The sequence below is a fragment of the Dipteris shenzhenensis genome, chromosome 3 (genome assembly GCF_047967505.1).
Source record: "Dipteris shenzhenensis isolate YYH24624 ecotype China chromosome 3, Dip_SZ_1.0, whole genome shotgun sequence".
NCBI lineage: Eukaryota > Viridiplantae > Streptophyta > Polypodiopsida > Gleicheniales > Dipteridaceae > Dipteris > Dipteris shenzhenensis.
The window spans coordinates 46,449,918-46,522,006 of NC_141598.1; the positions used below are offsets into that span (position 1 = coordinate 46,449,918).

Consider the following 72,089-nt stretch of genomic DNA (forward strand, 5'->3'; position numbering starts at 1 on the left):
ATATCAACATGTCAATTCTAAGAGCTCAGAAACTAGAAATCAAATAGAGCTCAGAAATCAGAATATGACAATTGGAATTCCTAAGCTTCAGTTTCTTGGAAAATTTTGTGAAGCATGCTACTTAGGTAAACAAAAGTGAACCAACTTCAGAAGAAGCATCTCTCGAGCACGAGGTATACATAGATGTATGGAGCTATGCCCAGAGACCCACAGCATCAATGGTTCGCTTTACTACTTGACTTTCATCGACAACTATAGCAGATATTGTTGGGTCTACTTTTTGAAAGAGAAATATGAAGTCTTCTCTAGATTTCAAGAATTCAAAGCCATGATAGAAAGCCAGACAAGAAAAAAGATCAAAGTCATGAGATCAGACAGAGGAGGCGAATACATGTTTTTAGCATTCCTGAACTTTTGCAGAAGTAATGGCATTCGAAGACAATTTACTTGTGCAGATACTCCTTAGCAGAATGCAAGAGCTGAAAGGAAGAATGGTATAGTGCTAGAGCAATGCTCAATGAGAAGCATCTTCCGCGGATCAGTATTGTGGACAGAAGCAATACCCACTGCGAACTACTTGCTTAATCGGCTTTTAACCAAACCGATTTAAGGTATGACACCTTATGAAGCATTCGCTGGACATAAGCCACACATTGGGCATCTCTACATATTTGGTTGAATAGCATATACCCACATACATGACGATCATCGCAGAAAAGTGGATGCGAAGTCATGTAAATGCATCATGGTTGGCTACAGTGAAGAGAGCAAAGCATATAAGCTGTATGATCCCATCAACCTAAAGGTCATTATATCCAGAGATGTAATCTTTGATGAGGAATCAGAATGAAAAACCTCAAATGTCTTAGGAGATCGACACACCGATTACTCATTCATCTATAGAAAAGGTTGATGAAGAAGAGTAAGAATTGCCAGAAGCACCCCGAGAAGAGCCACAACGGTCTACTAGGAAAAGCAAACCACCAGCTAGATTGACATATGCTCAGAAAGGCAAAGCAATTCAGGTTGAAACCACCAATTATGCTCTTATACCACCATCATGGCTACAAAAGAGCTAGTGTACTTTGAAGATGCAGTTGACAAGCCAGAATGACGCCAGAATGACAAACTGCTATGAATGAAGACATGGACACTTTGTACAAGAACAATACTTGGAAATTATGCGACCTTCCACCAAGAAAGAAGGCCATAGCAAATAGATGGATATACAAAGTGAAGTACAATCCAAATGGAAGCATTGAAAGATACAAAGCTAGACTAGTTGCAAAAGGATTTGCACAGCAATATGGTCAGGACTATGAAGAGACTTATGCTCCAGTAGCAAAGATGGATTCCATATGGTTCTTGATATCACTAGCGAAACTCAACAAATGAAATGTGTACCGTCTCGACTTTGTCAAGAATGCTTTTCCTAATGGTTACCTAGATGAGGAGGTCTCCATTCAACAACCAGAGGTTATGTTGAACCAGGGAAAGAGAATCGGGTTTGCTATCTCAAGAAAAGTCTCTACGGCCTAAAGCAAGCACCCAGAAGTTGGTACAACAGAATCAACAAGTATTTTTCTAACCTGGGATACATAAAGTCCAATGCAGATCATACTCTCTACTCTACAAAGTTCAAGGGGAAGACATTACTATTGCACTTTTGTATGTAGGTGATCTGATTGTGACCAGAAGCAAGGATAGCTTCATCAAAAGGTTGAAACAAGACTTATTTGCAGAGTTCGACATGAAAGATCTTGGACTTATGCACTATTGTCTTGGAATTGAGTTCTAGAGAGATTCAGACAGCTAAAGTATGTTGACGATCTCCTGAAGAAGATTCATATGGTAGATTGCAAGATTGCAGCCACTCCATGGAACAGAGTTTGAAACTTACTAAAGATGCAGAAAAGCCTACAATCAATAACAAGTACTATCAACAGCTCATCAGATCTCTTATATATCTGACTATCACATAGCCAGATTTTGTTATGCAGTAAGTTCACTAGCACTATTTATGGCAAATTCAAAATAGCCTCACTGAAGTGCAGCCAAAAGAGTCTTGAGATACATCAAAGGTACAAGACAGTTTGGAATAGAATACAGAGGAAGTCATCCAAGGTTGCATAGAAATGTGACAGTGACTATGCTGGAGATCATGAGACCAGGGGATTGACATAGGGACATGCATTTTTCCTTTGTCAAGGTGCTATATCATGGTTGTCAAACAAACAACCACCTGTTTCTTTGTCTTCGACTAAAGCAAAATATAGGACTCTCACTACCGGTGCATGTGAGGCTATATGGCAGAAGACTATTGTCGGAAACAGACTACTTTGATGAATCAAAGCCAACAACAATATACTGTGATAATCAATCAGCTCAATCATTGGCCAAGAATCCAGTATATCACTCTAGGACCAAGCACATTGATGTCAGAGAGCACTTCATCAAAGAAAGAGTGTTACTTGGTGATATCACACTGCAGCATTGTAATAGCAAAGAGAATGTCGCAGACATCTTTACTAAACCACTTGGCAAAGAGCTTTTTGAGAAGCACCGACAAGCTCTTGGTTTGACCCAGAGGAAGGACATTCCTATTAAAGGGGTGTGATGGAATATTATGCTTAGTCCTTCTTCGATTCCCCAAAATCATCATATCTTGAGGGAAGGCCTACTTCATGATGTTGATCTTGAGGGAAGGTGTTGAGAAACTATGCTCGACATCATGTATTTGATATGTGCATAGCACTAACCCAATAGAGTGCTATAAAGGAAAGGGTTAGATGCCCTAACCCTAACCCTAAAAGGGTTTGTATATATTCTAAAATTTCAACTAAATCTAGTGTACATGTAGTCATTTGTGGTGTGCTCTCTAGCTGTGCCCTCTCTCCTCATCTCCACTCTTCTCCTCTCCCCTCTTCATATTTAACTTACACACACGTAAGCTTCATGTCATAAAGCACAACCCTATAACTGTTAGATATCAATGATCCACTCTCGAAAAATTACGGACATTGGTAACGAGGGCAGCGGTGTTGAACTAGGTCTCACTGTTGGTGCCGATGAAAATGAGGGCGCAGATCTGCGCAAGACAATTCAAAGATCGAGGGGAAGACAATGAAGATCGAGAGCAGGATAGTTCGTAGAGCGAGAAGGGGGGAAAACTGTAGACGAAGAGATGAACAAAAGACTGCTTTTCGCATTCTTACTGGACATTGCGAGTTTTTGGTTATGTCTTTTGGTCTAACTAACGCCCTCTCCCCTCTTTCAAAACATTATCTTATGTGCCCCTACTCAATTTTTCATATGTTTCAAGCTTTTGATCTTGATGCAGGCATCTTGTTCGCTGACCCGTTGATGGAAACATTAAAGGATTGCATCCTTCATCTGTTTCTAGTGCTGAAAGTAGCCTATAGAAGAACCATCACTGAGCAATCTTCGCTCAAGATGCATGGGAAATAGTTCATGTAATCTTCCTTGGTGTTGCACTCATTGATCATGCGTCCTCAATAAGTCCCCAAAATTCCTAGAATTCTACTTTGATTCTTGAGGGAGAGGCCATTCTACTACTTTTGCGCCTTAGACAAAGGCTAGCTTCATTGATCTAGGGTTATCAATCATCCATTGACACGTCCTTCTTCATGGCTCAAGGTGTATCTTGTGCAACCTCTTGTGTGGACTTTGCTATTAAAACACCCACGTATTCGAAGCTTTCTTGAGGGCTCTCTCAATCTTTGCTTGGGCTCCTCGGGCTCCTTAGAGCTCGAGATGAGTGATACTGGTTCACTCCTAGTATCCACCTAGGTGACCTAATGTCACATTGCCAATCGGAGTCATCTTGGGCCTCCTTGTGCCTTGTAATATGCTTCGGTATATGCCCTTTTAGACCTACTTGATTGATTCTGAGCTCTCCTACACCAGGTTCCTAGATAATTGCTTTCTTTCTTACTCTTGGTCCTCAAATTCTGCTCTGCCATGCTCCAAGAGCTCTACATGGCGAGCCGTAGCCTTTTAGTTGTTTCGTTTAACATTTGCTTGTGTGGCAATTACATTCTCCTCTGCAATCTCGCACTCCTTCGTTCAAGTGCCAGTGTCTACTTAGGTGTTGTCTACTTAGGTGATGAAAACCTACATGTCATGGGCCATTGCTGTGAATCTTTAGAAGTAAGACATGAATCCTTGCAACAATCACACCTCATGCATCTAGAGCATGGTTAAATGCTTGTGCAATCACTTACCACTTGTGGGTGTTTGACAGTGATCACAAAAGTATGGTGGTTAATTTCTCTCACCCACCCTGCATACTCATGCTCATCTATAGTCTAGCATGCACGCACTACTCGTGTATGGGATAAAGCATGTGTGCGCATGGGAAAGCTCATGCATCAACCTATTATTCAATTTGCGCTAGTAGGGAAAGTGAATAAGCATGCAATGCACAACATGCTCGCTTAGGACATGAATCCTTGCAACAATCACACCTCATGCATCTAGAGAAGCATGGTTAAATGCTTGTGCAATCACTCACCACTTGTGGGTGTTTGATTGTGATCACCGAAGGTTGGTGGTTAATTTCTCTCACCCACCCTGCGTACTCATGCTCATCTATAGTCTAGCATGCAAACACTACTCGCTTGTGGGATAAAGCATGTGTCTCGCTTGTGGGATAAAGCATGTGTGTGCATGGGAAAGCTCATGCATCAACCTATTATTCTATTTGTGCTATAGCAGGGAAAGTGAATAAGCATGTAATGCACAACATGCTCACCTGTGGGATAAAGCATGTGTGCGCATGGAAAATCTCATGCTATTATTCAATTTGTGCTAGCAGGGAAATTGAATAAGCATGTAACGCACAACATGCTCGCTTGACACAGTCCAATTGCCCATGCCTACGCAATGCAATTACTTAGTAGACACAAAGAAAGAAACTCATGATATAATGGAATTCCATTATATTAGTGGGTGGATGAACAGAGCCTGCTAGCAAGTTTACAAACAAACACTCCTTTATCTAACTGCAAAGCTGGGGATGCATTTATTGAGAGTATGTAACCCTCACCATATGTACAGAACTTGACTAAGTGAACTAATCAAACCCTTGCCTTGGGCATCTGCCTCTGTATAGGTAGGCGTAGGTCCCGTACTCCAAAATTCCCAACCTTAAATTTAATAAGTATTTGTAGGATTCCTATGTAAGGCTCGAAATCAAAACTATTATGATAATTTGATAAGGCAGCCATGTGTCTGCATCCTCGTGATTACTCCCACATGTGAGAATTGTGAATTTTGGGGCTACCACATTGATCCTATTTCCTTCCAATTAATGCATGCTTATTGTAGCTTGTAGGGTTTCTCCATGGCACAATCACATTATCTACTCTCCCTTTTGGATCTTTCTTAATAATCCAATTGCCACAAAAATCGAGGGATCTACTTGTAGCGTACATAGGGACAAGACCACTATCACATGCATGTTTGGATCTTTTTGAAAACCATCTAAATGGAGCATCCATACAGAAAATATTAAGAATTTTGAGTCGATTTTAAAAGAAACCCCCTTGTATATGATACAACCCCTTTCCTTATATGCACAAGGTCGGTACAATATCCCAATGACCAAAACATTCCCATATATGACCTTTGTTATATCAAGCTCTCAAAATAAAACTTAAAAGAGCTCCTTTTTATCCTAATCTAGCTTGTTAGAGTGTATCTAGAATGACCCAATTGTTATTGTAAACAAATCCTCCACATACAAAAAGTCTTATCTTGCTCATTACAATCTGTGCTCATTTCCACGTTTGTCTCTCCACACCCTATTTCTCCCCTGTGATTCTCTAATCCAAATATATTCTCACCATCTCCTTACATGCACTACATCCATCCCCAAACCTTCCTTGGCATTGGCCTACTTCAATTATGTTAGTCCACCCTCTACCTTCCTCAGGGTCACAATTGCATTACTTCTCATGCATAATAATCTAAAGCCACTCTTCCTTTCATAGTGAGGTGTGTAGCACCAAGTTGTCCTTTTTGTAGGCACCATATAAGTCCTTACTAGGCCGCATTGCTTTGACTTTATTTAGACTTGAATATGGTGCACTCAAGTTTTCAATGTCTCTTAGTAATTTATAGTTCCAATGTAGCTAACGTAGAAGGTCAGATTTTGTGTTTGATGAATGCAAACACTTTAAGCTAGATAGCTTATAGGTGCAAATGGATGCCCTCATTTGGACTAAGGGAAGACAATCCCTCTTGTCTAAATGAATCAAGTGGAAGGCTTGCTCTTAGCAAACTATGGAGGCCCTACCTTTTTTGGTAAAGTGTGAAGTCACCCTTATGATTGAAGTGGAAGGACAAACCTTAGATGCCAACACTTTCATCATATGGTAAGTTATATTGTTTTGGTTCAATGGAAAGCCATCTATTGTTTACTCAATGGAATTGTAAGATAATTTTTCTCTATTGGAATGCAAAATCGTTTTACTTTAGTGATTTTTTCTATTGGAATGAAAAATCATTTTGCTAGATATTTTTATCTCTATTATAAGGCAAGATCATTTTATTTTATTGATCTTTCTACAAATTCTTATCCTCCCTAAGCGGCTTTTGACTAGCCTTGACCCATACTTTAAGCAGTGCAATAATGTCCTTAGAGGTCTCCTTAAGCTTTTGTGCTTGTAGTTTGAATGACCTTCTTAGGTCTTCTTATAGGAAAGCCATAAGCACTCCTTGGGAAAATAATCATGTAAAGATGGTGAACAATGCAAGCCCCATTAACAAAATATAAATCTACTTCATGATTTTCTATGTTAAGATAATTGATTCTATGGTAAGATTTTGCATTTGCCAACCAAAAATGTACTGGACCATTTGGTCAAAGAATTGTTCTTACACTTGATTTCTTTATTTATTCTGAAATTATTGAATAAAGGAGAGATCAACTAAGTTCACCCAACAATGAAACTATTATAGAACAATCACTACCTAGCAAAGGGATATTCCTCCTATTATTAAGTTGATCATTCTCGAGAAAACCAGAAGGAAAACTAACAATATAATTTAACTTATGATTTCCAAGCAATGCATCAAGCTAAATTCCATAAATATATGCCTTAAACAAATCCTTGGCATGCTATTCCAAATTGAAGTATAATTAAAACTACGCATAATTTCTATTGTTTATATAATATGGGTTTCTATTATTTTCCATAAAATCAAATGGCATAAAGGTTATTGTCACTATGATTGCAAAGTTCACCTCAAAATTGTTAGAGCACACATTCCAACTTGAAATTCTGTCATTGATGCCTGCAATAAGTAATGCTTTTTATTTTGTGAAAATGTGTTGTACTAATATCTTCATTAGGAGACACACCTATAGTTTTTCATTCAAAATTATAAGATGACACATGCAAGGATCTTAGTGAAGGAGAACGCAAAATATGCCTCCTAAATCAAGCCTTGCATATGCCCACAAATCCACATGACAAATATCCATTCATGTAGTGTAAACAAACAAGTTTTAATGCACGTGCGCACACACATACACACACACACACGCACGTGCATCCACATAGGCACACACATGCATGCATCCCCACCCAAATGTACATGCGCACACACATGCATGGATACATGCACATTCCCACATGAACATGCATGATATGCACACACGTGGGCACATGTACATATGTATGCGCATGTGTACATATGCATGCATGCAAACATATATAAATGCATACATACACATGTACATACATGCATGCATACATTTAAATACATGCATGCACACAAGTACATACACATACATGCATGCATGCACGTACATTGTGATGGGATATCGAGCCACACCATATCTCCACTATAGCAACTGCACAAGTGCATTGATGAGATATAATCGTACGAGGAAGAGAAGGAGGGAGTCGATTTGAGAACAAGGTGTGGGAGGGAAATATACACATAGGAAAGAATGACTAACGTCATAGTAGGAGTGGGAGAAAATATACACGTGAGAAGGGAAAGGCAAAAGGCATGGAGGGAGATGGAGGAAAAAGACAAACTCTATGAGGGAAGGGAAAAATAATTCATAGCTTAATTGGAGAGAACGGTGGCCTATACACTGAGAGGAGGGTCTACGTATTGTTTTGGATAAATTTGACCAAAGTAAAAAGGCATAAATATGAGTGTGTGTTTGTATGTGTGGCAATAGTATAATAAAATATGGTGTGCATAGGGCCCAGGGCTAAGGTGACAGGGCATGACCATGTGCCACCCTCCCACGTAAGAGGACCCATAAGGTGTGTTGTACATAATCCATGGTAGTAATATTATAAAATGTAAGGTGGCATGGCTCCTCCATGTGCCACCCCTCCACCTAGGCGGTCCCATGCCTGCATTTAGTGAGATATGGCTCAAAGTCCATGGGAGAAGTAATATAAAATATGTGGAGATGGAGATTATATTGGGTTATTCCCTCCATATAGGATAGGCCCATGTGGGGGAGGTATAGAAGGTCCAAGAGTGTAAGTTAAATAATAGGGAAAGTAGGATGAGGTGGCAAGATTCCTTCTGCCAACCCTCCACTTGTCCTCCTAGAGGTTAGAACGTATTATAAAATTGGGAAGAGACCAAGGGAGTATCATAGACTTGAGATATGGGGCTTGATTTATGTGAAAAAATAAGGCAAAGGATTGTCGTACACAATTGAGAGTGCATAACCGCCTAGCCCACATGGGAGACTTTTCCACACACCATGCATGTGGGAGGATGCATTTATTAGGAGAGACCCCCTCTCTTGGCTATAAAAGGAGGGGGCTATTCCTTGATGGAATACGCTCATTCTTATAAAGCCACCTAGCTAGTACTTTGATATTTCCCCTCATCTTTCCTTTCAAATAAAGCATGACCCTCTTCCCTTGATGTCTCCATCTCTACATTCCTCCTCCATCCATGTACATGCTCCTCCTTCCCCTCTCCCTCTCCCCTTGTGCCAAAGTCTCCCCCTTCTTTCCCTCCCCTCTTAATCCCTTTTTCCCACCCATGTTAACGCTCCTCCCCTCACGTTCCCTATTCCTCTATGGCCCTCGAGCATCGCCATACCTATCCTCTAGCCTCTTGTCTTGATTTCTTTTCCGGCTAATAGAAATGGTGTGGCTGCTGGGATCGAAATCTCCATGGCTAGTGGTGTAAAATCTAACAACTCCTACGACTAGGTGCGACATTGCGGCCTCTTCCGTGCGTAGTTCTCTACTTTTACACCTCCAAACTGTGTGCCTTCCCTGTCTCTACGGCTGCAAAACCTCCCTGCTTTTGTACTTCCAGTCTGCATGCTTTCTGCTTGCGGTTCTTCCTACGTGTATTCTGGCTGGTGAATCTTCTGCTCGTACCGATCGCATCTATAGAACTGCAACATCTATGCTCCCTCTGAGCTCCTGCGCGTGCATTCACGCATCCACTATGTACACCCACGTGCATCGCGGACAGATTGCGATGGTTTTCTGGGCTCCTGCGTCTTCTGGTCGCGGATAATTTTTTTGAGTTTCTGCAAAACTGTAACAGATCCCGCGCCCCCCCTCTTCTTCTTCTTCTTCTTCTTCTCCTTCTCCCCCTCTCTCTTCTCTTCTTCTTCTTCTTCTTCTCTTTCTCTTCTCCTTCTCCTCTCCTCTCCTCTCTTTTTATTAAAGAGTGGGATTCTTGCCACATCATATTGCACATTTATATTAAACACAATAGTATTGGTCATCTTTTACCCATTACTCCCCCACCCTTCCTCATCAAGTATGGAACGTGCAACATTCCCTTCAATTCTACGGATTCTTATGGACCACTAGATTCTTCACTTGGCCCTTACAAGGGCATACATCATCTTGTCAAGTTTCTCAAAGGACCATTTGACTAGATGTTTCACACTGAAATCTGCAATTCCAAGCATACACCGCTCAACTGAAATCAATACCCAAGAAGCACCTCCATTCTACTTGCTTCACTAAAAATTGACCATCACCTTACTATCCAACAAACTTATGCTTACATACTAAAACTTAAACCGATGCTAGCCTCCTCCTAGTTTATAAAGGCCTGCCTCCAAACACAATGTATGCTGATAATGTCATGCCCACACATCTTGCTTCAAACACCTATCGCTATTTTGAGGATCCACATTCATGGCTCACAAAACCATGATGTTGCATTAATATACCCCAAATATCGTCACTCCCTTAGTTTCTAGAGAAAAAGTCTCCAACTTATCCTCCTTGTAGTGTGAAGGGGGGTCATGGAAACACTTTAGAACATTATCCCAATCATCGTGCAAACAATTCTCCACATCATGATCCTCATCGAGCATAATGTTACTATCCATGAAATCAAAAGGGAAGAGGGATAAGATAAATGTTTCTTTTGTTGGCAATGCTTCAGTCAACTCCTTTGTCTCAACATCAATCTCAATGCATATCCCATTAGCTGTCTCAATGTCTGTATGATCAAAGAACTCTCCCCATACTTTGTTACATTTTCTTGTATGTCCTTCATAGCATCTTCCATAAACATTGCAATGCCTCAGCAAGCTGACTTGCAACTTCACAAGTCACTTCTTCTGAAACTATGAGATTCGAGGCATCAATTAGAGTATGGGAATTATCGCTATCAACCTCAAGTTCATCATCAATACATGCATCAACCATCAAGACTTCTATCTAAACAACACCTTCTTCAACACACAACTCTTTTAGTGCTTCAACATCTATACTTTCCAAGGGGGGAGAAAGGGCATGGAATAATTGTACACAACCTTGCGTATGGCACTAATGGGCCATATAATTGACCACACGACTCCCTCCACTTCAAGGATGCATTTGATTGCACAAACGGAGGAGAGCCATACCTTCTAACATCCCTTCTTCTGGCTCTTCCAAGAGAGGGGTTTTGAATAAACACAACCTCAACACCTGACTCTTCCATCCCTAAGCTATCCAAGAGGTGCACATGTCAAAGATTAAGTCGGTTTGAGCGAGAATGTCCTTTTTTATTGCAACCACGACATGTTATACTTGACTATATGTATATGTGTGTACACACGCGTGCATACATGTGTGTGTGTGTGTGTGTGTGTGTGTGTGTGTGTGTGTTTGTTGATTCAACAGCGTCTTTGCGTACGCTTTCCTTCTGCTACATTTGGAAAGCTTTTTTGGCTCTTTGGGATTCACCTGCAATGACCGGAGTTCAACTTGTTCATTGCTCTGTGTTTGTGTAACTCTTTTATGGCCGGGGCAAAATTGAAGAAAAAATACTCAAAAAATTAGCAACTTGGCCGTTTCATGTCAACTACTTATAGTCCAATCTATTTTGGTGACATACATTCAGTTTTACCTGTCTTTGATCATGTTTGGCAAGGGAGACCTTACATACTTTATGTCAGTCATTATGGAAAGTTTTTGGAGTTCCAAACATGGCCGGAAAAGTTTGAGATTTCTTTCAATACAACGTCTCTATTTGCCAAGATACATGGGGGTTTAAATATTCTCAGCATTCACGTGCATATATTTGCTCATAGGGGGAAAATGATGCTGCAATTTATGCAAGGAGATCAACCTTGGGCTGCCATGATGCGCTATTTGCTTTTACAGATCACCACCTCTGCTTTTGGTTATTGGCAGCCAACTCAGTGGGGTTTCCTTTTTTGTTGTATTGATGGCAGAATCAAAGGTAGAATCAGTGGGGTTTTCTTTTCTGCTTTATTGATGGCAGAATCGAAGGTTGTCCTTTGGTCTCCAAAATCTTTTTTGATTGGAAGCATATCCTCTCTCACTTGGAATGGCATGGCCGCCGCCGCGACTCTTTGCAAGGCAATTCTTTACGAGCTGAAAGTACACATTAATTAAAGGTCTTTGACCCTCCACTGGCTTTGCAGGAACCCAGACGTTCCTACTTTATTAGTTTCAAAGGGATCTGCTATGTGGCTGATGTGATTCATAAGGATGGTACCATGATATATTTTCCTTCGTCGGCTGCCAGACAATATGGTTTAGACATGCATTATTGCCCTCTATGGCATAATATTACTTACATGCTTAAGTCTTTTCTGCCGGTGCCAAAACTTGAGCTTGAGAATAGGCTTGAAGATTGGACTCTTCATTCCCCAGGTTCATCAGCCCATCCCTTAAGGCTATCCCACATTACAGTGTACATTCTTTAAAAAGTTTTGTTGCCCTCACCTTAGGTTTCACATAAGGCAAATCAACTTTGGAACATGAATCGCCCGGCAACGTGGTGGTAGATGATGCTAGGGTTCTTCCATCTAAGCAGCTCTTGGCATGAAGACATATTGCTCCAGCTGTCTGTCATCACAAATGTTTGGCTCCAAGGGAATCTTTGCCTCATCTCCTTTGGCATTGTCCACACACCCATGATTTCTTGGGTCTCCTTTGAAAGCGTTTGAGAGCTAGATTTCCTAATGCTATCTTTGGGAAGCATTTCTGGCTTTTTGGGATTCACCCATGTAGACAGGGCTTTGAGTTCTTCTTCACTTGGGTTAGTTTACTGGGCACTCTGGACTCATTGGAAGGATAGAAATCATAGAGTCTTTGGTGATCCTACTTTTTCCACTTTTCCTTTTTTCTGACACTCTATGCAGCACTCTTTCTTTGATTGTCTGCAAATTCATTACATATACTACAATGTATACTTTTCATATAATGAAATCTTTTGTTGATGTATTCTCGAGCTCCCATTTGGGGGAAGCTACTATGTAATATACAACATCAAAATTTTCACCCAAAAAAGTGTATGTAGCTCTTGTAGCTGTGGTCTTCAAATCCAACAACTCTAACCGAAGCTCATTGATCATCTTTGCAAGATTTGAACCCAAAGTATCAAGTCAAGGGGGGAAAGAACTTGAAAAGAAGCATGTCGGGGGATAGGAATAGATAGGGGCAAAAGAGGTTGTGCCATGACAAGTTCTAACTATGCTACGTAGGCTTCCAATACATACAAGGAGGAAGGGGAGAGAGGCCTTTAGAGATTCTATCGAACTTCTTAGCAATAACCCTTGCTTATTCCATGGTAGTGGGTTTCTTCCACTTTAACTTAACATGGAATTCATCGCTAGCTCTATTGATCATCTAACTCAACACATATTGAGCCATTCTAGAGTAAACCTTCATTGTTAGTCTACATCCCTATAAGGCACTCCAAAAGAATAGCAGCTCGATCCACATGTTAACACAATGTTTCTCCTTCCTTTGTCTCGTACCGTAACTGGCCACTCGCAGATATGCACATCTCGGGTCTTCCTTCTTGCACAATGCTCCGCAAGAGCTGCAACCAACTTTGCTTAATCCCCTTAGCTTGCTTCTTGGTTCGTCATTTCAGTAAAACAATACACTCTTTTGTGTTTTCACCCATCTTTCCATAAAAGACAAGAATCTCTACCATTTTCTCCCACTTTTAAAAAAAGGGAAGAAAAAGAGAAGTAGAAAGGAAAGATACAAAATCACTACAAGAAGTATGGATCTTCTCTGTCAACCTTAAAAGCAGGGTGCTCCACCTTTATTGCTTGATGTAGGATGAAGTTACACCATTGATTCCCATGTGAAAAATGAACGAAATGATACAATCATATTCAAACTAACACATTCTATAACATATGATCTCACCAATAGATAGAGCTTGCAAAAATACATATTTTTCCTTTCTACACCTCTGGAATTTGAAACTCCCATAAAAATTTATAAAATTTTGAAAATGAATACAGTCCCCAAAAAATGTCATGGGGGGATCACTTTTACAACTGGCATAGCCCGAAAACATCCCCAGTGATCTGCTTAAATAGAGTTGAAGAACTCAAAAAAATTGAGCACTTATGCCTTTCATAGTACCTCAAAACTCCTTTTCTGTAAAAAGATATGGCCTCTTATAGCAACCACGTGGCATATGATGGAGCCTCCACTTGTCAAGTGTGTTGGATCTCTCATGTGTCATGCAGAGGGTTGACACTTGCCTTGAGGAAAACAAGGAGCCGCTGAGAGAAGGGAGTGAAGGGAAAGTGGTCTGAGTGCAGTCGAGCTATATGTTGAGGTTGAGAGGAGGGGGTGCAGGTGAGTGATGAGGCCAAGCAACAAGAGTGACAGAAAGGGCAGTTGTCAGGGAGGGGTTGGTAGTATTGAGAGGCCGAGAGGGGTTGGGAATCGTTGAGTGAAGGGAGAAGCAAAGGGAGGTGAGGGGTGGTGGAGAGGCTGAGATGCTCTGAGAGGGGGCAGGAAGATGCGTCTGAAGGAGAGGTTATGTGAGTGACGGGAGTGGAGACATTAGAGGGGGGTATGGTGGACTGAGAGCACTATGAGGGGGCAGGGGAGAGGGGAGGGAAGAGTCAGAGTGGCATTGGAGGTGAAGGGGGATGGTGGACTGAGAATGCTGTGAGGGGCAGGCTGCAGAGAAGCCGGCGAGAGGGGAGGGGAGAGTTTATGTGGAAGGGAGGGTGATGGGAAGGCTAAGATCACTATGAGGGGGCAAGTTGGAGAGAAGCCAGTGAAGGGGGCAGCGGCCAAGGGGAGGGGAGAGTCTGTGTGGAAGGGAGGGTATTGCAGGTGAGGGGGTTACTACCGAGACAACAGTCAGGAGGGAAAAGAATGATGAGAGGGGCGACAAGTCACAAAGGGGGCAGGGAGAGAAGGAAAAGGGGGAGGCAAGGTCATTGTTGAAGAGGTAACATCTGAGAGGGGAGCGAAGGATGAGAGGGGAACAGGAAGAAAGAGTCATGAAGGGAGGGGGAAGGGGGGGGAGTACATTGGTAGCCCAAAAGGAGGACCGTGGAATCACAAGAATGGGTGGAGGTTCGATCTCTGCTAGCAATCCATATAATGGACCAATGAGGCATTACCATACAAGGAAGAGAAGCAGGGATTCAATTGGAGGACAAGGAGCAGGAGGGAAATATACACATGGGGAGGGAATGGTGAAAGTCATGGTGGGAGTGGGAGGGAAAAGGAGAGACTCCATGAGGGAAGGGAAAGACCCTCCATAGCTTAATTGGATGGGCTGTGCCATTGCAGGCTGAGGGCCACCCCTCAGCTCGCCTGGCTGCCGAGCCCCTTTGCACCTCTGGTTTTCTGGTCATGTGCCAGCGCAGTGAGCCTGGCAGCTGGTTGCTGGGGTCGTGTGCAGGTTATGCGTTCGTGGAGGCTCATCCAGCCTGCCCGAGAAGATTGTGCAGGGCAGGAGCAGCTCTTAGACTCCACCCCTGCCCTTAGGCCATTTTGCGGCTGTTTGTGGCCCCTCTGGACTGGTTTGCTTGGTGGCTGCATTGTTCAAGTGATTGGCTAGCTTGGGAGCGAGGTTGCCACTGGCTTTTATTGAAGGTGCTGCTCGTCGCTCTTCTTGGGAGCAGCCTATATCTTCTTATCAGGAGGAGGTGTTGGAGGCCCGTGCCTTTTCAGGGCTGTTTTGGTGCTTTTGTTGTGCTGGCCTTCCAGTCGGCTAGCCTTTGGCGGGATGTTGCCCCTCTTTGCCCTATTTACCTCCCTCTCCACCTTTTTCCCTTCCTTTCAGCAGCGAAGACTTTGTGTTGGTTATTGTGCGGACTGAATTTCAGCGGTGACCGTTGGTTTGGCAGAGGAGCTCAAATGGCAGCATCCTCGACTCCCCAAACTATGAAGGTTCTTCTCTCCCCAAAGACAAGCAATAGGTGAAGAAAGCAATCAAGTCAATTCAAGACAAAGCGATCGTGGGCCGGATAGTCGGACTTATGCCTACGAGAAGCCTGGTGTGAGATTGGATCCAGGCGAGTTTAGCACTCGATGTGGTGACCACATAGGAGGTTACCATCTATGGGAGGGGGGTTTTCCTTCTCCAACTGAATTCTCCTGACACCACCAGGACCCTAGTGGAGTGGATCCCTCTCCTATCCCTCTCTTGCTGGGCCTGCACTTGGTTTACTTCATTCCATGGTAGCATGTTTCACTTGGTTTACTTCATTCCATGGGGCGGCTCTTTGACTCCTTGGTCCGCCCAGCTGGAATGTATGGCAGCCCTTGTTGGGGGCCAGACTTATTGGATACAGAGAGTGGGCACAGGTGAAATGGCTACAGGTTCTCATGCTATCACGGATGATTCGTAGCAAGCCATCCGTTCCTCACCAGATCATTCAGGCTTTTGGGTCATCTCCATTACAGCTAGATGCTGCATTTCAGGTTATCACATATCTATACCGAGTCCAAGAGTATGGGGATTACTCTTCCGGACGTAGCAACAGGGGGTGACCAGAGATGCTGGTATATGCACACACAGAGAGATGGTTTGGAGACTGAGGCTCCACATGGACAGACTCCCTCCCTTCCAGTACAATATGGACGCTCCGTTTTCTCCCCTCATGTCACACGATGTCAACCAGGTAATCTGTGAGGATCTCTTACAGCTACACACATTCCGGACTTGGTTGGGACCGAGCGAACTCCCTGTGAAGCTTAGCTTCTACAGAGATCATCGTTTACATATCATAGAGGAGGGTTTCATTGACCCACTAGGATACACACAGATCCACTTACCCCACTCACTGAGGATCTCTATTGGGCAGTTCTGGGTCTCTTCACATAGACTTTGTATCGAGAGCGGCAGAGCAAAGCGCCTACCCAGGGAAAGGCGTTTATGCACATTATGTGACATGCAGGAGGTTAAGACGGAGGAGCACTTCATCTTCAGGTGTCCCGTTTACTATGAGATCCGAGGGCATTTCTATTGCCTCTTCAAAGATAGCTATGGGGTTTTGTCCCGATTCCTCTCCTATCCAGATCAGAGATGCTTGGTAGGCTTCATTCATGAGGTAGTCTCGCACCACGAGAGGATACTTCGATCACGAAGACAGGAGCTGACCTCTTCCTTGGCATACCCCTCTCAGAGCTCTATCAAAGAGTTCTTTCAGCCATATCACCTGGACTCCCCCGAGACAAGACCTCGACATGATCGGGACCCAGAGCCAGTGACTCGACAGCTCAGATAGAGGACGGACGCGCTTACACTTGGGGATATTCCCTCCATGTTTTGCGTCAGCCGACAGGGGTTATTGTAGGCCTTGTTAGAAGTAGAGCTATAACCAAGAGACGTCATAGGACCGCACCCTCGAGTGGTCGACAACACTTTATCTCGGTGACTTCATGCTTCCAGTGCCTCATCCACCCCTGATGTCTTGATGATGATGATGATGATGATGATGATGATGATGACGCTGGTGATGATGATGTGACTGATATGTAGTCGACCACCGACATGACTATGTTGTACTCAGTATTCAGTACTACCATTTTGCCTTTTTTTGCATTCTGCATTGGTGTGGATGCTCGTCTAGTAGCTCACAGCTTGCTTGTGTTAGGATTTTCACAGTCTCATAGATCCATCGGTCTTCCGAAGACTTTAATTAACTTTCTTTCTTTCTTTCTTTCACCATTAATGACATGGACATGACCCATCATGTGCTTTGCTTTCCATTGATGCTCTGGATTCTCGGGGCTCCCGAAGGAATATCCTATCATCCTTCACTCCATTGGGAGAGCTATTGGCATGGTGGTGGAGCTGCCACCTCAAACAACATCATTAGTGGTAGTAAATGACGGAATCCCTAGACTCAAGCTAATAGTGGAGAGCCTTGGGTCCCTCCCAGAGGAGATCCTTCTTGAGACCCTTGATGGTGGAGAGTTTAGATAGTGTACTGAGCTTCCAGGCCAATGCTTTATGATGCAAATAGATGGGGCACTTGGCTCTGGATTTTGTCGGAGAGGTGCGGCCAGGACTTCTTCATAGCCTCGACAGGAGCAGAGGGTTGTTGGCCTAGATAGAGCACAGTCGGATCCGAACAGAGGATGGAGTCCCAAACCCCAACCCTCAATAGGGACTTGGACCAATTTGGGCAATTAAGGCACTCTATGAGAGGGTCTTACTATTGGGGTCAAATAGGATTGTCCACTATTAGGAACTCTATTTGGCCTCTACATTGACAGGCTTGAGACCTTTGTCGGGACACTACAGGGGGCTGGATGCTCTTGCATTGGCTCCTTGATCTAAATTCTCCTCTATGTGATCTTACTCTCTCTTCAATTGAAGGCCTCCAATGACACCTCGATGCACTCTAAACCTTCTGTGAGACACATGCTCTCAAGGTCAATGTTAGAGCGTAGTTTATACTCTATAGATTATCGGTGGAGGTCATTGCATCCTATAAATATTTGGGGATTCTTTTCTCTAGCTCGATTTTCACAATGCAACCAACCACGCAGGCCTAATTGAGCACATGATGCACCACACTTGCTAAACTTGAAATAGTGCTTCACTCTCATTACAGGATCCCTGGACCAAGTCTTTTCTCTTTGACTCCTTGGTCCCCCCAACATGCATGTATCGTAGTGGGGCTTGATTTACCAAAGGTAGATTGAGCCCAAGCAAGAAGGCTCTATGTTCTCTTATTGTCATAGATGATCTGTAGTAAACCATCAGTCCCATACCAAATCCTTTTGACTGAGTTTGAGGTACCCCCAACCAAGTCTTTTCTCTTTGACTCGTTAGCCCCCCTAGCAAGCATGAATGGCAATCCTTGCTGGAGTCAAAGCTAGACTGGGCCAAAGTGGAGAGGCTTTAGGTTCGCTTATTGTCATGGATGATCCATAATAAGCCGTCAACCCACACCACTTCATTTTGGTTGAGTTTGGGTACCCTGACTATAACTTGACGTAGCTTTCTAGGTGATCACATAGCTCTATAGAGTCAGGTATTATGGTTCCTCGACCTCAACTAACACACGTACCATGGCTAGCCTTATCCTCGTCCATAACACTAGCAGCTGGGGGCGATCAGAAGTGTTATTGTGCTCATACATGCAGATGGTTTGAGAGCCTGAGATTCACATATGGATAGGTTGCCCCCCTTTCAATATAACCTTGAGACCCCTTCTGTCCCACTCACTTTACCACAGCTAGCCAAGTTATTTGAATAGCTATAGAGACAATTGCTTATGGATAACAGAGGAGGCTTCATCAATCTACTAGGATACACACAAATACACCTCCCCACTCTTTGAGGAATTTGATTGAGCGATTCCGTGTTTCCTCGCACCAGCTACGAATTGAGACCGGATAGGCTAAGTAGGGAATACCTAGAGAGGGCCACATTTGCACTCTATGTGATCTACAAGAGATTGAGCCATATCATTTTTCTTTTAGATGCCCTGTGTACTATGAGATCCGAGGTGGTCATCAATGTCTCTTTAGAGGAATGGGTTTAGACACCTCTCTAGCCTCTAGTGTCACTCCTATCGAGGACATCTAGAAGTATTTATTCATGAGGCACCATGACATAGAGACTAGATGCCTAGGGCACATAGATGAGATCAGGGTGCTCAGTCAAATTCCACTCAGTGTGGTTGATGAATTTTCCCAGTCAAATAGCACAAACCAGCAGGCCCCAGGGAGGCGCCGTAGGCAAAGCCCAAGCGAGAGATACGACATACCCTTCCATGTGTCGATGCAAATTAGGCTTGGGGATCTAATCTCCATGTTTACCAGCCCAAAGGCATGGCCGATGGGTGTAATAGTGGCACTTGTGCAATGCAGGGCCACAACTAGGAAACCACGGTTGACCATGACCGTCGCTAGTGCTCTATCATGGGTTTTATGCGGCCGCAGCCTGCTTCATCAGAGCCTCTCATGGACTTATACAAAGGACCACCACAATGTCCCCACAACACAGCTTTTGTCTTTTCCATGGACTCTGACACTTTGTACTAGCATTTTATGTTTATGTTGTACTTGTCTTGGTTGCAGATGCCTACTTAAAGGCTCCGACTATTTAGCTCATTGCATCTGTTGTTTAAAAGACCCTTTGGTCTTTTCAAGACTTTAATAAACTCTCTCTCTCTCTCTCTCTCTCTCTCTCTCTCTCTCTCTCTCAGCCACCCCGCCACCCCTAAGTGGCACTTGTGCAATGCAAGGCCACAACTAGGAAACCACCGTCGACCATGACCGTCGCTAGTGCTCTATCATGGGTTTTATGTGGCCGCAGCCTGCTGTTACATCATCAGAGCCTCTCATGGACTTATACAAAGGACCACCACAATGTCCATACAACACAGCTTTTGTCTTTTCCATGGACTCTGACACTTTGTACTAGCATTTTATGTTTATGTTGTACTTGTCTTGGTTGTAGATGCCTACTTAAAGGCTCCGACTATTTAGCTCATTGGATCTGTTGTTTAAAAGACCCTTTGGTCTTTTCAAGACTTTAATAAACTCTCTCTCTCTCTCTCTCTCTCTCTCTCTCTCTCAGCCACCCCGCCACCCCTAAGCACACACCCTGCCATCCCCCAACCTACCTCTAGCTCCACCATCCCCTTAGCCTAGTGCCTAGCCTAGGCCCCTATCCCGACACCTAGCCTACCCCCTAGTCCCTACCACGTTGCCTTGACCCAAGCCTACGCGGAAGCCCTGTTGTGAGCCGCGAATCTGTGCGGGGGGCTGCTAAGTGCTGTGCCTACACATCGACCTGCCAAAGCTTCACAGGAGAGTGCAAGAGTGCAAGAACCCGCACTTGGCCTGCAAGAAGCCCTCTCGGGACTGCTCGTCACTGATCCACATCCAAGAACCACCGTCCAGATCAAGAAAACGACAACAGAATTCAAGAAAGTGTCTGGCGACTCCAGAATAGTACCTGACTGCTCCAAGAAAGTGCCTCGGGCTGCAAGAAACACTAGATGATCAAAACCAAGAGCCGAATCAATAGTCGAATCAAGGAAAAGGTAAAAAAGGAAGCTTCAGCAAAAATACAATGCATCTTTGAAAGGGGAAACGGGAAGAAGGGCAGAAAAGGACTACCAGCATACTTGAAGGTCACCCAGGGCAGTAATAATGTGAATATACTGTCTATTTCTGCACTGCCACACACAGTCCACGTAAGCCTATAAATTTACTGCATTATCATACAATTGGCTGAGACACCATGCCTACAAGAGCGGAAGTAGAAGATACATGGGGCAAACTAGATTTGGAGACAGCCATGGCAGCACTCTCTACAGGGACAGCTCACAAAGGTACTACACAGGTACTCACATGCCTCAACAAAATCTGCCTCGTGCTGATAGAAAAAATAGACAACTTGGAGGCCACCAATGTGGCCCTATTGGCTGAGAAAGCGCATGTGGGCATGACACTAGCTGAGATTAGGAAACAAGGTGGGAAGGTACAAGAAGAATGGAGGAAGGAGAAGGCCAAGAAAGAAGAACCACTAAGGTCAAACATCATGCTGATAACCAATGCGCATGGATTATGCAAAAACCAAACACAGTGCTTTACACACTCATAGTTTGTGTGTAACTTTTGCACTCACTCTCTTTGTTCAATGTTAGCCTTTAAGGAACATCTATGAAGTTCAGGTTTTGTGGTCTAATGTTGTTCATATGAATCCACATTTGGATCTATGGATAGCCTTTGGAAGATGATGTCTTTCTATGCCTTAAAGTGCTCTAATTGCCCCTTGAACGGCCTTAATTATTGCAATTTTGCACAAGTAAAGATATAATGAAGGGCTAAAACTACAATTTGAGCCATATGTTCAAGGGAGTTCTCAGCTCAAATAAAACTTCTTCTATTGTAGTTACTATTGATGATCCTCAACTTGTACACATACATATATACATGTATGTATTTTCTCGTGCATAGCCCTTATCTCTAGGATTGTCTAAGATAGTATATAATCAATACCCACCACATCGTTTGGCAGCCTTGAACCATTTTATAGACAATAGGATTCCTTATAAGATCCTAGCCAACATAGCTTGCCTCTACCATAGCTGGGCTATCAATGGACATGACCACCCTGAGATCATGACATACACATCTAGATCGTGTTTTCTATTACTATTTTGTTTTTTGGATTATAAGGGTGTATTAAACACCTCTGTTCCACTACAAGGGTATTCTCTATCATGTTGTAATTCCATTTAGCCATATAGGCCTCTTTGAAAATACACACACACACAAAGACACACATGCCTACTTGCACATGTAAAAACCCTCATGTTGTCCCATCATTCTCCATTGCTACACCTTCACTTATTATCACATAAGTAAAATACTGAGAGTACTCTCAAAGTACAATATATTAAAGGCACGTATCACTTCATAGCATCCTTTGGAGTATCGTTGTTGAATTTAACTAGATATAACATACCTTTTCTTGGTATTCTTCTTGAAGACTCACGTTGATTAAATCCTTAGCATTCCTCTCTGGAAAACCATACAAAGTTATGGTTTATAAACAACAATTTGTTGACATTAAGAAATAAGAAAATTGATCATAATTTTTCATTTGTGAAACACCATAGAGAAAAAGTTTTGGAGTTGGAAAATATGCCTTTTGGAAGATTGTAGGGGAAAACCATTCTTTCAAACTTTAGAAATAACCTAAGCTCTCTCTCATTCATTCAAGCGTTGTTTGCATTCATGGGAAAAGTGCAAGTCCTGGAGTGGCAACATGCCATGGATGAAGAGTAGAATGCTCTTCTTAAAAAATAGACTTGGACTTTGATGGATCTCCTTGTAGAGAAGGAGTCCATAGGATGCAAATGGATTTACAAAGTCAATCTCAACTCAAATGGTGAGGTTGACTATGGTCATACAGAGCCAAGTTGGTAGCAAAGACATATGCCCAAGAGTATGGCATGGATTATGAAGAGAGCTTTGCATCACTTGCAACAGTCAGGACAACCACCACTATTTATTCAGGAGTGGTTTTGGCCCACTCGAGAGAGATTTATTAGCCCATCCTGATTATGACATGTAATTTTCCTCCTCAAGACTCGATGCCATAGACATTGGCTCATGTGAGTGCAAAGAAGCTTGGTATAGCCCAGCCAAGGTTGAGTATGTCAAGTCATGCTCTCTACCGTAAACAACCCCTCTCTGCTATTTGATTTGGGAGGCAGACCATTGGAGTGATGGTAGTGCTTTGTCAAATGACGAGCTACTACTTGGAGGTTACAAAGGAGGAGGAAGGGACCCAAACAGACTGATCAGGCTGTTAGGAAATCGAGTCTGTTAGGAAACAGATTGATCAGGCTGTTAGGAAATATATTGATCAGGCTGTTAGGAAATAGAGTCAATTTGAGTGACTTCTAGTGTGTTTTATTGAGTCCTAGAGTGAGTTCTAGACTTTTTTATATCTAGTAGTGCCATGTGTCATATTGGGAGTTATCCCATATACATTTGGTACTTAGAGTGTGTGTGTGCCTATCCTATAAAGGCACTATACTTTCACTTGTCAAATCAATCAAGCCTCAAGCCTCTTGGTTACGTAAGTACTTTCCCTTGGTTATGTAAGCCTCAAGCCTCTTGTTTTATTGAGTCCTAGAGTGAGCTCTAGAGACTATTTTATATCTAGTAGTGCCGTGTGTCATATTGGGAGTTATCCTATGTACATTTTGGTACTTAGAGTGTGTGTGTGCCTATCCTATAAAGGCACTGTACTTTCACTTGTCAAATCAATCAAGCCTCAAGCCTCTTGGTTATGTAAGTACTTTCCTTTGGTTGTTCATTTCTTTCTAAGCATTTCATTTGCTTTCCATTTCCATTTCATTATGTTTGCTATCTAGCCTAGCCTAGCATGCCTCCTATCTAGCTCCATCATGTGGTATCAGAGCCATGTTCCTAGCCATCCTCCCTCCTTCCTTCATTTCTTCCTTTCTTCCTAGCTCAACCTGAGGTTGAGGGAGGCCCACAAATGGAAGCTTTCCTCCTCCTCCAACGAATAGCTAGCCCTTATTCTTAGCTTCTCCACTACTATAGTTTTGGCTGTTTACTCTACTCTACTACCTCAATTGAAAGCTTCTTGCTGAGGCAGATTGACACGCAGTTTTTGGAGACTTGCGGACAGTGTGACAAAGATATCCAATGATACACACCGAATCTTGCTCTGGGATCTAAAGGAAAGTTGTAGATGACATTCAGCTCTACATTTTTCGTTCTTGTTTTGTCGCAATCCAAGGTCCGTATCAACAGATACATCACCTGTAAGAAATGGCAAAAAATATGATGCTGCCCGTAATCTGCTGCCTATGCCTCAGATCTTCTGGCCCCTTTTTCGCTCCAGCATGCTGCTAATTCCGCCTCAGATGTCAGCCCTTTGCCGCTCCAGCTGCTCATGCTCTAACTGCCCGCTATTCTGCTCCACCTAACATCACATTCTTTCCACCTTGGAGCTGTCGCTTGCTGAGCATCATAATGACTTCTCTTACTTCCTGCCTCATTGCTCGTGGAAAAGTTCAAAGGGGAGGGATTTCCTACTTGGCAAGCAAGGATGCAACTTCTTCTTATGCGCAGAGTCTGGGACGTTGTTGAGGAAGACTATGAGGCCATGCTTGATCAGCCACAACACAAGATATGGAAGCAGCAAAATGCTAAGGCCATTGCTATCATTGGTCTATGCTTGGCTGACTCACTTGTTCAGCATGTGGACTTCAAGAAAACTGCTAAGGATCCTTTTCGGTAACAAAATTACAAACTCCAAAGTGTTTTTGAAATTACAATTTTACAAATTGCAAATGGAGGTGCAAATGGAGGATAATGATGAGTTCCATGATCGTTTAGCCAAGTTGCAATCGCTTGTGCAACAACTATCTAGTTTAAAATGTCCACCAGATGATGAGGACAAAATGGCGGTTCTCATGAAAAGTATGGAAGGGGTCTCTCGTTTTGATAACACCCTTGGAAGTTCTTCGCCTTGCAACGACCACCTTTGATGACATGGTGGCTCTTCTCCTTGAGAAGGATCGCCGTAAACAAGGACACAACTGCAATAAAAAGACTCAATGAAGACCAGACACTTCTTTTGAAAGGCAAAAGCAAGTTCAAAACCTTCAAATGTACTTACTACAAAAAGCTTGGCCATTTGGAAGATCATTGCTTTCAAAAGCAAGCAAAGCAACAATCAAAGAAGCATGCCCACTTGGTGCAGGATGCCAGCAATGAGGACGACACTCCGGAACAAGCACTTACCACTGAAATCCGCAATCTATCTCTCCCTCTAAAGGTACACGAGGATGATGAGTATATTTTTTGAGATTGATGTATTTGGGTACTCTGCCCTGGGTTGTTTCCCAATATTGAAATAATGATGTGTGTTGGGTCAATAAAGGTTATGTGCCTTGGATAGTCCTCCTAAAATGATGTATTGCTTTTCATATCTATGGTGTGTGGCTCCATGTCTCTAAGTAGTCCCCGGAGCCAGGAGGGGGATGTACTGTGGGAGCTATGTATTGGCATTGATAGAGTCTCCAGGATGTTGGTGTATTGCCTAGACCTATGAGTTGGTCATGTAGCCATGCTAAGACATGAGCCTTTGAGCATGTTGAGTCTCAAGCCATGAGAGTGCTTGGATCACCCTCTGAACACGCTTAGACTTTAGCCTCTAAATTACATAGGGTACACAGATTAGTAGTCCTGTTATTGTCATGTTCCTTTCTTGGTTCCATTCCAGTAGTCCCTCACCTTTCTTCCATGGGGAGGTATGAGGAAATGGAGTCAATTTGAGTGACTTCTAGTGTGTTTTATTGAGTCCTAAAGTAAGTTCTAGACTATTTTATATCTAGGAGTGCCACATGTCATATTGGGAGTTATCCCATATACATTTGGTACTCTGTGTGTGCCTATCCTATAAAGGCATTATACTTTCACTTGTCAAATCAATCAAGCCTCAAGCCTCTTTGGTTATGTAAGTACTTTCCTTTGGTTGTTCATTTCTTTCTAAGCATTTCATTTTCTTTCCATTTCCATTTCATTATGCTTGCTATCTCGCCTAGCCTAGCATGCCTCCTATCTAGTTCCATCACAGGCTAAGCACCAGCAGTGTTCCATTAATGATTTCTTTCCTCCACAGCACCAACCCTCACTAGATCCACAACCACTCATTTCATCTACCTCAACTAACTGGTGAAGTTGGTCCCACAGACACCATAACAGGTCAGATGCTTTCATAGGGACAGGAGATATGGGTATTCACCCCGAAGTGGTTGGTGCGGCTTTGTTGGCCGTAGCCACCAGAGGTTCCCCAGTAGGATACTCTGGCAAAAGCTTTCTCAACCCCTTACGATACCTACACTTGGAGGCATCATGTCCATGAATTTCACAAAATGTGCAAAAGGAGGTCAAAGTGGGTACCTTACGCTTCGCGGGACATTCCCAGTGATGATGGCAGAACCCTTGCACTCGTTGCACCAGAGAACACTTCTTATCTGAGCTTCAAAAGGTGATGGCCCATCACCCTTGTTCTATCTTTCAGACCTTCTTTGATTTCTTCTTGAGTTGCTGCCATGCAGCTGAGCCCTCCTCTCTTGGAAGATGGGTGGTCCAAGTGTGTGATGAGGCAAAACTTAACTGAGACCATTCCATCTTCACTCCTTCCCTCAGGAAGTCTTGTAGTGAGGCATGCTCAGGGAGTTTGTCAACTAGCCTTATATCAATGGTGGTAGGTAATGCTTTCAAAAACCACCCCTTCATGACAACATCATTAGGTGGCACGGACATCTTCAAGGCCAAGGATCCTCATCCTTGTGTATATTTTAGAGATACTTCCACCAAGCTTCATGGTGTCAGTGGACAACTCCTGGACAATCATATGTTCGAACTTCTCGTCCGTAAGAATTCCTCCCTTAGGTCTGTCCAAGTCTAGAAAGGGTTAAAGAGAAATCAACTATACCATATATCAGCTGCATCCTCCAATGATGACGAAAATATGTGTAGGAAATGCTCGTTCTCCACATCTTTAGCGTTACATGCCATGAGAAATTTGCTCACATGAGCTTCCGCATCCTCATGGAGGTGGCCTTTGAACTTTTGAGTCTTTACATGGAACTTGTGGAATAACTCAAGAAGTCTGGCTTTCTTTGCGGGTTTGAGAACCACCATACCCACCCTGGAGGCTGAAGCAAGTGCAAGAGTTGGGCCTCCCGATGGAGCAATACTAAAAGTGGGTGTCACGGAGAAATACATTGGAGAGGCTAATGAGGCAACACCTCCTACAGAGGACCACAATGGTGAAGTCATTTCTGATGTAGGAATAGAGGGAATAGATGGTACTGCATGTACTACAGGCACTACCGTTGCGAAAGTAGATGGTGAGGATATAGGAAATGCGGAGGTCAATGATGATGTGAGGGCAGTTGGGAAAGAGAAAGATGGAGTCGAAGCCATGTATGATGGATAAGTAATAGGAATAGGTAGAGATAATGGAAATAGAAGCCTAGCTGGTCGGGACATGATCGGAGCAAAATGAGAACCCACAGGTGTCATGGATATAGAAACTAGACTTGACGGATCGATGTTATGCATAACAGATGAAATAGATGTCGAGTTTCGTACTAAGTAGTCACTACTACTGTCGAAATGAATGTTGATGAAGACATCATTGGCAAGAGGAGAAGAGGGGTTGTCTTGACCTTGATGAGCTCCTTAGGAGCCTTCATCCTTTGTACTTTCCTCTTTCACCCACTCTCCGCTTTGTACTTCTTCTTCTTTGGAGTCCCAATCTGACCACCAAGGATCTTGTTAGTCTAGATCAATGAGAGTTTCAATGAAGTTACTTGCTCTGGCTACTACTCCAAGGAATTCACTTTGTGCTCACCCTGAGGACTTCGTGGACTTCCATCTCATGTAATGCTTCTTGTATCAAGTTTGGACTGTCGGAAGTCTTCTCTCCACTCTCCTTAAGTACCTCCTAGTTCTCTCTCTAGCTCCTTCAAGGGTTTGAGAATTACTAGGCATAAGACCTCTCTCTCTAGGACCCTAGAATACCAATTCACTCTTGCCACTGCACCAACAGTGTCCCACCATGATCGCCATAGACTGTCTAAGGGGACGTCTGATCTCTTCCGGAGGCCTAAGGCCACTGGTGTGAGGTGCAAGAGTGTGTGACACAGGTAGTAAAGAGTGTGGAGAGGAGACTACAGATGCTTAGTGATGGTGGAAGCATCTATACTATCATGAAGGTGCTAGTACAATGTGTAGGAGTACCGGATGGACAATCGTGCAAATGTTGTGCAAGTGCTGAACAGAGGAGTGAAGAATTCTTGGAAGGGTGGTAAATCAAGAAGGAGAACACAGAAGCGGGCACAGTCACAAGAGCCAACCTTCCACGTAAATGAGACGGAACTTGAGTCACATTTCTCAAGATGGCATACGAACTGAACCAGATAAGACCAAAGCTATATAGTAGACGTCTAAGCCTTAGAATCTAACTCAATTGCATTCTTTTGTGGGGTTTATCAGTTTCTATTAACGGTTTATCAAAGACTTTGGCAAGATTGCAGCTCCTTTGTATGAGTTGACAAAGAAAGATGCCAAGTTTGAGTGGAATGCAGACTGTGGTTTTCCATGAATTGAAGAACCAAGCAATGGCTACTCTATTCTAAAGCAACCAAGGTGGGATGTCTTCCATGTGCATGTAGATGCTTCTGGATATGCCTTAGGGATTATTTTGGCTTAGCCGAATGGTCGATTAGATTATCCAGTATATTATGCTATTCGATTGCTAGCACCTACCGAGTCCAATCATAGTACTACCGAGCGAGAAGCTTTGGGAATGATATTCAGTGTGCAGAAACTAAGGCATTATTTACTCGATAATCCTTTTTTCTTCTATGTGGACCATCAAGCATTGCTCTATCTTATCAACGAGACTGTAATTCAAGGACGTCTTGTTCGTTGGATGCTTCTTCTTCATGAGTTTAATTTAAAAATCATTCATAAACCCGAGAAACGCCATGTTGGAGCTGACTGCTTGTCCAGGCTACCTGCACCCGAGGATACACAAGAAGTCAATACAGAGTTACAGGATGTTGAACTCTTTGCAGTGGACAAACATATGCCGAGCTAATGGATTATTTATCTAAAGGTATGTTTCCTGATACAATGCTTCGGGATAAGCGCAGACAACTAGCCTTGAAGGCTAGGAAGTACACTTTGATTGGTGGACATCTGTATCATCAGTGTGCAAATGGAGTTCTTCACAGATAGGTTATGCCACACGAGTGGGCAATTGTGTTGCAGGAAGCTCACTCGGGTCCATCAGGAGGACATTTCCAAGGGGAGTTAATCGCTAGAAAAGTCTTGTAGGCAGGCTTGTGGTGGGAGTCCTTTTTTAAAGATGCTCAAACTAAGTGTGTGCATTGCTAATCTGTCAATGCACTGGACGGTTATTAGCTAATCAGTCTATGCCATTACAACCTACTCGTCCATCGGAAGCCTTAGAGATGGGGTTTGTTGGTACTTTCAAGTCAGCCAGGTTTACACAGCATAAAGACTATGTTGCTAAGTGGGCAAAAGCTAAGGCACTCTGAGACAACTCGGCTCGGCACTGCTAAGTTTATTTTTTAGAATATCATCTGCAGATATGGATGCCCTTTGTAGCTTGTCAGTGATGTGGTATAGTCCCTGAAGACTGAATTCAAAATCATGCATACAATTTCCACCACTTACTATTCTCATGGAAATGAGGAAGCTACGTCAACAAACAAAACACTTAAGCTCATCCTCACTAAGACAGTGCAATCGGCTAAGGGTGAATGGGATACTAAACTTCATCCTACTCTGTGGACCTATAGGACTGCTTACAAGGTCACTACCAACCTTACACCCTTTTGTATGGCCCTTGGCTTGGAAGCAATTCTTCCCTTAGAATTTATTGTTCTGAGTCTTCGAATTGCTACCAAGCATCACTTGGATGAGTCGGAAGTAATCAAGGGACCATTGCATCAGCTAAGCCACCTGGTCACAGTTGGTGATATAGCGCAGGAGAAAAACATGGAATGATAGACACATTGTGCCTAAGCATTTGAAGAAGGGTAAGCTTGTATTACTCTAGAATGCTAAGTTGGGCCCTCTCAAAATGAATTTTAAATTGGGATGGAATGGTCCCTACAGGTTAGCTAGAGTCTTTCCCAATGGGACAGTTCAATTGGAAGACTTAAAGGGAATGTGTTCTCCGAGTTGTACAATGGGAGATAAGTGAAGCCACATCGAGCAACGAGTTCCTCGGATAGACAGGACTCGGATGCAGACCACTTAGTTGCCTTGGTGAATTTCACAAAAACTAGAGTGTCGGTTAGTTGTTTAGTGATAGTAGAAGAGATGCATCGTATGCCACCACGTGGCAATCTTAACGTTGTGGGCACATTAATGCAAAATCATCATACTAAAGAATGGGATACTCATGCAGCCATTGATCTAGCAAGATGTCCAGTTGTAGATTCTGTTCGGCTATATTGGGTTAGGGACTCCAATTATCGTCTTCATTTGCATTCTCAGTTTTTACTTTCCCAATGGGACAGTTCAACTAGAAGATTGGCAAGGACATCTGTTCTCCGAGTTGTACAATGGGCCAGTTAGCTGTTTAGTGATAGTAGAAGCGATGCATTGTATGCCACGTGGTGGCAGTCTTAACATTGTGGGCACATTAATGCAAAATCATCATACTAAAGAAAGGGATACTCCTACAGCCATTGATCTGACGGGACGTCCAATTGTAGATACTGTTTGGCTACATTGGGTTAGGGACTTCGGTTATCGTCTTCATTTGCATTCTATGTTTTCTACTTCTTTCACATCTTCGTCGTCATCGAACGTGCTGATCACCAGAGGAGGAGGAGAACTTCGTCTTGTGTGTCGCCTTCACACCCTATTGAGAACTTCAACAAACGACGTCCTCACAAGAATCCTACATGCCAACCGACTAATGAAGTTCGCAAGTCTGCCATGGAAAGAGTCGTCCTTTGTTTCCATTGCGCTCGATTATTTTTTGTGTTGTCCAGCCTTCCCTTCCGTGATCCTCTAGTATTTGTGATTATGGAGGAGAGGAGAGAACGTGCTGATCACCAGAGAAGGAGAACTTCGTCTCGTGTGTCGCCTTCACACCCTATTGAGAACTTCAACAAATGACGTCCTCACAAGAATCCTACAGGCCAACCGACTAATGAAGTTCGCAAGTTTGCCATGGAAAGAGGTATGGGACAAGGCGTTGGTAGAAGAAATCCCGGACTCCTACGATGAGGAGGACCACAGCGTCATCATTAACGACACTCACGTCCGGCTCAGTTCAGGGTTTTTGAAGAAGGCCTTCAAGCTTAAGCTGCAACCCTAGAAAGCTTGTTGATGCCAAACGGTGCGACGTCTATTTTGAAGGTGATAGCTATTCATCTTCCCAAGGTTACCTCATCAGCAAAATAGTCGATGAGAGCCTAAGGACAACGTGCAAGTTCTTTGTCCAAGTTCATCGGATTGAAGAAGAGTGTGGGCTATGTCCCATGGCAGTATGGGGCGCGGCTACTAACGGCGTTGAGGATCAATTGCCTGTGGATTGGTTCACTATCTTTGAGAAGGCATTCGAATCCCACGGTACACAAAGGCCAGATGCATTGCGAGCTTGGCCCACACCTGTGCATGCTGCAACACCATCTCATGACGGGGCGGGTGCCATGGCCAAACGTATTGTCATGACCAGGGGGAGTAGGTCATCAGGGGGCCAAAACCATGAACACCCTGAAGGGGGTGAACAAGGCAACAAGGACATGGAAGCACAGGAGCAAGAACAAGAGGGCAACGGCCAATAGAAGCCAAGCAACAAGGAAGACAGGGAGTAGGACAAAGGTGCCAAGGAAAAAGTACAAGAGGACAAAGGTGCCGAGTAGAAGGCACATGAGCAGGAGCAATTGGATAAGGGTACCAGGGAGGCACAAGACAAGACGCTAGAGGGGGACATCAATGAAGGCATCTCCAAGCAACAGAACCAGGATAACCTGGAGGAGAACAACGATAAGGGCATCTCCAAGGGGACGAAAGAAGGAAATACGGAGGGGAATAGTAAGAAGGGCACGTTGAGAATGGGGGGCAAGAATTTGCTACGGGGTCAGAAGGCATTGGAACACCGGAGCAGCGGGAAGATGAGGCCGTACCAAAGGAGCAAAGGAAGGCTGGAGCGCACAAAGGCAATGCCGAGCCCTCACAGAAGGCGAGCGCCAAATTGAGCAGCAAAGGGGTGATAACCACCATCATTGGCTTGCCCTTACCTCCCTTGCCTCTATAGAGCGTGCCCCGTGCCGAGCCATTTTCCTTGGACCCAATGCTTACTCAAGACGATCACCAGGATTGGACTACCACCAAGAGCAAGTGGCAAGTTCTTAGGGAAAATATGGTGCACGCGGCCCAGGCCTTAGATTTTTTGGCCAACCACAGGATCCCTCCCCAGCTACTCGAGCATAACCATTTTCTTCAGACGCAGTACCGTGAGGAGTTGACCTGGTTCTTCAAGGAGCGGACAGCAGGTCTGGACAGCAGGTCTGAGACTAGCCGAGGCTGACTTGGCTCTGCAGAGTGTAAGTCTCTCCAAGAGCAGCTGGACAACAAAAACAAAGTCTACAATGTGGTCCAGAACTATTCCCAGCTGTAGCACACTTATGTCGAGCTCAAGACAGACTTTGGCAACCTACAATGTGAAGTAGACAGACTTAAAGCACTCGTTGCCAACTCTAAGAGCAAGGTCGTTGTCATGTTGGCGAAGAATATCCAGAACCAGTATGCACTAAAGAGCATGCAACAAAAGATCGACCCCAAGAAACACCAGCCACCTCGGACTCAGATAGAGGTGCTTGAAAGGAGAATGCCTGACTACCACAAGCTGCTGCTAAGAATGAGGAACTCAAGGAGAAGAATGGTCTTCGAGGAGCAGACATCAGGTTTGAAACTGGCCGAGGTTGACTTGGCTGTGGAGTGTAAGTATCTCCAAGAGCACTCATGTCGAGCTCAAGATAGACTTTGGCAACATGCAATGTGAAGTAGACAGACTTAAAGCGCTCATTGCGAAGTCTAGGAGCGAGGTTGTTACCACATTGGCAAAGAATATCCAGTACCATCATGCACTAAAGAGCATGCAACAAAAGATCGACGACCCCAAGCAACACCAGCCCGTACATTTTGTGCAATAAACAAGTGACATGTAGTGGGTCTGGGCATAGAGGACATGTCAGGTGGTGCCTGATAAGGTGAACCTAAAGGTATCATGGTGCCTGGATGAAGTTGCCCTTGCTAAGATGGAGAAAATTCTCTTTTTAGTAGGATATCTTTGTCGCATGTGAGTCTCTCATTGTGTCAAGTGCAAGAAAGAGGCATCTAGTGAATACTGCTATGGCAAGACATGGTCGAAAGGCATGCATATGAGAAACATGAGGTTGAAGATGTGGTCTAATGTGGATCAATCTTGTCTAAAGACTACCTGATCGGTTGCTCACATGCATGTGCACTCAACATACTCACTAATATGTATCTCAAGAGCTGACCCATATACCTTGGCCATCAAGCAGCCAATGATAATGGTCCAAAAGTTGCATGAGTCTATAGGATATCATGGGACATGGTGATCTCCTTTTTAGAGAGAGTTCCATCCAAAAGTCATTGGAATTACTACTACAGGTATGCTTAGGAGTTCTTGCTCGTGATAGGCAAGGAACTATCATTTCTTGTGCTACATTGAGCATCAATACCCCATGCCAATAAGTTCTCTGTGGAGGCGTCCTTGTTTGATCTCAGAGTGTCAGTGTTGCCTAAGTGCTTTGCCTACTCATCATAGCAACCATGTTAGGGGGCATACCATTCGAGTGGCTCTCCCATGGATCTGGCTATGTTGGGAAGAAGTGTTGTGTGGTGAATTGGATTGTAGTGAAGAGGGCATGCTTTCACATCTATGGATGGCTGGCTTTCTATATGCTCTAGGGGAGTGGAGAGGTAGCTACTAGAAATGTGATCTAGAAGGTGATCAAACTAGTATTGGTAGTATGTTGTTGAGGTGGTTGTAGCAGTGTTGTGTATGGGTTGGGGTACTGCCAGGACAAAGGATAGGTGTGAGTGGTGTGCTCTTGGCATGAGAGGCATACGACTTTGTGAGGTAAAGGTAGGAGATCCCATGACATAGTCCACTACACTGGGGCTGCCTCCATATGTGGAGCATGTATATGTCTCTGATACTTGTAGAGTCTGATATATATGATAATCTCATGGGAGCAGAGGACTAGCCCCTAACACTGCTGAGGCAGCCTTGAGAGAATCAAAACCACCTTGAAAAAGCCTCTTCCCAGGAGACAAAAGCCGATTAAAAGGTCTGAGGGAGGGCTGCCACCAACCAATCTCTAGCCTGAGTCTTGTGGAAGGATGGGAACCATGAATGCATGCAAAGAAAGTGGTTTCACTCTCTACTTCTACATCAATCATGAGCTGCTTCAACTCATCATCAGAGAAAATACATGTTCTCATGGCTGATGTACGGGTGGGAGGATGATTGGCTGATGATGAAGCCATCGGTTGCCAATCCGATGACTTGATACCTGTTAGAAATTTTCTGTTGCCTACAAAAGATCCAAGGTAAGTAAGGTCAGGGAAAGATACCCTAAGAAGGGAGAAACCTATGGGAAGGGATCTAGGGGGGGCTCTAATGCTAGAGGAGAACTAGAGGGAGAAAGGGTGGGTTGGGAGTGTACGGGCAGAAGGAAGGGGGGCACGATTGTATGGGCAGGCTGAGAGGAGGAAGTGCAGTTGTATGATTTTCTGTACAGCTTTGCAATGTCCATACAGTTCTGTACAAAGGGAAGGTGCAGCGAGGTGAGGTGCAGAAGAGAGGTACGGAAGGGGTGACTACATGGGGCTATACAATTTTGTACGAGCTACCGTGTGGCAGCTATACAATCTGTACAACTGGGTGGCAGTGAGGCAGGCTGAAGGGGGCAGGCAGGCTGAGAGGGGGCGGTCTGAGGGGGAGAAATAGTAGGCAACAGGGACGGAGAGCAGCTCTATGATGAGGGAAAGCAGCAGATTAATTTCAATTCAAACACTTTAAAAAAGGTTTTCTCTTTCTCCATAGCTTAACAATCATAAATTGGAGCACTAAAAAACTTTGCATCAATCAACCTAATACTACTTTTCTTTAAATTTGGATAATTTGTAAAGAATGCATTAACTTTAGGGTTTTACATGATCATACATCATGAAGTTACCTTTGTATATGACATCCTCTCTTGCTTTTGTATTTAGATGGATTACTTTACGATAACAAAAGTCTGCAAGCTGCATGATCAGTTTATTATAGAATGAAAGCTTTTCTTTTTTTTTTTTTCCATGAAAAAGACTTCTATTAAGTAAGAACAAAAACCCGCGAGAGCAAACTCAAAGCGGAATACATCATGAAATCATGAGGATAATAAAAAACCCCTCAGAGTGAGGTGGAAAGAAACCAAGGCTCAGGCTGAAAGTGCCATCTCAACCCTGTAGTAGATTCAGAGAAGAAAGGAGAATCCTTCCATTCCCTGAAGAAAGAAGCCCTCCTAGCTGAGGCTGCACGGGAGTCCCCCTGCATACCCGTCCATACGGCCATCAGAGTGTGTACGATGTCTGTCCAGATACTAGCCAATGCGTGTGCGAGGGATGAACCTGAGTACCCTCCATAGCCTCTGTGCATCTGGCTCTCCAGATATGCCAGGCTACTATGCTCGCTATAATCTCCCAAGAAGTATCCACAGAGGCATGTACAGCTGTAAAAGGACGGTGTGGAACCACATCCAACGAGTAGAACTCAACCCGATGACGTCGAACCGAAATGGCCCGAGAGGAGTCAAGTCCCTCATAGAAAACCTGAGGTCCTGTAAGAGAAAGCCAAGCCACCGAGCCCCAAGTCATAAAAAGTGGGGAATGGGCAAAGTGACTGAAGATCCTGGCTATCCCCATCCAAATCAATCTCGCCTGTCTGCAATCCCATAAGCAATGCTGAATAGACTCCGAAGCAGAAAGGCAACGAGGGCAAGTAGGGTCGGCTCCGAATCTGGACCTCCAAAGGTTCACTGCAATCCCTCCATGAATAGAAAGCCAAAAGAAGATAGTGATGTTTCTATTCCTGTGGGATTTCCAGAGCCTCCTCCAGAAGTACCTCTGCTGATCCGCAGTAATACCAAAAGTCTCCCAATGAGGAACTCTGGAGGGTCTCCAGCCTCTACTACTGAGCTGAAATCTCCTGGCATTACTGACCGTGTAACGAAAGAAGGGGATGGTCTTCTCTCGATGCCCCGCGTCAATCCACTCCCACTCTCCGGGGTCCCACTGTAAATACCTGATGGGAACTCCTCCATAGAGCCAAAGTCTCCAAGACCCGGTGTAGAGTAACTGGGGGTCAGGGTCTAAGAACCACTCTGAATGTGATCCCTGCATCAAAAGGCCTACGACCCTGATAGGCTGAAAAGCAGACTCAAGCAAGATATCATCTGTAGATCTGAGCAATCTGCCACCATCCTGGACACTGAAAACCAAAGCATCCTCCTGTGCATCTCGGAAGGCTAAGACCTGAAGTGGAACCCCGCCTCTCGAGAAAGTACCTGCCCAAGTGGAGGAAGTGAGAGGCATATCATCTGTGTCTATCCAAGCCTCTGGAAGGGCTGTCTCAATCTGCAAGATCCTCCCTGCACTCCCTCTGAGATGTCCTGTCAACCTTGACTTGGTTTCCTCTGGAAGCCTACGGAAAGCTTTCCAAGATCCCAAAGAAGAAGCAGGTCCCCTCTCCCACTTGGCCCACTGCATGTAGAGTGAGGCACCCAGTGGTCTGCCACGATCATCTAAAATACTGTCGTTCCACATGATGGGCTGCCTATCAATCTCTTCCCGGGAGGAAGGAGGAATCCTCCGAAGAGAGCTTCTGAAACTAGCCCAAGCTTTCAGAATGGCAACCATGAGAGGGGATGAAGGTGATCTGAGGTGTGCTGAGGTGAAGATCCATCTAACACTGCTCATCCAGTCTCCTCCTGAGGAAGGTGTGCACCTCTGTATGCTGCTGATAAGAAAGTCCTTCCACGGTTCCTGTCCTGGCATAAGTCCTCGCACCACTATCTTGCAAAGTAAAGCTCTGCACTGTAAATCTGGATCAATAATATTGAGACCCCCATCCTGTGTAGGGAGGATGAGGGTCTCCCAAGCCACTCTGGCTAAGGCATCTGCTGTGCTATCAAGCCCACTCCAGAGAAAGTTCCTGATCGGTCTTCTGAGCTGAATGACGCAGTCCCTAGAACGGCACCAACATGAACAAATAAACCAGGCAGTGGCCAAGAGGACCTGGTTGACCACCATAACTCTAGAGGCAAGATCCAGCTTGGCTGAGCTCCAAAAGAGAAGCTTCCTTCTGATGCTCTCCAACACGGGAGCAAACTGCTGCGTGGTAGAAATACCCAAGCCGACCTGGCAGCCCAAATACCTGATAGGCACACCCCTCTGAACCCAAGTGAAGCCTATGTCAAGCCCCCAAACTGGAGTGTCCTCATCACTGATCCAAAAGCCATTGGATTTATGCCAATTTATCTGCGCCCCTGCCGCCAAGCAAAATAAATCCAATGCTGTCCTGAAAGAAGTCAATGTCTGTGGAGAGGCAACCAAATAAATCGCTGTGTCATCAGCCAACTCACTGTCAAGCAACTCCTCTTCTCTTCTGATGGGAAGTCTCAGCCCAAAGATGTCAGCCGAAGCTATGAGCATCTAAGCTTTTCTTTTTTGATATCATAATACAAGTATGTCTGAAATGAAATTTGCATTGATCTATAGATCACAATGCCAAAAGACAGACATCAAGGGATCGAATAACTCACATCAACAAATGGCATGCACAATATGTGCATGTAGTGTATTAAACAACAATGCATCATATGCAAACATATGTATCATTAAATCCAAAACTTTATCACACTAAGGATGGTTTTGGTGTACCCACTATATGTGTTAACCTGTTTGGAAATCATAAGTACATGCCCTAATTTTGAGTTATTTATTATCCATTAGGATTTCATTTTTACTAGCTTGTTCCTAGATTTAGCAATATAATTTTACTCTATGGGAAAAGGTTCAGCAAAGTCGTACATTAGAATGTGAGGATATGAGGATGATAACATCCTACGTATAACAATATTTGTATCATCAGGTCGGCAAGCAGTGACATTTCACCTCCAAGACCGTCAACAAGGTTGTTACCTCATCAATATGGAACCAAAAAAGTGTCAGTGGGAGGAGGCATCCCTGCTTCACTCCCATTGTGCTCTTAGTCCAGACAGGCTGGAACCGGCCTCTAATCACTCACAGCGGGTAGTGGAACTAAACCTTTAATCACTTCAGCACTTATTTACGCTCACAAAGCATATATCACAACCATTAACCATTGCATGATCACCATTTGGCATTTACCCATTTGTTCACAAACAAAACCAATGAAAAAGGGATGGAGGCTAGAATGTCCCTGCTCAACAGACATAGACAAGTGCACCCGATTGGCCCCAAACACCGTGGTGCCCCTTTCGGTATTTCTTTATATTTCACAGTGAAATGATTACAAGTTGCATCTGGGAGACCTTCCCTGCAACTGAGCACGCAGCCCCAATTCACTAAGCCTTCGCAAGGCTTTCAAGCATAGAACACCATCACATAAGTGCACTTAACCCATAGGCTCAACCCAAAGGCATTCTCTTTTCCGAGTGCAATTCCATTGGCTGTCTAGATGCAATCACACTGCACCCCAGCTGCACTCCCTTTGAGTGGTTTCCAGATGGCGAGACCTTCCCTGCAACTGAGCACGCAGCCCCAATTCACTAAGCCTTCGCAAGGCTTTCAAGCATAGAACACCATCACATAAGTGCACTTAACCCATAGGCTCAACCCAAAGGCATTCTCTTTTCCGAGTGCAATTCCATTGGCTGTCTTGATGCAATCACACTGCACCCCAGCTGCACTCTCTTTGAGTGGTTTCCAGATGGCATTCACAAAGCTTTTCAAAGCTCCAAAATAAAATCAGCAAAGTACCCAACCAAAGAATGACTCATGTAGCACTGCCTGGGCACCTGTGAGCCAAGAAAGAGGCGGCACACAAGGCCAACCAATAGCTTATGGCAAAAAGAAATTGCAGTAGCAAAATCACAACTCACCAAGCCCTGAAAACTCGAACCAAGTCCTCAATCGCCAAGAGGACATAGTAGCCAATGCCCAATTGCATTCTCAGCCAAAGAGGAGTGCAAAGGCATGAAGAAAGAGCATTTACAAGAGCCGACCAGCAAGAATTCCACTGAAAAATGCAAAAAGAAGCACTTCTGTCGCGAAGAAATGGGAGTTCTTGGGCTCAAAAGAAGCGTGCTTCAGAGAGGAATGCATTGAGAAGGTTCTGGAGAAGTTTCATCGCCGGAAAGTCCTCCAAAACTGAGAAAAACCAGTCAACCAGCGCGTGGGACCACTCGAAATTCAACAGAAAGCTGTAGCTTTGCAAGAGGAGAGGCCCAGGAGGCGGTAGAAGCAAAAAGGTCCAGAAAAAGCCACTTTTGCAAATTCGACCAGCAAAAGAAGTGCTCAGCTCTGCTGCCACACCCTCTCCCTTTCCCCCTTCCTCTCCCCATCCCTGCGCTGCGCTGCCCCCCCCCCTCTCTCCTCCTCCTTCCTCCGCCACCCGCTTCCTCGTCACCACCTCTCCCCCCCCGCTTCCCCGTACCTCTCCATCCCTCCCTCTTCCCTCCCCCGCCTCCACTCCCCCCCCTCCTTCGTCTCTGCCATTTCCTTCTCTTTCCCCCGACTTTGGAGCGTTCACAGTTTGTCGGTGCGGTATGGCGGCCACAAGCCCGGAACCGGTGGCTCAGACGGACCCCCCCCTCCATCAGCCTACCGTGTAACACTGACAGAGCACCAGGTCTCCTTGGTGAAGCAGGCCGCCACGGACTTCTCCCAGGCATCCGTTTATGGGAGAGTCATTGGCTACTCCCCTTCACGAGCAGACATCAGGGACTGGTTGCAGTCCACCCTCTACCTTGAGGACAGCCACATTGAGGAGGTTGCACTCATGGGACGTGGTATCTTCTGGCTCAAGCTCTCCTCAGCACAGGCTGCGAGCGATATGGTCAAGCGATCCCCTACTTCTGTGGGTGGGAAGATCATCCTTATGGTGTTATGGTATAGGAGTTTCAGTGTAGCGGACTTCGATGCCCGCTTCCGCATTCATCGCCATCCAGTTACCCTCATTTTTCCAGGCCTCGCAACCGAGCTTCGCCCGATCATCAAGGACCTGGGGGCGCACTTTGGCTGGCCCATGCAGGACACCTACGTTGATGCGGCGGGAGCCCAAGGGGTGCCACGTGTCAAAGTGGCAGTCCTAGATCCGCAGAGTATCCCCTCGGAGTTCGAGATCGACACGGACACAGGTGTGGTGACGCAGCGCATTATGGTCACTGGTCGCCCAAATCAGTGTCTGAGATGCCATGGCTTCGAGCACCAGGCGCGCTCCTGCCCTCGCTTCACGAGGACAGAACCTCAAAAGGCCCCCACCCAGACAACTCAGGATCCCCCCCACCAGGCATCGACACCCCCTCCCGAAGGGGAAGGCTAGACTGAGGTCAAAAGAAAACGGAAAGGAAACAAAGCAGGACCAAAAACGCCTTCCCATCTACAGCAAGAGCCCCCCCCTGTGGTCACCAATCAGCAGCAGCCCGGTAAGGGGAAGGAGAAAGGGAAGGAGAAGATCAGCCAACCTCCCCCTCATCCTTCACCCCGCCCTCCTTCCCCTCCCCCCTCCTCCTCGATCCCCCGACCTCCACCCCCTCCAGGATCCCCCCCACCACCGATGGTTTCCGCTCCCCTCTCTTCCTAGAGCATGATCCAGAGGGAACCCCCCTCTCCGCCTGAGCCACCTGCAGCCCCGAAGCCAGCACAGACCTCCCCCGCGCCTATCCCTCCTGGCCCGGCGGAGGGGAGAGGTCTTTCCCCGCAGAAGGCCAGCACCCCTCTCTCTGGTTCGGACTCCTCATCCTCGTCCCCACACCCAAGGGCTGCTCCTAGAGCTCTACCTTTGGAGTTTTACCGAGCAGGACCTTGGGATTATCTGGATGCAACGGGTATTGGCTCCTTCCCTGCATGCCTAGACATCAGCATCTTCTTCCTCCGCAAGGGGGCGGAGGGTAAGGTGTCCGTCCTTACCCCCCACGATGGTCCTAGCTATTCCTTCACTATCACCAGTGACGGGAACGAGCAATGGACAAATGAAAATGTTTGGGAGACGATACGAGATCAGTCCCAGGAGCAGGTGCACGACTGGATCAGTAGCAGAGCAGCAGAGCTTCTTCAGCAGCAGTGGAAGGAGGGGGACGTTCGTCTCAGATGGCGCCACAGCGCCAAACGATTCTGCCTCTTGGTCATTATTCGGCCGCCTCTGGAGTGGGTCTACGCGGAAGGGCTCCGCCCGTGGAGGACCTCAGAGGTAGCGGGCTTCTACAGTATTTCCCTGGTAGAGGCGTCGAGCTGGTTAGAGAGAGCTTACCACCATGGGACGAAGGGCCTCTCCCCTCTGTTGAAGGTTTTAGAGGATGGGTCCGATGATCCGGCCTCTCCTTCGAAACCCTCACAGAAGCGCCTTCGTCTGCACACTGGACATCCTCCGACCACCTTGACATCGACCGCAAGCAGACATCTGTTTGTGGCCCACCTCCCCTCTTCATGAGTATACGCATTATCTCTTGGAACGTCAATGGGTTCCACTCATCAGGAACCTGTGGCCCCAGGAAGATGGTGCTCATACAGGAGCTCCAGCCAGCCTTGGTGGGAAGGGTAGATGTGCTCCTATTGCAGGAACACAAGCTTTCGGCTTCTCAGACCAGTATTTGTGGGAAGGTCCTCACAGAACGCTCCCACACCTATACTAGGAACCTTCGATTGGCGAGCAGGGGAGGAGCGGGGGTGTCTGTACCTCCATCGACGCTTCTCTAGTTCAGCATGTGTGTGGTTTTGGAACTCTGATCCCAAGACGTGCGCTTTGGGTGGGCTTGAATATTGAGGGATCCCGTATCGGCATCCTCAATATCTATGCCCCGACCGACCTCAGACGGAGAGCCGCTTTTTGGAGCTCTTTGACAGACTTGTTGCCAGAGATGGATTCTTGGATTGTAGGAGGGGACTTCAACAACCTTGAGACCCTAGAAGATCAGCAGGGACGGGGCCCAGAGTTCCTCGGTATAGCTCAGGCAGAGCAGGCAGATTGGGACTCCTTCCTGTTCGCAGTGGGAGGTCGGGACAGCTAGAGGGAGCCTTCCTTTCGCAGATGGACAAGGAGTCTGGACTTCTCTTGGGGTTACACGAGGGAGGGAGGCAGACTTCTGGAGCGGCTGGACCGTTTCTATGTCAGCGATTGGGCGCTTGGCAGAGGTGGAGAGTCAGGAGTGGTTCCAGGGATGACACTCTCAGACCATGCCCCAGTCATCCTAGTCCTGGACTCAGCCTCTCACTCCTCACCTCCACGCTCATGCCGGATCCCAGACTCCATCTACTCCAGAGCAGCGGTTCGCAGCAGGATAGTGGACCTGTGGGAGCAGGATTGGGACCCCATGGGGGATATGGCAGCACAGGTAGCTCAGGCGCTTGCCGAGTCTAGTCTCATCTGTCAGCATGAGGCGATTCAAGTCAGGCAGCAGTGGTGGGCAAAGGAGAGGGGTCTCAGACAAGATCTCGCCTCGATTCAGCGGACGCAGCAGTCTTCTCCAGGCTCTCTGAGGAGCTCAGACGGCAAGAGGTTCGGGCCCGAGCCATGCTAGAGGAGATCACCCAGCGACGCTCAGAGTTCTCGTTTCATGCTTCCAAGTCCTTCTGGGCTAGGAAAGGCGACAGGATGTGCAGAGAGTTCTTCAGCACTCACGGCCAGAGGTCAGCAGGGGAACAGCTCCAATCTCTTAGAGCGCAGGATGGTAGTGTCAGGACAGATCCAGACGAGGTCCGGGACTTGGCGACAGATTTCTACAGATCCCTGTTCCAGCAGAAGCCCCCAGACCCTCGTGGCCGCCTATGCAAGGAGGAGGTGTGGAGGTTTACACCGCTGCTCGTGCAGCCTAGCATGAGTGATTCCCTTCTCGCCCCTTTCACCGTGGCAGAGATGCAGGATGCGGTGAGCACTATTGATGGGCAGAAATGCCCAGGTGAGGATGGCCTCTCCAGAGCTTTCTCCACCACCTTTTGGGAGCAGGTCCACCGGCCCTTGCTCGCAGCCTTCTAGCATATCTTCTCCAGCGGACAGATGCCAGAGAGCCTTGCGACAGGCTTGATATGCCTCATCCCCAAAGGGGGGGAACGTCAGGAGATCAGACAGTGGCGCCCTATCACCCTCATCCCGACTACCTACAAAATCCTCGCCAAGATGATCAGTAGCCGCATCCGCCCCCTGCTACACGACTTGATCCATGACACCCAGACTGGTTTTGTCCAAGATCGCAGCATTTTGGACAACATCTTCACTTTCTCAGAGGCGATGGAGTGGGCCCAACACAGTGGCCAGCACCTTGCCATACTCCTTCTTGACTTTGAGAAGGCGTACGATAGGGTAGACTGGTCCTTTTTGGAAGGTACACTCTCTCGGTTCGGTTTCCTGGACGAGTGGATCAGAGGTATTGCTAGCCTCTACAGGTCGACCTCCAACCGGGTTATCATCAGCGGCAGGATGGGGGAGATTCTCACCCTCGAGCGTCCTACCTCTTCCTATTTTTGCGGAGGCCATGACCCACTTCCTACGAGCCCGTACCACTGGTCTTCGCGGGGTGCGTCTCCCTTTTCGAGACGATGCAGAACTTCTCGACTCCGAGTATGCAGACGACACAGCCCTATATGTGCAGGATGACATCGAGTCACTGGAGCGAGTGAGACTGTCCTTAGAGGTTTTTTGCCTAGCCGCTGGGGCGAAAATCAATTGGCATAAGTCAGTTGGTTTTCTTACGGATCCGGGAGCCAGCTCACAGTGGGGTATTTTCATGGGGTTTTGCTGGATCCCTAGAGGACAGACGACACGTTACCTGGGATTCCAGGTAGGCCTGGACATCACGCCGGCTCAGCAGTTCTTACTGCTCCTAGTCTCCATACGACGGAAGCTCAACGTGGGATCCAGGCTCGATGAGCGGAGATCGATGCTGCCATTCCTGCAGGTTGGAGGATTCCCATGGTCACCAAACAGCTCTTCCCGGGAGATGAGAGGTGGCTAGGATAGTTCACACCCCGGGGCATTCCTTTGGTGGTTGCAGGCCTTTTCTCGGACTCCTCAATCCATTTCTTCTCCGTCGCCGATGATAGCCGCCTCGAAAGCGGAGAGGCCGTGATCGACCCCCAGCTTCCCTGGCAGCGCCTTCGCATCGCAGGGCTGCAAGGAAAAACGTGGCATATAGACCCCCTGATTATGCAGGACCAGGACTGGAGACTCTGCATATGGGAGGGCCGTTCCTTGATAGAGGTGGAGTGGGACCCAGGGGAGTGGCGCTGGCCACCATTGGAGACCTCAGAGAACCCTACCCCCTTCTTCTCTTACAGTGCGCATACTGGTAGGCGTGCTCTTGGGGCTCTCCAGCGCGGGCTATCCACACAGGCACATAGTTGGTATGCCCAAGGGATATCTCTGGTCTTTCTTCGCACATTCTGGAAGACTCTTTGGGCAAGCTGGCGGCCGAGGAAGATCTCTTACTTTCTTTGGATGGTGGCACACAAGGGGCTACCAGTTGGCAGCTAGCTGAGGCAGATGGGGCAGGAGGGGCACTGCCAGATGTGTTTTCAGGAGGAGTCGTCCCTGAAGCACTGCCTTTGGAGCTGTTCGCATGCGCAGACAGTTTGGAAGGGAGTCATGGGGATCTTAGCGAGGGCTGCACCCGAGCTAGGACCGATCACGTGGGGAGCCATTTGTTGGTGCAGCACCAAGATGGGACATCACTTGGCTTCTGAGTTCTCTAGGCAGGATCCAGTCTTCTTCATCACGCAGGCCACCTGGGCATACATGGACAGCTTCCCTTGGCATCTGACAGAGACAGATGCAGGAGCGATGACTCGGCACCCAGTGTGGGAGATCATAGGGAGCATTGCGGGCTGGCATATCTGGACTTCCAGATGCGCGCAGACCGTAGGAGATCAGGCTTCTTCTGCTACCCAGACCCTAGCAGACATTTGGAGCACGATCATTCACACGCTCAAGAGTCAGTGGGATCAGATTCAGGGGGAGTCCCGGGTAGGGAAGGAAAAGAGACGGTGCTTCCTTCGCGACTAGGACCACCGAGAGCTGTTCTTCTAGCACTCTGCTCAGAGTCTTCACTGGCATTACGCCCCCCCACCGTGGCTGTTTGTCGACTCTCCGATGATTATGCCCTGAGAGGCTTGTAATTAGCATTTTGGCTCCTCGGGCTGTATCCATTTTGTGATTGCAGCCCGCTGGCCTTTAGGCCCTCTTGTACTCTCGCTTTCAAGTAATATAACTAGCACTACTTTTTGCGTTAAAAAAAAAGAAGACCCAGGAAGGTCCAGGAGCATGTAGAAGGGACTAGAGCCACCTGGAACTCTAGGGGGGCCACTGAAGGTACATGGCCCTCTAGGGGGCCCATTAAAAATGCCACATCATCATTTTCCAACAACCACTCTTTTAATTCCTTGGAATGCCTTTGGGCCTAGGGATTAATTACGCTTATGTGCTAGGCACCATGCCGCGTTTAATTACACATTATTAAGCCCACGCTTGGACTTTTAAAACCAAAGTTGTCACGGTCTTGTAGTACATTAAAGTACTTAGAATTTCACGCCCCCGTGACATTCCCCTCTCTTGAAACAGCAAGCCACAGTTTGCTGCCCCAAAACACAGGAGCGAGCATGAAATATAGCATAAAAGAGTATACAAGAAAGCCGCAGCTATAGTATACAGAGACACTGAAAATATGGCTAGGAGAGGCATGCATCCATCCATATACACTGCTCAAAATCTATGTGATCCTCGGCGATCAATAGTCAAGATGCATCAATATCATGAAGTCTCACAGCAGACTGTCAGCTCAGTATCTCGGATGAAACATACAGTGTCATCAAGCGACCTCATGAAATCACAGTGAGCCCGTCTGTACTGAGGGAGTGGAGGTGCTACCCCCCTCTCGAACACCAGGTAATGCTCCAGACGCTCGCTCTGCTGAACTACCTGTAGGAGCCTGGCGGCTCTAATTGGAAAGCATCAAGGTAAAGCTGCAATATCCCAGGTGAATCTGCCAGTTCACCTTCCTCCATCCATTTCGCATCAAGTGATGGGTAATTTTGAAATTTTACCAAGTAGCGACGGATAACTTTACCCTTGAGCTCTCTATCTCTGTGCGCCAGAATCTGCTCTAGGACCAGAAGTTCATCCTGTTCTTCCACTTCAGGCTGTACCTCGGGAATATCTCCATGATATTGCTTTAATAAGCTCACATGAAAGGCATTATGTATCTTCCAATGCGGAGGCAACTTCAGCCTGTAAGCTACCTCGTTTATCTTTTCAGAAACCTGGAAAGGACCATAGTAACACATGTTCAGCTTTGTGTACAACCTTTCCTTGCCTTTCTTATTTTTCAGCCTTGCCTTCTGAAAATGCAGCAAAACCCAATCACCTTCTGTGAATACCAATTCCCTGCGGTGCTTATCTGCTGCTCTTTTCTGCTTGTCCTGACTTCTTTGCAAGGCATATTTGATCTTCTTGTAAGCCTCTTCAAGGCTCTCCACAAAACGATCAGCTTCGAAGATTTTCTCTTTTGTATGCCAAATGGGAGGTATCTTCCTCGCACCTTCCACTATTTCAAAAGATGCTTTACATGTGGATGTGTGTACCGTATTATTGTAAGCATATTCCAGCAAAGGCAAATAATGCTCCCATTTGCTTTTGTGGTATGAGACATAGCATTTAAACATATCCAAGATGGTAGAGTTTTCCTGCTCCGATTGTCCATCAGACTGAGGGTGAAAAGATAACGAAAAATTCAGCGTAGTGCCCATATTTTCAAACAGCCCTCTCCAAAAGAGGCTGGTCATCCTCGGATCTCTATCACTGATTATGGATTCAGGCATCCCATGATACTTGAAGACAGACTGCAAAAACAATTTGGCCAATAAAAGTATTGCTCCACTGCTGTAATTGTTGCTGTAATTCCCCTATGTCCTGCATATGGAGGAGCATGACTTTCCATTATGACTTTCTGTCGCATCTGATCAGTGACACAGAGTCATCCATGCATCAAAATGAAACCCTCTTTCAACATATAGTGATCATGCCTTTGACCATCAGAAAGCTGATTATAAATAGTTGAAAAATCAGCATCATTAACATACTGATTTTTCATCACATCTAACACATTGTTGTAAGCAATGCTCACTGCTGAAACACTGGGTTTCTTGGAGACTGCTTCAGGCTGTGGTTTCCTGGAAAGTGCATCAGCCACGACATTTTTGTTACCCGGCACATGTACAATTTGAAAATGAAACATTGAGAGGAAGTTAGCCCATCTCATGTGCTTTTCAGATCATTTTCTCTGCGTGAGAAAATATCTAAGTGACTGATGATCTGTCTGCACATAAAAATCAGCTCCAAGAAGGTAATGTTTCCATGTGGTCAAAGCATGTATCACTGCTAACATTTCCTTCTCGTATGTCTGCAAGTACAATTCAGCATCTTTGAGAACTCTACTCTCATATGCAACCACTCTGCCATCCTGCATCAAAGTGCCTCCTATGCTGTTCCCACATGCATCACAAGTTACAGCAAAGGGTTTTGCAAGATTTGGCAAGATAATAACGGGTTCAGAACACAACTTTTGCTTCAGCTCTTCAAAAGCTGCATTTTCCTTTGGTCCCCACTGAAACGGTACAGCTTTCTTTTGTAAAGCATGCAAGGGAGAAGCAATTTCTGCAAAGTACTTTATAAACCTCCGATAGTATGAACACAACCCAAGAAAGCTTCTGACTTCATGCAGATTTTTCAAAATTGGCCAACTCCTTATGGCCTCAACTTTTGCAGGATCCATCTTGACTCCATCCTTAGACACAATAAATCCCGGCAATGGAACCAATGGAACCGGCCTCTAATCACTCAGAGGGCAGTGGAACTAAACCTTTAATCACTTCATCACTTATTTACAGCTCACAAAGCATATATCACAACCATTAACCATTGCATGATCACCATTTGGCATTTACCCATTTGTTCACAAACAAAACCAATGAAAAAGGGATGGAGGCTAGAATGCCCCTGCTCAACAGACATAGACAAGTGCACCCGATTGGCCCCAAACACTGTGGCGCCCCTTTCGGTATTTCTTTATATTTCACAGTGAAATGATTACAAGTTGCATCTGGGAGACCTTCCCTGCAACTGAGCACGCAGCCCCAATTCACTAAGCCTTCGCAAGGCTTTCAAGCATAGAACACCATCACATAAGTGGACTTAACCCATAGGCTCAACCCAAAGGCATTCTCTTTTCCGAGTGCAATTCCATTGGCTGTCTAGATGCAATCACACTGCACCCCAGCTGCACTCTCTTTGAGTGGTTTCCAGATGGCATTCACAAAGCTCTTCAAAGCTCCAAAATAAAATCAGCAGAGTACCCAACCAAAGAATGACTCATGTAGCACTGCCTGGGCACCTGTGAGCCAAGAAAGAGGCGGCACACGAGGCCAACCAATAGCTTATGGCAAAAAGAAATTGCAGTAGCAAAATCACAACTCACCAAGCCCTGAAAACTCGAACCAAGTCCTCAATCGCCAAGAGGACATAGTAGCCAATGCCCAATTGCATTCTCAGCCAAAGAGGAGTGCAAAGGCATGAAGAAAGAGCATTTACAAGAGCCGACCAGCAAGAATTCCACTGAAAAATGCAAAAAGAAGCACTTCTGTCGTGAAGAAATGGGAGTTCTTGGGCTCAAAAGAAGCGTGCTTCAGAGAGGAATGCATTGAGAAGGTTTTGAAGAAGTTTCATCGTCGGAAAGTCCTCCAAAACTGAGAAAAACCAGTCAACCAGCGCGTGGGACCACTCGAAATTCAACAGAAAGCTGTAGCTTTGCAAGAGGAGAGGCCCAGGAGGCGGTAGAAGCAAAAAGGTCCAGAAAAAGCCACTTTTGCAAATTCGACCAGCAAAAGAAGTGCTCAGCTCTGCCCGTTCTACCAAACGCACGGTGGGAAAAGCATATCACTATGAAGGGGAGGCAGAGGGAAACCATCGGGCCAAACGGAGGTCGAGGAATCCAAACGGGTGAGGAGTTATGAAGAAAAACGGAATTCAGCTGAAGGAGGCTAAAAAACCAGTCCAAAATCTCAACAAAGGGAGAAGATGAGAGAGAAAACCACACATGTGAAGTTTAGAAGGCCCAGGAAGGTCCAAGAATGGCAAAGCATGTAGAAGGCACTAGAGCCACCTGGAACTCTAGGGGGGCCACTGAAGGTACATGGCCCTCTAGGGGGCCCATTAAAAATGCCACATCATCATTTCCCAACAACCACTCTTTTAATTCCTTGGAATGCCTTTGGGCTTAGAGATTAATTACGCTTATGTGCTAGGCACCATGCCGCGTTTAATTACACATTATTAAGCCCACGCTTGGACTTTTAAAACCAAAGTTGTCACGGTCTTGTAGTACATTAAAGTACTTAGAATTTCACGCCCCCGTGACACAGGCCATCTAGGGCTCATGACTCCTAGGATCTACATCTCTTGAAGTCTCTTAGTCATATGAGATTGTGGAGCTGTGTCAAATGCCTTCCGAAAGTCTAAAAGGCGAGAGTAGACTTTCTAGTGTCTTGAGCTTGCCTCCTCATGTTCGCGAAGAGCTACGTGTTTACACAGTGTTGCCAGTCATGCCACAAGAGAGAGATCAGCCCTAGCTAAAGACGTGGCTAAATATATCTCCTTGTTCAAAAGGCCTATGATATGCAAGAGAAACATGACCGTAATGGTTGAAGCAGGATGGATACAAAAAGAAAAAATGTACAAGATGTGCCACATAGGTGATATTGCAAATTAGCAGTATCTTTTTCTAAAAATCCATGCATATCAATAGATCCACAAAGACAAATACTGTCTCTAACGATCAAATACCTAAATAGTCTTCTTAAAGCAAGTGTGAGATCGTATATGAAGGATATTTTGAAATCCGCAAAAAGGTCTTTTGATAGTGTACATACAAGTGCAAGGCTTATTGTTCCGACTGCACAAAACCATAATTTTAAATCAAATTCCAAGGAAGAATATTTTGCCCAAAGTCAATTAATCAAAGTACAAAGACTTGTGGGGATTAAATACAATGAGATTGATAAAGGAGGCATTGGTAGAGGCTGCATAACGTCAACTAGACTGGGCAGCGGCCAACCGCAGTGAACCACTAAAATGTAGTGATGAAACTCAAGTATTCATAGAGAAGGAACATGGATCTCTACATGGATTCGCCCCCTTGCAATACGATGAGGGTTTCTAATGTTTGGATTCTGTTTGAAGGCTATAAGACTAAGTAGATTTGAAAGGCATCGCCAGGGTGTTGTGCGATCCTACCAAAATTTTGCCTAAGTTTCCACTTGCCAATTGATGTAATCCTAGCCTCCTTTTCTCCTTAATCTATTTGAAGTCTATGTGATCCTAGCCTCCCTTTCTCCTCAATTTATTTGACATGGTGAAGTAGAAGACCTTCCACATCTGGTGGGAGAGGTAAATGGGAAGCTTAAAGGATCAAACATGGACGTCCTATTCAGATTCAACTATCTTGCGTCTCGACGAAGCTGTGGTTGGCACTTCAGTAACTCGGTACTTGTCTAATGAGAAGCAACTCCATTGGCAGGGGCATTTCTACAAATTGACTAGCTTTGTTCATTGCGAGTATCATGGGCATATTGGAGAATGGATGCCCACTCGCATTGCTAGATTGATCCACCGCGAAAATGGCCGATTCTGACATGATGCGGTATGGAACCGATAGATATATCCGATGTGGAGGACGAGCCCAAGACCATGAAGGGCTACTGATGGAGCACATAGTAGATGGACATGAGGTCTTAGACCTAATCCTAGCATAGATGTTGAACCATGTTGTATGCCCAACTTCCCCCTCGCTTGGAGTACCACCACCATTGTATCGATACACAAAGCAAGGGAACCCATCGATACTCTGCAAAATACAACACCCTCATGTTTTGCCACACACTAGCCAAGATATAAGGGTCTATACTAGAGATAGAGATCAGCACCTTCAGAGAGGTATAGGGGCAGTAGATTCAGGGACAGGATGGGCTCCGGGGATAGAACTTCACTCTAAACCGCATCTTCACTCTACGAGTCTATGAGATAAGGTACAACTAAAAAAAGTAACTCATATAAGACACTATGGGCTGAGGCAAAGCACTCGCTAGGACCCTTGCTTAGTGCTATACTAAGAAACTTGTAAGAAAGGAAAAAGGGCAAATTTGGTGAAGGGACAAAGATGGCAGAAAAGGGGGAGAGGGTAGGAGAGAGAAAGGAGGAGAGAGAAAGGAGGGGAGAGAGAGAGAGAGAGAGAGAGAGAGAGCGGAAGAGAGAGAAAAGGGTGAGGGGAAGAGAAAGATAGAGAGTGATTGGGAGAGAGAGTGTAGGCAGCACGTAGGAGGAAGGAGGTGGGAGTATATATGATTAGATGTCACATCAAAAGTGTAAAATAAGGGGTGGATGGGGACATATATAGTCCCTCCACATTTCCCACCTAAAAGGACTCTAAGGCCTCTAAATTATCCCTTTTTCCCCCCTTCATTACAGTCATCCCTTCCCACAAAAATTTTCCCTCGAAATTTCACATCTCAGGGCTTTCTGGCTTTCTGGCTTTCCCTCAAAATTTCACATCTTGGACAATGCTTTCTCGCTGCCACTTGAATTCTCATCCTCAGGGAGTCCCCGCCACTTGATAAGATACTCTATGTAGACCTTGTTTCAGAGCACATGGTCTCTGAAACCTATGATTTGCTTTGGGACATAGAGGATGTGACCCTCCTCATCCATAGGTGGTAGCTTAGAAAGAACTTGGACATGCTATCCTACATGCAGCTTTGGCAAGAACACATGGAAAACATTATGAATCTTGGAGGTGCTGGGAAGCCCCAACTCATAATTTGCGGATGATCTTGTAGGGACCGTAATACCTGTGAACAAGCTTCGTGTTGGTGTTACCTTTCAGCGAGACATAATGGTTCTTATGGAGGCATAAATGCACATAATCTCCTTCTTCAAAAGACAGATACCTCTTGCATTCATCCGCATACTTCTTCTGCTTGGCTTGGGCATCCTACATATTCTTCTTAGCCAATTGGAGAAGGGCATCGATTCTTTCCAAGTCACTTCTTGCTTGCTGATTTTTCACATTCATGTCTGAAATAAAAGGAGGCATCCCAACCTTGCATCCATACATTGCTTGAAAAGGGCTCATGCCAATGGAAAGGTGTTTGGTAATGCTGTAACAAAATTCAGCGAGAGCCAAACACTTATCCAGGACTTCTGTGTATCATGAAAAAAGTGCCTCAAGTATTCCTCCACCCATTTGTTCACCCTTTTTGACTGTCTATCCGTCTCAAGGTGGTAAGCAATGGTAGGTGTGAGGAGAGTACCCACTGTTGTGAAAAACTCCTGCCAAAAGTGACCCATAAATTTTGCATCTTTGTCGTTGACAATTTCTTGAGGGAAGCCATGATGCTTAAAAACATGCTCAATAAATTGCCAAGCAACCTGTGATGCTGAACACCGGGTCTTCGTGGGTATGAAGTGAGCATGTTTTGTCATTCTATCCACCACCACATAAATGCAATCCCATCCCCTCTCTGTAGAAGGCAACCCTATGATGAAATGTATAGCTATGTGAGTCCATTTGCCTTCTCGAATAGACCCTGTAAAAGACCTGCGGGTAGCTGGCTGTCCACCTTATTCTGCTGGCAAGGCAAGCATTCAGTGACATATTTAACCACATCCCACCACACGCCATCCCAGATGAAGCTTTGTCTGATCTTTTCATATGTTCTGCCATAGGAGATGAGTGCATTTCGTGCAAAACCATTAGTCGATGCTTGAGTCCGGCACAAGATAAATTATGTCCTTGCAGTACAACAGCCCATTATGTAGCTTAAATTCAGCATGTCCTTGGCTTGAAGGCTCCTGTAACTCCAAAAATATGGGAGCTGCCTTTGAATTCTGCATATATTCTTCCTGGATCCCATGAATCCACTCCTGACAGATGGTGGAAATGGCAGATAAACTACAAGCCCACATTCTAGACAAGGCATTAGCAACCACATTTTATTTCCCCTTCCTGTACTCGAGCGAAATCATAGGACTGAACCACCTCTTCGGCTTCATGGACAAATTGCGCGTAACAAAGGACTTGAGTGTCCTATGATCCGTCTTGACCTTAATCTTGCCACCGTACAGGTAGTGGTGCCATTTCTCGAAAGCATGAAGGATAGCCAACATTTCCTGATCATAAACATGATAGTTCAATTCCTTGGCCTCAAATTTTCTGCTCTCGAAAGCTATAACTCCATGTTCTTGTCTCAGAACACATCCCAGGCCTTTGCCACTTGCATTTGTCTCTACAATGAAGGGCCGTGAGAAATCCAGGCATACAAGTACAAGTGCATTACTCAAGGCATCTTTGAGGTCCTCAAAACTGAGTTGTGCTTCTTCTGACCACTTGAAAGCATCCTTTTTCAAGAAGTTAGTGAGAGGGGATGCTCTCTTGGCAAAATGTTTAATAAATCTCCTGTAAAAAGAAGCAAGACCCAAAAATCCTCTGAGTTGGGTGGGATTCTGTGGCTGTGGCCACTCCCTTATGCATTTGATCTTGGCTGGATCCACTCAAATTCCATCCCTGCTCACAATATGACAAAGATACTCAACCTCTTCTGTCATGAAAGTGCACTTGCTGGCTTTAGCATAAAGCTGATGCAACCTCATAAGTTCTAGCACCTGCTTGATATGACTGATGTGTTCCTGTTTATCCTTGCTATAAATGAGGATGTCATCAAAAAATACCAGCACACATTTGTAAAGAAGGGGCTACAAAATATTGTTCATGATATGAGTACCTGGAAAGTAGCCGGTGCATTGGTCAATCACAAAAGACATCACTTTGAACTCATAAACCTCTCTCTGTACGAAAGGCTCTCTTGTGCTCATCTTTTGGTTTCATTATGATTTAATGGTAGCTTGACCTCAAATCAATCTTAGTGAAAATTTGAGCACATCCACAGGTCATCTATCTTGGGATCAGAAACCTATTCTTGATAGTGGTCTTATTTACCACAAGTACTGGGGATGCAAAAGGAGAAGTGCTATGAGAGATAAAATTCTTCTCAAGCAATTCTCGCATCTATGTTGCCACTTCCTCTTGTTCTAGCTTAGAAAGACGGTACGGGGCCTTATTAATTGGCTTGCTACCCGGATCCAAGATTACGGCATAATCAACATCTCTCCCTGGGGGCAACTGTGAAGGCATATAGCAAACACATCAGCAAATTCTGAGAGCAATTTCTGCATATCACAATCCTCAACATGGGGAATGCTGCCCACCTTAGATACTTACACATTCAGCACATAGATGGCACAATCCCTCTTGACTCTCTAGCCAGCTGCCTTGCTGAAATGACCTGCAATTTAGGGGTTGCAATACCATGCAATGGTACAGATCTACTCCTGTGGACAAAGTTGAGTGACAAAGCATTTAGGTCCATGCTGATTTTTCCCAACGATTTCACAATCATAGCCCAGGACAGCATCTATTGGGCCCATATCCAATGCCAAGAGATCACCTGCAAATTCATAATCATCAGAGACCTTGATTCTTGCATCATGGCAAACAGATCTGCTGATCAAATGCTGTCCATTTGCCACCTCTTCTCTCAGCCCATGATCTATTTCAGTAGCAATCAATCCCACCTTCTGTAAGGTTTGCAATTAATAAAACTACGAGTGCTACTGCTATCCACCAACACGTGAACAGTCCTACCATTAATCATCCCTTTCAATCTGATAGTTTCAGCACTTTTGGCACCCATCAAAGCATGAAGGGAGATGGAATAGAGTGTTGACTAGGCATCCCAATGAATTTCCTCCTCCTCCACAGGAGCATTACCACTAGCATCCTCACATGCATGAAAAGGCATAGCAACCTGATGCTCCACAAGAAAAGATGTAGGCCTACGACCTCGCATGGCATGAGTGAGCTGAATGTCAAGTGATTGCATACCATGAACATCATGATCAGTAGCACCACTCGGATCAAAGGAAAATCAGTTCCGTTCGTGGCTCCGATGTTAGGAGCCTCATCCACATCATGTGTTCTCGCCATCTCATCATGAGAAGTGTCCAAGGAATCTGTGGCATCAACCAAATCCTCATCACCAGAGAGTTCAATGATCATGCTAAGCTTGGTTGAACCAGTGTTCTGCATCTTACACACATCCCGATGCTCAGGGGTCCATTTCTCACTTAAAGCACAAGTTTGCTTTCTTCCTATTGTCCATTATGGCTGAATTGCTAATTTTTCATTTCTAGCAGTGGGCTTGATTCCTGGCTTGGTATTCGATCTTATATGGCTTAGCATAGGCATCTTAATCCTTTAAACAATAGGAAACCATGGAAAGGGTGCTGCTGCAGATTTCCTATCATTCGAATCACCCAACTTAGGCTTCTTCTTAGCCTCATAGGGAGCACCATGCATGCTGCCCATTGCATTCTTATACTTGCTGGAATATTTTGGTTCAAATACTTCTGCAAGCTGGGCTGCCCTCTCAATAGTCTGAGGGTTATGTGGTTTCGCATCTGCAGCTAGGGAGGACTCAATCCATGGATGAAACGCAGCAACTTACCTTTATCAGATACGTCCTGTACAAACAAGGAAAGCCTCCAGCCAAGTACTCTTGGACCGTACCGGCTTGTGCCAATGGGTAGAACTCAGCCACAAGTATTGATCCAAGATGAGTGGGGATACGAAGGTAGTGACCATCAATTCTTTAAAACCCCTCCACGTGGTTGGCCTCCTTTGAGGTGAATCCCTCATATACCACCAGCATGTGTGAGCATAGTCCTGCATATGCATACCTGCAAAGATGATGCACTCCTCATCAGTCTTGTGGTAGAAGCGGAAATAGTATTCCAGCTTCGTGAGCCACTCCTCCAACTCATTGGGAGTGCGAGTATCCCCTTTAAACTTCTGGACTGAGAGCTTATCCTTCACATCCTTGGCTGCCTAGTTCTTGTTGTACCCACCAGAATATCGGGCATCCTCAACTTAAGGCTCACATACTGAGAAAAAGGCATCTCATCAGGCACATCCTCAGGCAAAGCCCTATAAGAGCGTAATGCATCTGAAAGCATATCATCCATGGTCAATTGCTACCCATTTCCAGTAACCCCAGCTGCCTGCTACTACACAAGCTGTGTTTGGCTAAAATTGTGCACTATCGGAGCCATAGAAGCATGCAGCTCAGTCTGCCCATTTCCAACATTCCGCTGCATGGTAACCCCAACTGCTTGATGCATAGGCTACGTCTGGCTAAAATTGTTCACTATCGGAGCCATAGAAGCATGCATCCGTGGTCAATTGCTGCCCATTTCCAGCATTCTGCTGCATAGTAACCTCAATTGCCTGATGCACAGGCTATGTCTGGCTAAAAGTGTTCATCAGAGCCCTGCAACCCAAAACCAGATCTAGGCATACTCACCAGTGTAATATTGAACGGATGCATACCCGTAGGTCCGCCCTGTATAGATTGCTCAGCTTTTGTAGAAGCAAAAGATTGTGAGCTGAAAGGTAGCCTGGCATCCATCAAGAAAGTGCTCTGCGGCACAGAAAAGGCATCACCCAAATTAATATAATCCCCATGCTAGGGTGCATGCAAGGGTCTAGAAAACGGGTCCTCAGCCATAGAAGCATGCATCCATGGTCAATTGCTGCCCATTTTCAGCATTCTGCTGCATAGTAACCTCAACTGCCTGATGCACAGGCTGTGCCTGGCTAAAAGTGCTCACTGTCGGAGCCATAGAAGCATGCATCCCTTGCTGAGTCTGCCTCCCAAAGGCATCCCTTTGAAAATATGGCGCAGTAAAAGCCTGAGAAGAGGACTGATGGCTCAGCTTTTGTAGAAGCAGAAAAATGTGAGCCGAAAGGTAGCCTGGCATCCATCAAGAAAGAGCTCTACGGCACAGAAAAAGTATCACCCAAATCAATATAATCCCCATGCTAAGGTGCATGCAAGATTATAGAAAACGGGTGCTCATATGCACGACGTATTAGCCATAAACCCTCTATGGGGGCCCGAAAACTCATCATGGCTATCTGACTGATCCCCATGCTGGGGTGCGGGCTGCTTACCCTTATCTTGCATAGCAATGGTAGATCTGGGCTGTTGTCCCATCTGGCAAGAGCCATGGCTGTCGTAAGCTGTTGGCTGAACTCCTATCCAATCTAGCGGAAAGCACCTTGGAGCATAGAATCGAGGGCATCCAAAAACAGTCGGTAATCTCCTCTTTTACTCTTTGACCATCATGTGTGACAATGCATTTAGCACATACATAATGTGATCAAATTCAAGAATTTATCCACAAAAAATGAGTACCAGAATTTTCTCAAAATAATTATGTATGTGTTTGTAAGCTTTCCTTTTCAACATATCATCTGATAGTGGATCTTAAGTTGATGTATACCTCAAGGAGTGAATCCGATTCCATTGCCTCGCATGCATCTTGATGAAACAAAATCACCTAGAAAAAGATATTTTGTAATGTATTTTGATTATATTTCTATTATCAAGGTATATCTGAATTATGAATACATATTTTTTAAATTAAATGCCCACAAAACTGTTATTGCCTTAAACATAAATATGTATCTTTAAGCATCTGAGGTGTGGCTGTACTCTTTAGAGCACACTTGAGACCACTTATATGTGTGATCTGGACAGACGAGCACGCATGACGTATGTGGGTGCGAGTTCAGCTACCAAATACATGTCTGATTTTCATTGCAGTATGTTACTTTCCCGGGAGGCGTGGTGTCCTCTTTAGAGCACACTTGAATGTATTTTGATTATATTTCTATTATCAAGGTATATCTGAATTATGAATATATTTCTTTTAAATTAAATGGCCACAAAACTGTTATTGCCTTAAACATAAATATGTATCTTTAAGCATCTGAGGTGTGGCTGTACTCTTTAGAGCACACTTGAGACCACTTATATGTGTGATCTGGAGAGACGAGCACGCATGACGTATGTGGGTGCGAGTTCAGCTACCAGATACATGTCTGATTTTCATTGCAATATGTTACTTTCCCGGGAGGCATGGCTGTCCTCTTTAGAGCACACTTGAGACCACTTATATCTGTGATCTGGAGAGACGAGCATGCACGACATATGTGGGTGCGAGTTCAGCTACCAGATACACATCCGATTTTCATTGTAGTATGTTACTTTCCCCCAGATACATCATCTTATGCACGAGAAGTCACCACTGAAGGGAACAGCCTATATGAGACTATTCATGATGATGACATCATGGAGCTTTCTATACAGAGGGACACTCTCCTCCCTAGTGACTTCAATGCACGAATTGGAAACATATAGGTTGGCCTACTAGATTTCGATGATGATTCCCTCATAGTACCAGAGATGGATGCAGCAGAGATGGGTAGTGAGGCAGTCAGCAAATGCAGATGCACCAATGACAGCATACGGGAGACATCTACTTGAGTTGGGGGCTATCCATGACCTAATAATAACGGTCTCTGGAGATGGCCATCTTTTGGTGGGCTCACTTGTTTCCCACATGGTGGAGGAAGAAGCATAGTGGACTTACCAGTTGGGTCCACTAGCTTTTACCTCACGGATACGCGATCTTACAATGTCTCCTCCTCCACTCAGTGTTGACCACTCATACCTTGCCTTTTGTATCTCCATCGCTATGCCATTCATGAGGAGGACCCCTCACGCACCCACCTCAGTAAAGATCCATTTTGATCGTGCTCTAGACCCAGTATATGTGAGCCACATGGCCTCGGAGCTTCCAGTCTTACTTAGAGATGGGATGGACCTCGCCCATGCCTCAGATACCCTATCATATCCTTTCCCACAACTCGATCTGCAGGTGTCGGGCTTTCCTCATACACGTGATCGATGAGGTGATTAGATCCTTTCACGAAGGGGATCCTACTACGGGCTGGGGGCTTCCGTTGCCTGATATGTCCTCCATGCCCAGACCCACTACATTTCACTGCACAGAATGTATGGCCTGCCCTTCTCCGGATTTATAACCGAAGGTCACTAGATCATGAGAGACTACGCATTGAGCACTTTGCACATGGGCAAGAGGTCTTGACCCAGGTTCTAGTGCGATTGTTCAATCATGTCGTATGCCATGGCTTCCCACCTACCTGGAGCACTACCACCATAGTACGGATACACAAGGCAGGTGATCCCATGGACACTAGAAACTACCGTACTCTTATGATTGGACATACTCTGGCTAAGATATATGGGTCCGTACTAGAGAGGGAGATCAACAGCCACATAGAGGATCATGGGCAGCGGGCTCTTGGGCAGGCAGGTTTTCAAAGACAACACTCCATCTTGGACTAGGTGGCAAAGTTGAGGCACTAGAAAGTCTACACTTGCTTTGTAGACTTTCGTAAGGCATTTGATACTGTCCCATGTTACCGCTTGATCATGAGGTTACCCTAGAGATCATGATTTGGGGGGGGTTATGAGTCTATATGAGTCTGTTAGAGGGAGAGTACATGCCTTGGAGGTCTATCAAATTGGGTTGAGAGCACTATAAAAGTAAAGCAAGACTGCCCCCTCTCACCGACTCTCTTAAGGCTCTATATGGATGAGATAACATCCTTTGTAGATCGTCTAGGTGGAGAGGGTTCACTTTGGCTGACCTGATGATACAAATACTGATGTACGCAGATGACATAGTTCTCATATCACCCTCAGCAGAGGGATTACAGAAACATCTAGACGCTATGGAGATATTCTGCACAGAGACAGACTTGACAATTAACCTTTGAAAGACTAAGGTTATGATCGTCAACACTTCGCGAGGAATGTCCCAATCACCATAGCTTCACGTACCGAGATGGGCCAGTGGAGATAGTGCAGTCTTACACATATTTGGGAGTAGTGTTGACCGAGCCAAGTTTCACGATGACCCATGCAGCTATAGCACGACTTACACGAGGACAGTGTGCTCTAGCCCGACTGGAGAGGCAGTGCTGCCAGGCACACTTCCAGGACCCTCCAATGAAGGGTTGGCTTTTTGACACCCTAGTGAGAGCGGCTGCCATGTATACAATACCTTTTTGGGGGAGTGACATTTCAATGGACAGAGTGGAAGATTTAAGAGGCTACAGGTGACTATGGGATCTAGGATAATTTGGAGAGCAAGCCCTGGGTCCCCCATCAGATTATACAAACAGAGTTCGCCATGACCCCTCTCCAGGTTGATGCCATCCTTCAAACATTGACTTTCCTCCATGGAGTCTGGGCCTTACCCCCGTGGAGATTACAGAGGCTAGCATTGGAGTCTTCTAGGCGACTGTCAGAGAGCGGTGTTGATACAGCATGGTACGCATGGGCATCCACATGGTTTGGTATTCATCACGGCATTTAGATGGATAGACTTCCCTCCTTTCAGTATAGCATGGATACATCACCCGAGATGATCCCAAGAGATGAGATCAGCCGTATCATCTCATCTCTTGGGATCATCAACGCTATACTATCCCCGGGCGAATGGCTTGGCTGAGAGCTCCAATAAAACTTGCTGTAAGATCATAACTTGCATAGTAGAGGCCAGTCGTACCGACTGGGAGCATAAGCTCACTGCAGCCTTATGGGCCTATAGAACATCCTACAAGGTGGCCACAAACTGCACCCCCTTCAGCCTAGCCTTTGGAGTGGAAGCAGTGATGTCAATGGAGTATGTAGTGCCTACTTTCTGCCTTACTGTCAAAGAAAGGCTCACTGAGAATGCCTTGGTAGGACGCTTAATTGACTTTGAAATGCTAGATGAGACAAGGTTGTGTGCAGCCTACTGCCTCTTGGTAGAGAAGGCCCAACATAAAAAGTGGTTCGATCGCAACCTCAAGAACAAAGACCTTGTAGAGGAGAATCTTGCACTCCTCTACAGCGTTTGCAATACCAAGCGCAAGCTCAAGTACCGAGGCATGGGTCCCTACCGCGTGGTAGAGATCACTACACAAGGTGCATGCCGAATAATATAACGGGCCACTCACACTGCCTACCCTTCAAGCCATCCATAGGAAAAAAGAACTTAAGGCCGAGGTAGCCCGGATGAAACGCTAGGCCATCGAAGAAGCCAGGGCACGTAACGCCAAGCTTAGACAGCGTAAGCAAATGGCATTGCTTAAGGCAACGCTTGAACACCCAGGATTGACGGACGAACTAACAGTAAAACCAGCTAGGTTGCATGTTCAATTGTAGGGTCCGGGCTTGCGCATCCGAGCACTTGTGGATTTGGTAGGAAAAAAGAACTTAAGGCCGAGGTAGCCCGGATGAAACGCCAAGCCATCGAAGAAGCCAAAGCACGTAACGCCAAGCTCAGACAGCGTAAGCAAATGGCATTGCTTAAGGCAACGCTTGAACCCCAGGACTAACGGACGGACTAACGGTAAAACCAGCTACGTTGCATGTTCAATTGCAGGGTCCGAGCTTGCACATTGTGGATCTGGGAGCGAGCCACAACTTCATCTCCTATGAGGTACGAGAAAAGATATAGGTACCACTAAACCTCATAGTCGCTTCGGTACGGGCTATCAATGGCCAACTCTTAAGTACCTTGGATTTTGTGAACTTGAGTCTAACGGTTGTTTGCCAGGCAGTAGAAATACGCTTTTATGTTCTCCCCATAGAAGCAACTGACAAACAGATAATATTGGGAAGGACCTGGTGTTATGCCGTGAACTACCAAATCGATTGGCAGGCTAGAACAACTTCCCTCACGAATGGTGGTAGAACTGTGGTAATCCCGCTTTGTGAACCATGCCCTGCTCCTTCTATTGCACCCTCGCCGGCCCAAGGTAAGGAAGTTCTACGGAAGTGCAGACTTGAAGCTCCATCCACCTCCAACCCTCCAACCACCGACCCTTCGAAGAAGAAAGTCCGACCCCGAAAAGAGCTAAGGACCAACCGCGGCGGCAACCAGGTGCAATTGCCCCTTACTCCGCCACTGTAGTCCCCCACTCAGGAAGGCCAAGAACAACAAGTACAAGAGACTATGCTCTACGCTCAACACTACTTCAACAGCAACCGATGACCAAGAAAGATCCAAGCAGGGCATGACTCCCTAATCACTCCGGAGACGTCTCTGTTGAAGGCAACCTCACCTAGGAGAAGGACACGATGCCATCCAGCGCCTCGGCTTCCAAGCCCTAATCCACCTTCTCAACCGCAGCATCCCTCTAAGCGCTGGGTCGCCACCAAGTACTTGGAAGACTGAGATAGTTACAACGGCAAGCAGGTTGTCTGGGTATTGAAGTTCAAGTCACAAATCGCAGGGGTTCCAAAGGTAGCAACACAAGAAACTGTGTCGACCCTGGATGCAGTACCAGAAGAACCTACCGTCGAACCGACCGCAGCAAACAGGCCCCAGAGTCCCGAACGTGCCCTTGTGCCATGAATCGTACAACTCAACACGAGGATCGACCAAGATAGCGAGGGAGAAACACAAGAATTGACCCCACAATGAGGGGAGTTACACAAGAACCTTCATCCAAACCCGAAGGTGAACCATCAAAGGTAGTTTCGATCATACCATCACCAACGGCGTTGCCCGACTCACAAGAGCAAGTATCTGCACTGAGGGCGGACACAAGAACTGACCCCACAATGAGGGGAGTTACACAAGAACCGTCAAAGGTAGTTTTGATCATACCATCACCAACGGCGTCGCCCGACTCACGAGAGCAAGTATCTGCGCTGAGGGCAGTCACACAAGAACCCGCTTATCCCGCAACAAAGGATCATCCCGCGAGAAATCGACACCATGCTAGTGTATCTCTGGCATCCAACGTGAGACACAAGCTGGACACATGCTCTACATGGTTGTTAACATGCTATGCGGCAGTGTGACATTCATCAACACCGCATTCCATGAGTCTAGGTCAGGTGAATCAATACGGTAGGCATATCACACCAACGCACCCGCAGCCCACAAGTCACGTCCTTGCACATACACCCACACGTATGCGTGGTCAGCACTAGGTGATTAGAGTCAGTACGTTCATCTGCATTTTTTGTATTCTTGCATGCTAACCTCACATTCCGCCCCATGCCTCACCTGTACACCTCACCCTTTCCCCTCTCTCTCTCTCTCTCTCTCTCACCTTCCCACTTTCCCCCTTCTTTCCATTTCCTTACTTTCCTCAAACGGTATCCCGCCAGTCGTTGCCGTAGCATTATCACGCCGACCGCCGCCATCCGACTATCCCGCTGACCGTCGCCATCCGACTATCCCGCCGACTGTCGCCATTCGACTATCCCGCGGATCGTCTCGCCATCAGAGATTATCACGCCGACCATCGCCATCCGATTATCACACCAACCATCGCCATCCGACTATCCTGCCGACCGTCGCCATCCGACTATCCTGCCGACCATCACCATCTGACTATCCAACTGACCGTCGCCATCCGATTATCATGCCGACTGGCAGAACCCCAGGTCACGAACTAGGCCAATTACTTCTGTAATCAGATGAGGAAGGACCTCAAAACTCATGGAGAGGTTATCGGCAACCCGATGCTATACATGTCAATACCATATGCTGCTGCAGCATCCGCCTATCGGCTATGGGTTGATCAAAAAGTCAGCCATGGGACCAGTACCAGCTAAACAAGAAGAAGCCGAGGTCAAGCCAAAGCAAGCAAGAACAGAGCCCAGCGCTACTCCGGCTAGCCGTCCCACGCAACCGGACCTAAGTTAGTTGCTCGCATAGTATGAGAATCGCCAGCTGCAGGCATTCCTACACCGTCAAATACGTCTCGAGCAATCGGATCCTCTAGACAAGGACAAAAGTGTACATCAGGAACCCATCTTGGTGGACAACCTCCCGGGTGACGACATAGTCATCACGATTGGCCTCCACCCAGGAGCTCAAGCTATTCTGACAACCCCCGTTGCACCCCAGGTCTCGGCCTCAGCCACGACCCTTCCTCAGGAGACCACCTCCTTCATCATCGGCTCCTCGTCCTCTCGATGGGCAATCCTCACAGAGGCCATACAGTTTTGCAGCGCATCCCATTATCGGGCACCCAGTGGTTATAGCCACATGACAGTAGAGCAACTCTCCCGTACCAACCACATGGAGCAGAATTTATTCGAGGCAATGGCACAGCTCCCACAAGTGGCATGAACAATTCTCCGGAGGTGGCAAGAAGAGGCCTCGCAACTCTCAGCGACTCTCCTCCAGGCACAACTTTCTGCACGCAGCCATATCCTAATGGTCGCCGTCCAAGCCACAGGGCAAACGGCCCTAGATCGAGCAGAGGAGTACTACACAAAAGCTAAGGAGCTCGAGCTGTCAGTCACCAAGCTCAAGGATGGGCTCGCCGCAAGCGAATCCCTGGTCCAAACGCTCATGGACCAGGCCGACAAAGCAGAGTATCTTCGATCATACCTCCGAACGGCAATAGAGCAAAAGACACAAATAGAGGCACAACACGCACGGACTCAGGAAGGCTACGAATGCTAGATCCAGACATTGTAGGATCTCTTAGCACAGGAACGGCGCGTACTGACCGTGTCCCTGCCAGAACAGAACGAGCGGCTGTGTACCCCCAGCCACCCCAAAGACTTAGGGTTGGAAGACCATGAGCAACAGGAATTTCGGATGTACAGGGAGGTCTCCGCACAATTAGCCACCTACACACTCGCCCCACGCACTATCCCCCAAACACTCCAAATGCACTTCGACGCACTCCGCGCACAAAATCTCATTTTCCACCTCGACCTCACTGCCCCACTCCCTCCTAATGCCCTGCAAACCATCCTCCGTCATAATCATGATCATTGCCGCCCCATTCTGGCCATGTCTTGTTTCTCATTAGACCTTCAGCCATCTAGCCTCTCTCTCCTTCGCCCCTCTGACCTCCAAACTCTCACCGCCCATCCCACTTTTGTTTAATTTCCATGCATGGTGCCACGTCATCACGACGTCCACAAGTTATCCTACGGACGATGATGTGATGCAATTAGCAAAGCCCGAGGAGCTCAATCCATGGGTCTGCACCCCAGATAGTTTGCAAGCTGACATTAATTGGATGCAGACCTACGGTCGAGCCTCCGCAATACAAACGCAATGGCATCTCGCGGCTTACCAATCCACTGCCTACAATCCCCTCGGCATTAACTGGGTGCTACAAGCTCTCCAAGACTCACTTGAGTCCTTGGTGAGTAATTTTGAAACAATCCATGTAGCAGATCCCGAGTAAGTAGCCGAGGAGGAAGGCCAAGAAGCCATTACAATATTTAACTCTACCACCCCCCCTGCTGAGCTTCCAAAACCACCTCCCCTGGATCCCCGTCCAACCCACCCAGCAAGCCATCCAACCCCTCCCACCCACCCTTCCTCGCACCAATCTGCCTGAGTACTCTTCCAACACCTCTAACACCATCACCGCACAACACGGGACCTCCTTGTCCATCTCATCTACTGCTCCGATTGACCTCGCAGAAGAGGCCCTCAATACGCTGCTTAAGGCAGCCAATTTTGTACAGACGCCTGCCGCCGATACAACACCCATGGAGACAACGGAGGAGGAACCAATGCCGTGAAGAGGATGAAGTTCCTTAGACTCCTCCCTCCTCCCTGCCCAAAAATGTACAGTGGAGACCCGACCTACAGTTGTTTTAATAAATGCCAGGTAGTGCCCTCATGCACTATTGGAAGCAGTAGCGCGAGGGCTCCCACCTCCACCTCTACAAAATCCTGGAGGTGCGCCCCCTCACGCACCTCCAAGATGATGAAGTTCCTCAGACTCCTCCCTCCTCCTTGCCCGAAAATGTAAAGTGGAGACCCGACCTATAGTTGTTTTAAGAAATGCCAGGTAGTGCCCTCATGCACTATTGGAAGCAGCAGCGCGAGGGCTCCCACCTCCACCTCTACAAAATCCTGGAGCGAAGATGATGAAGTTCCTCAGACTCCTCCCTCCTCCTTGCCCGAAAATGTAAAGTGGAGACCCGACCTATAGTTGTTTTAAGAAATGCCAGGTAGTGCCCTCATGCACTATTGGAAGCAGCAGCGCGAGGGCTCCCACCTCCACCTCTACAAAATCCTAGAGGTGCGCCCCCTCACGTAGTTCATAACCTAGTCCTTTAACGACTGGCGATGCGCTAATTCCAAGCGTACAAGAGGAGGTTACCACCTCGCTCCCGATGCTCCAATTTTCCTAACCGATGCTGACGCTAGTCTACAGCCTTGCTAGCGCATCCCCTTCCTCAAAAAGAGCAATTTTTGCATTACTACCGTAGTGCCCACATTGATCGTCGGATGGAATTCCGCGATGCGCTAATTCCAAGCATACAAGAGGAGGTTACCACCTCGCTCCCGATGCTCCAATTTTCCTAACCGATGCTGACGCTAGTCTACAGCCTTGCTAGCGCATCCCCTTCCTCAAAAAGAGCAATTTTTGCGTTACTACCGTAGTGCCCACATTGATCGTCGGATGGAATTCCGCGAGCTTCAGCAACGGGACCCCAACATGTTGTACAATTTTTTCAAGTACAACTTCTCGAAAGAGAAGATGCATGAGGGATTTTGCTTCCTCCTCCAGTCCTTCAACGACACATACGGCTCGGTACCCGATCCAACCATTATTACAGCAGTCCACTTCAACTGCCTTCTCTTCTTACTCCTTTGCGATCTCCCTGCCCACAGTTAGCCCATTGACGACCGCCTCCACAATCTGACCAATCAAATTGTCTTCAACCCCGACATCGGTCCTAGTCAGTTTCAGGACCTCCGCCTCTGCCTCCGCATCCGCAATCTCCACGGCCACCACATGCGCACGTAAGAAGACATGCATGCTACCCATTTTTGGAAGTTCCGCTCGTACTTGACTCGGCTCACTCCATGCCAACTAGACCGCTACACAATCCTCTAGACAGTCCTCTCCACACACCTCCTCCAGCGCGGCTGAGGGCGGCTCAGGGGGCATGTTAACATCTACACAGTACAATCGCAGAATGCAGGGTAACCAGTGATTAGAGGTGATTAGGCTTCATGATTTACTTCAACGGTTGTAGCCATGGAAGGAGTACAATGCAAGCTCAGGGAGTTTGAGCCCCAAATATCCGAAACGGTCACAGGTTTAGGCTGCAAATTGCCACAAACACATCATGTGGTTATTTGCCTCACGGGGGTCAAGCCGCAACTAGCTCAAGATCGGCCTCACCACTCCAGGTTTTGAGCCTCATAGGGTTTGAGCCCCAAATAGTTTCGGCCTCAGAGACTCGAGGCTAACACAAGCACTATTTAGCGCTCTTATATGGTTAACACAAGTGCTATTTCCGACACACGGGAGTGGAACAATAGGGGAGAGATGGAAAGGATAGCAAAGATGCCTTGGCACCCTACGGGCCCAAGAGCCTTTTAAATGTAAAGAAAGAGAGAGTGGTAAAAGGAAAAGGGTTGGCCCTCCCTTCAAAAGGTGACATGTATAAAAGACCAAATGGTTGACTTTGGTCTTCATTGTTGTATGAACAAGTTTAGAATACAAGCTCCCTCTTCTGTTCTAGAGTGTCTTTGGGTGTTCTCTTTTTTCCTTGTAGTGCCTTTGTGTTTGCTACTCCATCTCCCTTCAGTCTCTCCTTCCCTCCTCCCTTCTCCCCTTCCCTCTTTCTCTCGTGGTAACACACTGCAACAATCCGAAAGCCGCTTGCGTGACACAAGTGGACGACTCGTGCTTGCATTGCTCTCACAAGGAAGTAGCTTGGAGTGGAGGCTCCAACGACATTCCTTCAAGATCCCCATGACACGTGAGTCACCGTCGAGTCCTTGGAGGTCCCTGACCTCCACTGTTGGCCCAACTGATTCAGCAAATTTGAGGCCAGCTCACTCATATCTAAGCCCTTGGGCTCGTTAATCTCCTTCTTGGTCGTCTCCACATTGGAAGACTTGACCGATGGCAATACTTTTGATGGGGTTGGGATTTTATCCGAGTTAGCCTTGTCTATCATATTATCACTTATACGGATAGCCACCTTGCTGCATAGTCCGAAGGAGGTAGGATTCATAACCATTAGGTGGTCATGCAACTTCGGGTCTGCCAATCCGACGAGGAAGCGGGGTAATAATCGTTCGTCGCTCATCCGCTCATATGGTTTGCAACAGGAATTGAGGTGCTTGATTCTAGCTATGTGATCCCGAAGGGATTCCTTGTCATTCTGCTTCACCTCATATAACTGATTAATTGGGCTCCATTTATGTCCACTGGGGGTGAACCCTACAATGAAGGCTTTTTTCAGCGTCTCCTAGTTGACTTTTTCTTTCGAAGTGAGAGCCCTATACCATTGGCCTGCTTTGCCATCCAAACTGAGACCAAATGCATTAGCCATTTCTAGATCTCCGGGAGCTCCAAAGGCTTCACATATTTGCTCAAATCACTCCACCTGGGAGACCGGGTCTCCTTCCCCAAGGAATTTGGTCATCAATTTGGAGATGGCTATAGGTCGGCTCCTTGAGGGATTCGTGATCCCTGCTAGAAACATTGGGGCAGGGCGAGGTGGTGTGGCCCTCTTTCCTAGCGCATTCACCAGGATGCGCATCGCCTCATCTCATAGCACCGTTTGGGCGGCTGGTGGAGGCGCGCCATTGTGGGCCTAACGGGTGGCCTTAAGCCTGGCCCTGGTGATGGAATCCATTGAGTTGCTGGTATCGGCATTGGGACAGACACGCCAAGGCCTACATTCATTGGAGCAACAAATGTAGGTAAAAACAGTCGGACTCCTAGAGGGGGTGGGTCATGGGGCATTGGCATGGAGGTTCTGTTGTCTCTGTGCCAACACGGACTTAGGTAGAATAGAATGTGTGTGTAGAGTAGCGGCAAAGCTCCGCTTGTACTTGCATAAGGTTAGAAATATTCCCTCTTAGAAATCCAACTTGCATGTTCTACATGCAAGTTCTACATACGATTCCTACATGTAACTCCTACATGCGAGTTCTACATATAAGTTCTACATGCAACTCCTACATACAACTTCTACATGCGAGTTCTACATGCAACTCCTACATGCGAGTTCTACATGCAACTCCTACATGCATGTTCTACATGCGAGTTCTACATGCAACTCCTACATGCGAGTTCTACATGCAAGTTCTACATGCAACTCCTACATGCGAGTTCTACATGCAACTCCTACATGCAACTCCTACATGCGAGTTCTACATGCAACTCCTACATGCAACTTCTACATGCAACTCCTACATGTACAGAGAGAATGTCTTACAATTCCTACATGTAGAGAGAGAAGCTCTCTAACTTGTACAAATACCTCATAATGGAATGAAGCCCAGACTCTTTGGGGCATTGTGTCGAGTTCTACTTTAATATTCCAAGCAATTGTCTCAAGTGTCCATGCTTCCTTGCACTCCACGTCCAAAAGCATGTCCTAACCTTGCAACTCCTCCTCCCCTCTCCTCCAACCTTGCAACAGTTTTCCCCGCCACTATCATTCACCGTCCCGGTGAATAGAAATGGAAGATGAACCCTTCAAAGAAAAATGAACTTACAAACCATTGATATGGTGATGGAGTAGGAAAAGAAAATTGTACATCCGAAATTTGTGTTAAGTTGAAACATGAAAAATAAACAGCTTGATAAGGGACAGCATGGAAAATTGGAAAAAATGAGTACAGCCTGAAATAGAACACCCTGATGGGAGGAAATCCCTTTCCTCTGCCTTCTCCTCGTCCGCCTTCGTATTTGGCTCTGTGGCCTTTTGCTCATCCCTTTGCTCTGGCCCAGTCATGTGTAGCTATGGATGGGGTGTTTCCTCCTCAGCCTCAAGCGTGTCCATCACATTTCTCAGATTTTCATACTTGGCTTTATATCGGTGGTATCGCCGGTAGTAATGATCCTTTTGCCCTTGCAAGGTGGATTCAGAAGTCTGGAGGGTGGCCAACTGCGTCCGAAGATCTGTGAATTCTTCCTCCATGGATGAACGCTTCTTTTCCAATTCAGCCACTTTGGATTCTGATTTTTCCTTGGCAATCTCGGAGGACGACAACGACTCCTTTAACTGTATAATCTCCTGGTGAAATCTGGTCACCTCTGTGACATGTTGGCTTTGCAAAGTTTCCAGAGCTGCTGCATGTTGGCTACGTAGTGTTATCATTTCTGCTTCCCATTCCTGCTTGTGATTGTGGAGGCGATCCTCAAGGGCAGCCTGCTGAATGTTCCAAGCGATGTCACGCTCATGTATTGCTGAGTCCTTCTCTTTCTGCCACCTTTCCTCCTGTTGTCGAAGTGTCACTTCTGTGGCGTGCTGCTGGGCTGCCTGTGCTCTCTCGAATTCTAACTTCAAATGTTGCTGTTGAGAGAGAAGCTTGTGAGCATAACCTATGGAATTGAAGACCGCTGTCCCAAGCTGCGTGAAGGTGTCATCCATGATACGCTGAGCAAGATGCAGGGACCTTTTCATCCACGCATACCTATCGCTGTAATTCATCCTGTCTGCCAAATTAATCACGTCTCCCAATTCCTCAAACATGTCAGGGAGAGCTCCCTCTTCCTCGGTTGATAGGTAACCTGTATGTGCCAATTTGTCTAAGTGCACAAAACATGTCGGGGCCCTGGAGATCTTTCTGTTCTGTGCGAGGCATTCCTGCAAGGGAATGGTGAAGATTTGATTGAGATCCTCCTCTTCCCCACATACTGGTGAGCGTTTCCTATGAAGGACAAATAGTAGTTGGCTGTAATCTTCATTCTATTTTTCCACCAGGGAAATATTTGAAAGAGGTGGGCCTGATGAAGCAGCTATGTAAGCTGTGAACATATCATTCTCATGAAGGGGTGGGCAATCTACAGATTGGGGCAAAATCCCCCCCTCAAATACCTCCTCTGATGCTGAAGTGGCAGATGGAGGATCTCCTCTAGAGGGGCTCCCACTCCAGTCTCTGCTCCTCTCTCTGCCTTGTGGTGGTCGTGGTGGGGAGGCCGAAATTTGAAGTACTCCCTGAGATGACATCCCCTGAGAAAGCCCGTGGGAGTCAGTACCCAGGGTAAGATTCAAGTCCAACACCTGGTCCAACACATGTTCGGAGGTCACCTGAATTGAGGATGACTGCATCGGTGAAAGTGGTGGGGAGGGAAGATGAAACAGTTGCAGTCCTTCGCAACAATTCACGTTTCGAGGAAGTCACTAGTACAATAGTCATCTCTGGTACAACAGTCATCGTCACTGGTACAACAAGGGGTGTACCTGGTGCAATCCCTCCCAGTGGAAGTCTGGAGATCCCTGGAGAAGCCTGAACAAGTGTGACTGATGGAGATGCAAGTCCGGGCACGGACCCTGGCGAAGTGACTGACGGAGATACGAGACATGTCACTGATGGGAAACCTAGAACACCTGTAACAGAATGTACTGAAGAAGCTCTGGGGCAGACTGCATCAAAATGCGCTCGCCGAGGTGCCCTCCTCGTCGAAAGAGGAGAGGAGGCAGTTTCGGGGGAAGGGACATTGGAAGTGATAGTGAAAGAGATGGAGGAGGGGGTGACAGGAGGGGAGAGAGACGATGAAGGGAGGTGACCTGTGACAATGGAAGGAGGGTTGGCCTTCCACTGGTGAAGTAAGAAGGTGAGGTGGGGCCCACAAGTACAGGTATATGTGCCCCGACGCTTGCGGACTGTGTTACGGAAGGCAGAGTAGAAGAGTGAGGCGAAATCGTAGGGAGTGACGGAGAGAATGGAGTCTAGGACAAAATGGATCGCCTTGGTGATGAAGAAGTGGCCCGAGGCAGAGTAGAAGTGCGTGAACAAATACCTCACTAAAAGCGCCTCTCGGCTGTTTCCCTCGAGAACTTTCTTGCACTCATGTCCTCTAGGTTTACACGTAGACAAGAAGGACAGGAATATGGGTGAGTCGGTGTGAGGTGGCAAAAAGGGAAGTGTGGGAAGACGGAGATATGTGGATACGAGACTAGGAG

The 72,089-nt window shown here is 46.2% G+C and overlaps 1 long non-coding RNA gene across 1 annotated transcript; it reads right to left on the minus strand.

Annotated features, from left to right (window-relative positions):
* Positions 1 to 7,248: 7,248 nt before the first annotated feature.
* Positions 7,249 to 57,619, minus strand: LOC147903893 (uncharacterized). The gene is made up of 6 exons (XR_015540539.1): positions 57,571 to 57,619; positions 35,069 to 35,138; positions 22,213 to 22,268; positions 20,859 to 20,917; positions 20,695 to 20,733; positions 7,249 to 7,320 (listed from the first exon to the last, which is right to left on the minus strand). It is a non-coding gene; the product is annotated as an uncharacterized LOC147903893 (long non-coding RNA).
* Between the last annotated feature and the right edge of the window lie 14,470 nt (positions 57,620 to 72,089).